The sequence below is a fragment of the Urtica dioica genome, chromosome 3, assembly GCF_054948205.1.
Source record: "Urtica dioica subsp. dioica isolate 48M chromosome 3, U.dioica_male_clone48M_v1_H2, whole genome shotgun sequence".
NCBI lineage: Eukaryota > Viridiplantae > Streptophyta > Magnoliopsida > Rosales > Urticaceae > Urtica > Urtica dioica.
The window spans coordinates 2,588,855-2,660,943 of NC_142758.1; the positions used below are offsets into that span (position 1 = coordinate 2,588,855).

At 39.2% G+C, this 72,089-nt stretch overlaps 5 protein-coding genes across 7 annotated transcripts; 1 reads left to right on the forward strand and 4 right to left on the reverse strand.

Moving 5' to 3' along the window:
• The first annotated feature begins 5,454 nt into the window (after positions 1 to 5,454).
• LOC149402042 (low affinity inorganic phosphate transporter 1-like) lies at positions 5,455 to 7,369 on the forward strand. The gene is made up of 2 exons (XM_089608955.1): positions 5,455 to 5,932; positions 6,082 to 7,369. Exons 1-2 carry the CDS (start codon positions 5,488 to 5,490, stop codon positions 7,149 to 7,151), a joined length of 1,515 nt encoding a protein of 504 aa, XP_089465081.1. The 5' UTR covers positions 5,455 to 5,487; the 3' UTR covers positions 7,152 to 7,369.
• A 33,372-nt stretch (positions 7,370 to 40,741) lies between these two features.
• On the reverse strand, positions 40,742 to 41,627 carry LOC149402043 (defensin Ec-AMP-D2-like). Its single transcript, XM_089609311.1, has 2 exons — positions 41,353 to 41,627; positions 40,742 to 41,086 (listed from the first exon to the last, which is right to left on the reverse strand). The coding sequence occupies exons 1-2, from the start codon at positions 41,414 to 41,416 to the stop codon at positions 40,917 to 40,919; spliced, it is 234 nt and encodes a 77-aa protein (XP_089465437.1). The 5' UTR covers positions 41,417 to 41,627; the 3' UTR covers positions 40,742 to 40,916.
• Positions 41,628 to 45,603: 3,976 nt separating this feature from the next.
• Positions 45,604 to 50,889, reverse strand: LOC149402044 (UBX domain-containing protein). 3 transcript variants are annotated; one of them, XM_089609494.1, is made up of 10 exons: positions 50,673 to 50,889; positions 50,450 to 50,586; positions 50,285 to 50,371; positions 49,628 to 49,826; positions 48,871 to 48,948; positions 48,695 to 48,763; positions 48,242 to 48,385; positions 47,693 to 47,795; positions 46,964 to 47,244; positions 45,604 to 45,974 (listed from the first exon to the last, which is right to left on the reverse strand). In XM_089609494.1, the coding sequence occupies exons 1-10, from the start codon at positions 50,772 to 50,774 to the stop codon at positions 45,810 to 45,812; spliced, it is 1,365 nt and encodes a 454-aa protein (XP_089465620.1). In that variant the 5' UTR covers positions 50,775 to 50,889; the 3' UTR covers positions 45,604 to 45,809. The 3 variants fall into 3 exon arrangements, with proteins under 3 accessions (XP_089465620.1, XP_089465619.1, XP_089465618.1); XM_089609493.1 differs by having other exon boundaries at positions 46,964 to 47,247; XM_089609492.1 differs by having other exon boundaries at positions 46,964 to 47,262.
• An 8,417-nt stretch (positions 50,890 to 59,306) lies between these two features.
• LOC149402045 (uncharacterized) lies at positions 59,307 to 60,856 on the reverse strand. Its single transcript, XM_089608201.1, has 2 exons — positions 60,379 to 60,856; positions 59,307 to 60,304 (listed from the first exon to the last, which is right to left on the reverse strand). Exons 1-2 carry the CDS (start codon positions 60,854 to 60,856, stop codon positions 59,307 to 59,309), a joined length of 1,476 nt encoding a protein of 491 aa, XP_089464327.1.
• Positions 60,857 to 61,735, reverse strand: LOC149402046 (uncharacterized; the record flags this gene model as incomplete). The annotated part of the gene is made up of 1 exon (XM_089608224.1): positions 60,857 to 61,735. A coding segment is annotated over exon 1 (879 nt), but the record flags the coding sequence as incomplete, so codon positions are not given.
• Between the last annotated feature and the right edge of the window lie 10,354 nt (positions 61,736 to 72,089).

Consider the following 72,089-nt stretch of genomic DNA (forward strand, 5'->3'; position numbering starts at 1 on the left):
TCAGTGTTTTTCTAAAGCCAATTCATTATCTTCTGAGCATGATGAAATTCACGATGATATTGTTTTGGTTGATGACAAGACTTTGAAAAATTTACCCATGAACGTTGATTTCAATGTCAATAATCTGTTTATGAGTAAAAATATTTTGGTTATGGCTATTAGTATGTTGGCGATGAGAAACAATTTTCAGTTTAGAGTCAGGAGATCGAGCAAGACATTGTATAGTGTCACATGTATTAATTCTGACTGTTCTTGGAAGTTGAATGCTAATGTTTGTCCGGATTCTAAATTCTGGGTAGTTAGGACTTTTGTGAAAGTGCATTCTTGTTTTGGGAAGAACATTATTCATCGCCATAAACAAGCTTCAGCGTCCCTGATCAATAAGTGTCTCAAACCTGATTTTTCGGGTTGTATAGCAGACATGATTATACCACAGGGTGTGGCGGAGATTATGCGTACCCAATTCAATGTAGAAATTAGTTATTTCATGGCATGGAAGGTGCGTGTGAAAGTTTTGAATGAACTTCGGGTTGATTTTGAGAAGTCATATTCACATTTACGTACTGTGGGATCGATGATTCAGGAAAAAAAATCTAGGTATAGTTATTACTTTTGAATGATGCACATTGTTTATTACTTTTTATTATCTGATATATTATTAACAGTAATTATCTGAAGGTTTTGAATGATGCAATTCGAATATTACTTTTTATTATCTGACTATATTATTAACAGTTATTACCCACGCATAACAGGAACATGCACACTTACTGAAACCGATGATGATGGGAATTTGAAATACTTTTTCTTAGCCATTGGTGCTTCTATACATGGATGGAAGTATGTCCGCCTGGTAATATCTGTTGATGGCACTTTTCTCAAAGGAAAATCGCATGGGACTTTGTTTTTGGCCACGGCTGAAGACAGAGATAATCATTTATTTCCGTTGGCATTTATGATCGTTGATTCTAAGAATGACAGAGCTTGGCATTGGTTCATGACTCACATTCGTGGTGCGTTCAATGTTAGAGATGAGGTGGTAATTGTTTCTGATAGGAATTCATCGATCCCGAAAGCTGTCCGCAATGTATTTCCGGAGGCAACCTATGATGTTTGTTTGCAACACTTGTGGGCAAACGTTAAAGCAAAGTTTGAATCTTTTATCCAGCCATTGTTCTATAATTGTGTTAAGGCTTATACGCACAAAGATTTCAATTACTGGTTGAATGAAATTGGTGAGACAAGCCCTGACTTATAAAATTATCTCATGGATGCAAATCCTACTTTATGGACTCGAAGTCAATTCCCGGGTAGGAGATTCAATGGTATGACGACTAACATTTCTGAATGTTTAAACTCGGTGCTAAAGGAAGCTCGCAGCTATCTCGTGCTTGTTTAGTGTTGTATTGGCGTTGTAAAGTTCAAAAATGGTTCTATGAAAAAGGGCACTAATTGTTGTCATCGGGTCTTACCGAACTTGATTTTGGAGCTTTATTCAATTCTGAAGAATATTCAAGAACAATAGAGGTAAGTATAATTCTGTGATTTTTTTGTGAAATCATTATTAATTACGCGTATTAATTGTTAATTGTTTATGGAATTGTAGGTCAATATCATTAATGATAACCAGTTCGAGATGATCGAGGGTAGTTTCCACAGGATTGTTGATATTGCAAACAAAATACTTGTTGTGTTTGGCAGTTAGATGATTTTCCTTGCACTAATGCGGCCGTCACATTGTATCGGAGGAATTTGAAGCCAATTGATTTTGTGCCTGATTACTACACACAGAAGAACTACGAAGCTATCTACTCACAAGATGTGTTTCCAATAGAACACGATGGTGATTGGCATTTGTTGGATGACGACGAAGTAATTCCACCACCAAATTTAAAGAGGCAATTTGGTCGTCCGAAGATGAAGAGATATCGATCCAAACATGAGTTTTTCCAACCATACCATGTACGTTGTGGAAGTTGTGAGAAGCCGGGTCACAACAAAAGGGGTTGCAAAGCTGTTTAGTTGTCGTTTGATTATATTTTTTTTCAAACTTTGTTACTTGTTTGGTTTTTTTTCATGTTATTTTATGGGCATTGTAGCGAAATGGCCAAAATGAAACTATAAAATTTGTTTTTAGTCTATGTTTCACAATTTTTAGGGAAATAGCCAACATGATTATGTGGCAATAATTAAGGTCTTATTTACCCTTATTTATTAATAAATTCATCATTTTATCTTTCCTATTTTTTTCCTACATTTTTTTTTACATAAAAACTTAAAAAAAAACCATATTTATCTCATATGAACTCGAAATTGAGTGATTCTAAATCTTACAGATTCGTGACGCCGAGATCTTCAAAATAGATCCATTGTGTTTGATGAAAAATAATGTTTAATACCATAGATGTAGAAAAATCTATCTTAAATATGGAAATAACTGAAATTTTTTGAAATTATCAAAAAAAAAATAAATGGGTCTATATTTGAAGATCTCGATGCCACGAATTTGTAGGATTTAAAATCACTCAATTTCGAGTTCGTATGAGAAAGATACAAATTTTTGAAGTTTTGATGAAAAAAAAATTATTTGAAAAAAAATAGGAGAGAAAAAGTGACGAATTTATTAATAAATAAGGGCAAATAAGACCTTAATTATTGCCACATAAGCCATTTGGCTATATCCCTAAAAATTGTCAAACATAGGCTAGATCCAAAACCACATGTTTAAAGTGGTCTAATTAGTTACAAATCTCTTATTTTATTTTACAATTTTAACATTTTAGTAATATTTAAATAAAGGTCTTGTTTTTACAAATTCGTTTTTAGATATCAGAAAAATTCGTTTTTAACATGCCTATAATTTTCATTCCCAATCAAACAAAAGTTTTATTATTCCAAACTTACGGTTCCAACAACATTAGTGTTGTTGTAAATGATGCACTTTGTTTATTATTTTTTATTATTTGAATGTATTATTAACAGTTACTACCCGGTGACTTACTAATAGTTATTAACCAAATTCAAAAACAGGAGTTTTCAACTAAGAAAAATAAGAATGTTCAAATAGGAGGCATGTTAACAATAGGAGACCTGTCTTGGGTTCTAGGTATCGGACCGCACTTCAATCCTGTAAAGTGGGTTATAAACTTAGTTATTACCATTTATTAATAATATTTTCCCAAAAATATATATAATTACCATACATTGTTATTTGACTATTAACAACTATTAAGTTGTTATTCAGATTAATCTAACTTAATAACATCACAAGTTTTTAGATTACCTGACATTATTTGGAAGTCGTACATTGTAAACACAACTATTTTTCAGTCCTGACTTGATTGTTTCAATGATATTAAACTTCAATCGCGCTATGATATTTTGTTTTGGATTCCAGTTGTGTTCATGCACAACGAAATCTCTAGAGGATATAGTTAAATAATGCAAAAATGGTTTTAAAAAGATTTGATATTTGTATTCCTTTTTATCCATTACGATAATTCGGTTTAATGATTTTTTTAAGAGTTTATTAGGAAAACGTTTGACATTGTTAAATAGACACTTCCATATATTAAACATTGACTATTTATTTAATATTTACATCTTAAAGTGACTATTTATCTAAGATTTACTAAACGTTGGTTATTTAATAATATCAAACATTTAAATACGTTATTTTTTTAATTTTCTGTTTTTTTTATTGAAGAATAGCTTTGGACTAGGGTTAATTTATTAGTTCCCTTATTTCTATATTTCTCGAGTGTTTTTACGATTTAATGATATACCAAAGTGAGATTTTGTCGTCCTAGGTGCTTTTTCTTATTCTATATACAAGAGACGCAGTTAATTCTTTTAGCGATAAGCTTGGTAGTTATTTTAGATTCTTAATTTTATTTACGTATTCTTTTATATAGATTGATGTGCTTATCAATAGTTGTAACTTGTAGTTACTATACTCCATGGTATTCTATCCATTATATATATACAGAAGCATTTATTATAACATTGCACGCAAACACAGCTATATGTAGTTACTAATTGTTTTAATATCCCTAGTTGACCAAGTCGATTAACTGCATCGCATGATTCATGGTGACTCATCATTTTTCAATTTCCGTAATAATATTAATTAAGTAATAGAAATAACTCGAACAAATAAGTCAATCAGCGACTGGAATCTTGCAATATTTAAAATAATTTTCATTACCCTCAAAAGAAATAAATTAATAATCAAATTAACAGTTAGTTAGAAGAAAACAAAACACGAAGTCAAATAAAGTTACGGTGTTTCATTTAATTTTTCAACATATCTTAAACCCATAAGCTTATCTGCCAGAAATTATAAGCAAAATAAAATAACCTAATCTTCTTGTCAAAATATACAGATAAAAACGGAAGAGAAACGGACAGTACTGATCACAATCAGTCATGGCGGGAGAACAAACGATGGGAGTGCTTAACGCACTCGACGTGGCGAAAACTCAATGGTACCAGGGGCGGAACCAGGAATTGAAATCGAGGGTGGCCAAAGATAAATAAAATACATAAAATATCTAAATTAAATTCATAACAAAAATTAAAATATTTCAAAATGTATCCGTTATTTAAATCAAAATATAAATCGACTTCATTTCATATAAAACTTATAATATAGATCTTTAAATCTCTTAAATTATCCCTAAATTCTAAATAAATCGGTAAACAAATTCTTCCACACAAGTCAAAATAATCAAAAGAAAGAAAATGTTTAGATGAATTAAATTATGTTCGAAACACATCCCTATATGCAACACATTATACCATAGATCCGTATATAATATATAATCAGCTTAATAATATCATTTAATGAACCAAAAAAAACTATAGGAACATAAGCAATTCTAAACCCCACACACACATTTGGAAAAAAACTAAAAATTTAGGGAAATAATTAGACATGTAAAAAAAAAAAAAATTGTTGAACGAAAAATATAATAAAGCAAAAAAGAAAGAACAAGAAAGAAAGAAAGAAAAAAAAAGGACCCGCAACTTGCTGATCAATTAAGTAGAAACATGTCAAAAAAATATCTATGAGTGTCGAACCATCTGAACATAAAACTTATATTATAAAATTGTTTTTCATATTAATTATGAGAACGTTTCATTTATTATGAAAATAACTCATTATCTTTTAGTTTTATCATGAAGTTATAATATTACTAGACTTATTAAATAATTATTTTACTATTTTATTTAAATTTTTATAGTAATTTATAGTCTAGGAAAAATTATTTTAAAATAAAAAAATGAGATAGCTATACAGTTTTATAAAAACAAATGCGATAGTTATGAAATTAAATAAAAGTATAGTTATTTATAACATTACCATCTGCAAGAGAGGTATTAATGGAATATTTTCCAAAAGTTGGGGGTGGCCCAGGCCACCCCCGTGGACTACATAGGTCCGCCTCTGAATGGTACCATTTCACGGCCATAGTCATCGCCGGAATGGGATTTTTCACTGACGCCTACGACCTCTTCTGCGTCTCGCTCGTCACCAAGCTCCTGGGCCGGATCTACTACACCGACCTCACGTCGGAGAAGCCGGGCTCGCTCCCGCCAAACGTGGCGGCGGCGGTGAACGGCGTGGCTTTCTGCGGGACTCTGGCGGGGCAGCTCTTCTTTGGGTGGCTCGGCGATAAGATGGGGAGGAAGAGAGTGTACGGACTCACGCTTCTTGTCATGGTCATCTGCTCCGTCGGATCGGGGCTCTCCCTCGGAAGCACGCCAAAGGCCGTGGTGGCCACTCTCTGCTTTTTCCGGTTCTGGCTTGGCTTCGGCATCGGCGGTGACTACCCGCTCTCCGCCACGATCATGTCCGAGTACGCCAATAAGAAGACACGTGGCGCGTTTATCGCTGCTGTGTTTGCGATGCAGGGCTTCGGAATTCTAGGTAACGTTTTTATTCTCTTATACGCCATAGCACTGTTTTGATAGCTTTCTGGGTTTGACTTTGAATATCCCCTTTTTCTTTTTCTTTTTAATTTCAATCATGAGGATTGGTACAATAATCATACTAAACAAATAATAAATATCTTTCAGGTGGTGGGATTGTGGCCCTGATCGTGTCGACGGCATTTGACAAGAGTTTTCCGGCGCCGCCGTACGCAGTCGACCGGGTGGCGTCCCTGCCTCCACAGGCGGACTACATTTGGCGCATTATTGTCATCTTCGGTGCCTTTCCGGCGGCCCTCACATACTACTGGCGCATGAAGATGCCGGAAACTGCCCGTTACACGGCCCTCGTGGCAAAGAACGCCCAGCTGGCCGCGGCCGACATGTCCAAAGTCCTCCAAGTCGAGCTCGAGGCCGACGAAGAGAAGGTCCAAGCGCTAGCCACCTCGACCGCCAACAGCTTCGGCCTCTTCTCCCCGCAATTCGCGCGCCGCCACGGCCTTCACTTGCTCGGGACCACCACCACGTGGTTCCTCTTGGACATCGCCTTCTACAGTCAGAACCTCTTCCAGAAGGACATCTTCACCGGGATCGGTTGGATTCCGCCGGCCAACACTATGAACGCCATCCACGAGGTTTACAAGATCGCCAGAGCCCAAACTCTTATCGCACTCTTCAGCACCGTCCCCGGGTATTGGTTCACTGTTGCGCTCATCGACTACATGGGCCGCTTCGCGATCCAACTCATGGGCTTCTTCTTCATGACCGTCTTCATGTTTGCTCTAGCCATCCCTTACAACCACTGGACCCAGAAGGATAACCATATAGGGTTTGTGATCATGTACTCGTTGACTTTCTTCTTTGCTAATTTTGGTCCCAACGCTACCACGTTCATTGTCCCGGCCGAGATCTTCCCGGCCAGGCTTAGGTCAACCTGTCACGGAATATCTGCGGCTTCGGGAAAAGCCGGGGCCATAGTCGGTGCATTTGGGTTCCTATATGCAGCGCAAAGCACGGATCCGAAGAAGGTGGATGCAGGTTACCCAACCGGGATCGGGATCAAGAACTCTTTGATCATGCTCGGAGTCATTAACTTTTTGGGAATGTTGTTCACTTTCTTGGTGCCGGAGTCAAAGGGAAAATCGCTGGAAGAGTTGACCGGAGAGAACGACGACGGGGAGCAGAACACGGCGTCAAAGGATGTTAATCCGGTTTGAAGTAGTACCGCTAATAATGGTTGAATCAACATAGCTAGGTCGTTACAATGTTTTGTGACAACATATAGTGTTCTCTTTTATATAGAAATTTGCATGCTTGTAAGTTTTTCTTTGTTCTTTTTGTGTTTTTACATTTTTGTAAAGAAAGATACATCTAAGCTGCCCCTTAAAAAGTAACAAAACGATCCATTGTACTTTCTTTTGCCGAGTAATTATCAGTAGCATCTATTCTATGAATAGAACACAATCTAAGGAATATAGAACATCATTTTTACCCTATTCGAGTTTAATTTCATATTCTAAGAAAGAATTATAATATTCAAAGTTAATTCATTAGAGAAAGCTAATATAAATTGTTGCTAAATAACACGTTAGTTTATGTTGAGAAATTTCATTAATTGGGCTCAATAGTTGATTAAATATCAAGATTAGACCTTAACTTTGAAAAATATCTAAAACTGGACTTTTGACCCAAAATCGGACAAAAATATCCTTCTGAACTCTATACCTCATTCACTCATTCATTTCTCATCAGTTTTTCACTTCAATCTTCTCTCTCACTCTCGAATCCTCTCTACTTCAGTGGATTTCAAAAGAATCATGGGTAATATTACTAACATAATCATTTTTAATAAGTTTTTGATTGTATATGATAGAATGTAACGATAAAAATCGATCAGATCTAAAAAACATAGTAAAAAAATATGGGTTTTAATTTTTTTGTACGATGGTATACGATATGGTATGATGAGATTCAACTTTTTGTACGATGAAATTTGGGGAAAAAATTATAGTCTGTACGATGTTATAAGATTCTATACGATGCAATGTTGTACGATGATGTATGATGGATAAGCTAGTTTTACATAGTTTGACTGTTTTTTGCAGTTTTTATCATGGTAAACGGCACTTGGGAGAAGGAAGGACACCTATGGAGGTTCACCAATGCAGATACGCATGCATTCGATGTTTCGAAAGAGAATGTACACGGAGTTAGTAGATTTTATATAAGAGAAGCTCGAGTTAGACAGATTCGTGTTCGATTGAAAACTCGAAGTCCCACACACAATGGGTACAATTCCGCTGGGTCCTACCATTTTGAAGGACAATGGTGATGTTTCGCATTTTATGAAGCATAAATATCGTAATAGATTTCCATTTGTGTAAGTTTGGTACCGAAACAGATCATTACGCCTATTGCGTATCGAGGAGTATGTAAATGGAAAGTTGTGGAAGTTGGAAGGTGTCTTGCAATGAACCGAAGAAGAGACGAAATATTCTTGTTATCGAGGATCGAAAAAATGATCCTATAATTGAAAATGAAGACGGTGGCTGTGACGATGACTTGATTAACGAGTACAAGGGTGCCGAAAACGGTGAGAAGTATACAGGCGTGATAGAGATTGTAATCATTATAACAGTGACAAATATGATGGACACAATAGTGAAGAAGGTGATGAATACGATGGTGGCGAAGGTGATGAATACGAAGGTGACAGAGATTATGGAGATAACAATGGTAGAGGTGAAGAATTTGAATAATTCGCCAATCTGGAAGAATATGAAGAGTTTGTGGAAACTTTTACAGTACCAACGGGTCATTGTGAACCATCGGGTCATTGACAGTGTAAGTCTCCGATGATCGGATCACCTATCGTTCGTTATTCATGGAAAGCACCCGAGTTCACCGCCGATGATGTTGTGAAGGAAGAACCGAGTCGTTATCCAAGTCATTCTTATACAGGCGTAATTTAAGTGGATTTAAATTTTCAAGAAAAATCTGTTAAATTATTGTTTGACTAACATTTGAAAGTAACAGGTAGCTCAAAAGAAATATATATTGGGCAGCAGTTTGAAAACTGTTAGTGGTCCGTCCCGGCTCGATGAAACGACAACGGCCGCGATAACGGCCGTCCTTGGAACTCCCTACGGCGCTCGGCCGGCCCTGGGCCGTCACTCGACCAATGGCCGGCCCAGGACCGACACTCGGCCATTGGCCGGGCCTGGGACGTCGCTCGGCCTGCCCTGGGCCGTCACTCGGCCAATGGCCGGCCCAGGACCGGCACTCGGCCATTGGCCGGGCCTGGGACGTCGCTTGGCCGGCCCTGCCGTCACTCGGTCGGTCTTGAACCTTTACTCAGCCAAGGGACTTCCAAAGCGTCCCTGGGTCCCTAGGTCGCCTATAAATACGAGGCTCAGCCCCTCGAATCAGTTAATCCAAAATTGAGTACCGCAACGCTGCTAAACTCATAACTCACTCGTTTCTCTCAAGCTTCGACTCTCTAAACACCTAACCTCTTTTACCCACCTCAATCCTACTAATGTTGAGCATCGGAGAGGTAAACAAAGGCACCCCATCTGTTTCCCCTTTGTAGTTCACACGTTCTTTCCTGCTTTTCAGGTGTAGAGACGAGGCAAGCATCATCAACAGCTAAGGGACGACTTGGGATACCAAGTCCGACACGCTAGAGCCCGAACGCGATCACTTGGTCTGGCCTTGGGTCGAACCGTTTGGGGCTCCTAAATCGTTGTCCGAAAACGAGCGACAACATTTTGGCGCTAGAAGGAGGGGATCTCCCGACCTTGGCGACGCTCTCCCTCCCAATCCTTTTCCTTGCTACCTCTACGACTCTCGAGAGATGAGTCAAATTCCCACTACCTCCGCGGGCACTCGAGCGACGGGCTTGAGGTACGGCTTCGAAGCCTCGCGCACCGTCTAGGTGGGCAGCCTCGTGATAATGAGAGCCAGCCCCAAGACCCGGCGTACGACCTCGAGGCCGCACTCCGAGAGGACACGGCTCGGAGGCTCGCCGAACTCCTAGACCGTCCCAGCGTAGACGGCACACTTATCGCCGACCTCCTCGGCTACGACGTCGAGGATAGGTCCGCCCTAGGCGACTCCGACCCCGACTATGTGGGGGAGTCAAGAACCGACGAGGCAACACCCAGCCTCGCCCAGTCACGGTCTGAGAGGACGAATGGCGCCCCGACCAGACCATCACACCCGGCAAGACAGCAGACACGGTCGTATTCCCGAGGACCTGCCCCCTCGGTTTCAAGAGGTGGCCGGACACGGCCTCTCGCCGAAGGGAGAGCCGTCCTCGGGGACGATGGGGCCGACAGCCGAAGCGCTCGCCGAACGATTCGGCCAAGGGCGACCTCGCCCCGCCAGGCGCCGAGTGTGGACCTAAGGGAGCGCCTAACGGCGCAGAGAAACTCCCGAATGGAGGATCTTCGCCAAAGGCTCAACTCCCAAAGAGACGCACTCCCTGCCACCACTCTCGGCCGACCTCAGGCCAACGTCGGGGACCAAGCATCCAACGAGCGCCAACAAGCAACTCCCGTGGTCCCGACGGTCAGCCCACCTAACGTGCTCGACATGGTAATGATGATCCAGAGCCTCCAAAACCAGATCATCTAAATGAGGGAGTCGGGGAGGCAAAGGCCTTATGGAGGGATCTAGGAGTCATACTTTCCCTTCGCTGCTCAAATCCTCGCGCAGCCTTGTGTGGGGAATTTCAAACTGTCGTCCATCCCTCCCTACGACGGACGGACGGACCCGAACGTCCACATCCAGTATTACGAGACGTGGATGACAATGCAGGGACAGTCGGACGCCACCCTGTGTCAAGCCTTCAGCCTGACCCTCACGGGGTCGGGATTTGAATGGTTCTGAAGTGTAAGACCAGGGAGCATCTCGTCCTTCCGGGCTTTGCGAGAAGCTTTCCTTGCTCGTTTCGCCACTCTCGTGGCACAAAAGAAGTCGAAGACCTACCTCCAGTCTATCTGGCAGGGGAGTGACGAGACCTTGAGGCAGTACCTCGCTCGTTTCACCGAAGAGTCTCACAAGGTCGAAGGGTTCGACGATAAGGACGCCATCACGGCGATCACCGAGGGAGCTCGCACGAGCAACTTCCTCAAATCTATTGTTGGAAAGGTCCCGCGGGACATGGCAGAGCTGATGTCGAGAGCCCGCACCTACATGGGAATCTAGGACTACCTCGATGGCCGAGACGGCCGGAAGTCGGGAGGGCAAAGCGGTCGCCGCCGCGACGATCAAGACGGAGATCGTCCCGACCCTCGAAAGAGGAGGAACAAGGGAGGCCAGGCCCCTAACGGTCACTCCCCCCTGGGCCGAGACCCCCGCACGTCGATAGCTTCCGAAAGTTTTCGGCATTCACCCATCTGAACACTCCGCAAGAGCGGATCCTAGCTCTGCACGCGACAAGCTAGGAAGCCCCGCTCCACTCACAAAGGATCCCGCGAAGCGGGACCGAAGTAAATTCTGCGAATACCACCAAGACCATGGGCACTTGACGTCCGAGTGTTACCAACTCAAACGTCAGATCGAAGCCCTCATCCAAGATGAGAAGTTGAAAGAATACGTCCTCAGAACAATCGGGACGGCCGTGGCAAACGGAGAACGCCGCGGCAAGAAAGGAAAGGTCTGACGACGGTAACCGTCACAGATCGGACGGCGAACCAAGAACCGGAGAGCTCACAAATGCATGTCGTGGGCTCAATCATGGGCGGCCTGGAGTTCGGGGACTCAAGCACACAAAGAAAGAAGTATGTGCGGGAAGTCTCCCAAGGGAAGATAGCACATTACATCAACCATACGTACGAGGCTCCCCCTCTGGCCCCATTCGAGTCCATGTTCTTCACCAACTAGGAGGCGGGGCAGGTGCTCCACCCGCACAATGACGCGATAGTCGTCTCGGCCCCTGTCGCCAACAATCTTGTCCGGAGAATCCTGATCGACAACGGCAGTTCTGCCGACATCATCTTCAAATCAGCGTTGGACAGGATGAAGCTGACCGGGCTAAGACCGACCCCAATCTCGACCCCACTCTTCGGCTTCTCCGGAGAGAGGGTCATGACGGAGGGCACTATCGACCTCCCGGTTACTTCGGGACACCGGGGGGATCGAGGTCACTCACATCGTGTCATTCCTAGTTGTGGATCAGCCCTCGGCGTACAACATCATCATCGGCCGCCCGACTCTCAATCGGTTGAAGGCCATAACGTCCACCTACAACCTGATGATGAAATTCCTGACCGAGAAGGGGATTGCCATAATGTTGGGAGACCAATCGATGGTGAGGATGTGCTACATCCAAGACGTGGACGGAAAGGGAAAGGGAAAGATGGTGAGCACCATCTTCTAGCTCGGAGACAAATTCCCATGCAAGATAGAGGAAGGGGGCACATTCGGGGAGTTGGACCAAAGGGACGATGTCGAGCGTCGGAAGGTGGAGACACCGGATGACCTCGTTCCCGTCGTGCTGGACGACACCAAGCCTGACCAAGTAGTCAAGATAGGCGCCCAGCTCTCGCCCGAAATCCGACTCCAGCTCGCAGCCTTTCTCCGCGAGTTCAGGGACGTCTTCGCGTGGACAGACTCCGACATGCCGGGGATCGACCTCGAGATAATGGTCGACCGCCTCAACGACGACAAGAGGGTGACTGAGCGCGTCCAGCCGAGACGGGCATTCAGCGGAGAGAGGTACCAAGCCATTGGTGAAGAAGTTGACAAACTTCTCGCCACCAACTTCATCAGGGAGGCGGAACACCCCAAGTGGGTGTCCAATGTCGTAATGATTAAGAAGCCAAACGGGAAGTGGCGAATTTGCATAGATTACAAAGACCTCAACAAGGTCTGCCCGTAAAACAGCTTCCCTCTCCCGAGAATCGAGCAACTTGTGGATGCCACGGCGGGCCATGAGCTGCTAAGCTTCATGGACGCCTACTCAGGCTACAATCAGATCCGCATGCAGGAGCCGGATCAAATCAAGACCACCTTTGTTACGAACCGCGGACTTTACTGCTACAAGGTCATGCCCTTTGGCCTTAAAAACGCGGGTGCAACGTATCAAAGATTGGTGAACCGAATGTTCGCCAATCAAATTGGCAAAACAATGGAGGTCTACGTGGACGACATGCTAGTCAAAAGCCTCAAGGCCCATGACCACGTTCGAGACCTCCGGGAAATGTTCACGATCTTGCGGCGCCATTCTACGCCTCGCACGCCGATAGGTAGCGGGGCGTCGGCTGATCGCGTCCGCGCACCGGACCGTTGATCTTGGCAGCCTAAACCCGAAACTTGATACGCGTACCGACAGGTATCGCACTCGCTGGAAATTATGCTCGCCTCAAGCCCGTTCTGGCACACAACATGGACGCCGACATGTAGCATACATGCCGAAAATTGGGCGCGACAACTGCTCAGCTCGCACGCACCGATAGGTAGCGAGTCACAAATGAACGGCAAAGACTCGCATCCGCCCGACGAAACTAGTCTAGCCATTGTCCGCGGAGAATCTCGCCGCCAGGTGCGGCACTAAGCTGTGCAAACCGGTTACGCTAAATATAGTAAACCGGGGATCGTAAGACACGCACTATTTGAACCGCGCAAATCGATTACGCTAAGCATAGTAAATCGAGAAAATAAGACGCGTGATAAACCGAAAAAAACTTCAGCTAAAACAAGCAATGTTGCATGAACAACCCAACGGAGAAGAAAAGAAAATACGACAGATATCCAACAAAAGGAAATAGAACAAATATCCGAAAGGAAGAGAAAGCAAGCGCTAAACAATTGCGCAGAAAACCAAAACAAACTCGACTAATCAGAACCAAAGTCAATCTGCTCCTCCTCGGCCTCGGGCAGAGGGGCGCCCGATCCATCGGTGGTCTTTCCGCCGAGCGGGCAGTTTGTCGATTGAGCAGCCTCTGCGGGAACCTGGGGAAGAGGGTCGTCCACCTGTGGCACATCATCCAAGGGAGGAAACATACTGTCGAAAAAGGAAAAAGTGGTCCCACGAGACGCGTTCTCCTTCGCGGTCGTGTCGCGAACGCGTACGACCGCTGCGTAACGGGCCTCCTCTAGGGCAATGTCCCAATCGTCCTCTAGATCCGCCTTCGATCGCACGGCGTCATCCTTCTCTTCGATGAGGGCCTGCATCTCCACCAACAAAGAATCCCTCTCCCTCTCTGCCTTGACGCGAGAGATCTTGCTCGCCGACAGTCGAGCATGGACGATCTTTAGCTCCTCATCTCGGACTGAAAGCAACGCTTGGAGCTTCTTCGTCTCCCTCAGGAAGGTGTCACCCGACTGTTCCGCCTTCTCCCGGGACTCCATCTCGGTGGCTAGCTCCGCGCCTAGACGAGACACCTCCTCGTGGGCCCGCTTCGACTCCTCCTCGAGCGCCTGAAACTCATGGGCGGTCCGAACCCCTGCCAGTGCGGCGGCGTGGTTGGCCGCTGCACTCTCCATGTCCGTCTTCATAACCTGCATCCGCCGCAGCAGATCCCAGAGAATTCGATCGCCCCGTTCTTGGCGTGCAAGCATCTACAAAAGCAAGTGGCATACGAGCAGTTAAGTAAAAAAAGACGATCATGCGCAAGCCAAATGACAAGTCATACCTTTCGAGCGTCGCTAATCCCATCTTGGAAATATTCAAGGTCGCTCGTCGTCAAGAGACCCTTAATGTCCCGCAAGGGGTCATCGAGTATCCCCTGGGAACATTGACCCCTCAATTCCGCCGTTTCCGAGAGGAGCATCGAGTCCATGCCGTCTTGCGCCACCAACACGTGAGCAAGCTTATGACTGGGAGGTGAGCTGAGGGAGGCTGACAACGATGGTCGCTTGCTCGACAAGATCGCCTCGTTCCTCGCCCATGCCGGCGATCCCCCACGGCGAGCCTCAACTCGAGAGCGGGCCACGGCAACGGCCTCGGCGGTAGGTTGCACCCTAGGCACCCGCACACGCGAACGATGTCGAACCATGGTATCTGTCACAAAAAAAGCAATAAACGGTTAGAACATGGTCGCAAACGATAGAGAACTGCGATAGAACAAAAACACATATATGGTTAGTACCCCCCACGTCGGGGAGGGGAGCGGACGAAACCCTCGGCCTCAAACTCGGTGTCCTCCGCGACCTCCGCGCCAGGGATAGGACGTCGAGGAGCTTCGTCGCCGAGCACAAACCATCCGGTCGTCGCCATTAGATCCGGAGACTCAAACAACGACCCTTGTCGTCTCGAATCCGGGACCGCCCTGATCACCGCTTCGAGCTCAAAGTCTTTGACATCGCCTGCAGGTGAGAAGTCGGCCGCGGGACCAAACGCGAGAGGCGTCACCCCAAAGGCAGACTCAGACACCCACACCCAAGGATATCTGTGCTTCGAAGTGACCTTAGTGATGATGGCAAGGCGCTTCCGGTGTGCTACTAGATAAGAACCCGGCTTCTCGGGCACCCCCCGAACCACCATGAGGTCCTGAATGTCGTCCGCAGTGACGGCCCTCTTCTTTGCTCGATAGAGCATCATGTGGCATGCCGCGACCACCCGGTAGAAAAAAGGGGATATCTGTGAAGCGTGCACCCCCAGTCGAACTAATAAATCCTGAATCACCGGCTGGAAAGGCAGTCTCAGTCCCCGGTGAAGACTCGCTTCGTGAATCGCGGCATACCCCTTTTCGCGGACGAGTAGGAAGATCGTCGGGTAGTGACCTCAGGATCGACATCGACTCCGGGATGCAGCAGCGCTTCCTCAAACTCATGAAGTTAGCGAGCGAAAGCGAACTCGGGACGTCGACGCCCGAACAATCGATGTCACCGCGAATTGCCGATTCTCCGACCGGGAAGGTTAAGGCTCGCGCTTCCTCCCGCGCAGTTAGGGAGAGCATCATAGCCGGTGTGGCATGGCGGCCCAACGACTCGCCCGAACGCTTGACGTCGGGAACGCTTCTCGAGCAAGGTGGTACCCCCTGACAGTCGCCTGATCGAGCCGGTCGGCTCCCCTCGGGGCCGACGAGATTGCTCGGGCGCGCGTCCGGCTGCCAGCCGACCGGGCTCCCTTCTTCGGGCCGGCCCAGGCCTTGATTGATCAGGTTCCCTTCCGCGCGCGCGTCTAGTCCAACGACCCGGCCCAATTCTCGGCCGGCCGGGTCATTTTCGCTCAAGTCCGGCCCGAGCGGGCCCTCAACCCCCTCGCGCGCGTCTGGCCCGGCAGCCCGGCCAAGCTCTCGGTCGGCTGGTTCCTCCACGCGCGGGCCCGGCCCGAGCTGCCCCTCGCCCTCGTCGCGCGCACTCGGCCCGGCAGCCCGGCCTAGCTCTCGGCCGGCAGGCTCCTCCACGTGCGGGCCCGGCCCGGGCGGCCCCTCGCCCTCGTCTCGCGCACTCAGCCCGGCAGCCTGGCCCAATCCTCGGCCGGCTGGGTCTCCAGCGCGCAGGCCCGGCCCGCTCGGGCCTAGGGTTTGCCCAGGGGACAAGCAAGCCACCGCCCCCTGGCCAGTGCCACCTGGCCGGGCCGGCCCCTCCATGGGCGGCGTCGCCCGGCGCCGGCGGCTCCCCAACGGCGCGCGTCTCCTCCAGCGCGGCCAGGCTCGGGCCGATCTCCTCTCGGGCGCGACTTGCAGACAACCCAGCAGCCCCACTCGGTCGGGTAGGGGCCTCCCCCGTGCCGGGATCGACCCGGTCAGCGCCGACGTCGGCCGGCGCGCCTCCTCCGGCGCCGATCTCGCCCGGAGCGACCTTTCCCGATTCGCACGCTCCACCCAGGCGGCTCCCCCTCGCAGGCGCGACCAGTGGCCGGCCAGACGGTCCCACCCGGTCGGGTAGGGACCTCCTGGACGCTGGGGTCGACCCAGATCGCGCCGCCCCCGACCGTCACCCCCCCCCCCCCTCGGCGCCGTCTTCGACCGGCACGCCTCCACCAGCGCCGCCCAGGGCTGATGTATCTCCTCCGGAGACCCCCTGGGCGAGCAAGCCCGCGTGGGCGTCGTCCCCGGTGTCCTCCTGCCGGCGCGAGCCGTCTCCGGCGCGCGCGGCCTCTCCCTCGCCGGCCAACCACGCTTCAACCATGGAAAAGTCTCCCCCGGTCATCTCTGCGACGTTGCTTGTGCTCGATGAGTGCGGTGCGCTAAAAATGGTTGGAGGAGACGAAAATTGGACCAAAAAATTGTCCAAATCCACGTGTTGGTCCCCGAGCAAATGAAACAAATCATCTTCAACGGCCCCACACCCCGATAAGTGGTCGGTGGGGTCCATGGGCGCAAAGAACGAGACAAAAAGGGGAAAATAGAATGGTGAAATAAAAAATAATAATTAAAAACCACCGGGACGTACCTTTTTTACGACAAGCTGCTCCGATAGGCCGGCGACAACGAAGACCTTGAGTTTACCACGCGAGTTACACTCGGTGATAAACTCGGGGGGCTAATGTTACCGGTCCGTCCCGGCCCGATGAAACGACAACGGCCGCGATAGCAGCCGTCCTTGGAACTCCCCTCGGCGCTCGGGTAGCCCTGGGTCGTCACTCGGCCAATGGCCGGTCCAGGGCCGGCACTCGGCCATTGGCTGGGCCTGGGACGTCGCTCGACCGGCCTTGGGCCGTCACTCGGCCAATGGCCGGCCCAGGACCGGCACTCGGCCATTGGCCGGGCCTGGGACGTCGCTCGGCCGACCCTGGGCCGTCACTCGGCCAATGGCCGGCCCAGGACCGGCACTCGGCCATTGGCCAGGCCTGGGACTTCGCTCGGCCGGCCCTGGGCCGTCACACTCGGCCGGTCTTGAACCTTTACTCGACCAAGGGACTTCCAAAGCATCCCTGGGTCGCCTATAAATACGAGGCTCGGCCCCTCGAATCAGTTAATCCGAAATTGAGTACCGAAACGTTGCTGAACTCATAACTCACTCATTTCTCTCAAGCTTCGACTCTCTAAACACCTAACCTCTTTTACCCACCTCAATCCTACAAATGTTGAGTGTCGGAGAGGTAAACAGAGGCACCCCCTATGTTTTCCCTTTGTAGTCCCACGTTATTGCATCTTTCATTAGTGTTGGGGATCGTGGGTTACAAACAATGAATATAACCCTCCCACTTAGTTTTTGGAGTTGGTTCATCGACTCTTATAAGTTCGGAAACAAATTTCCTAGTTAGAGAGCGACAGAGCGGACAACTAGAAGAGAATCCTAGATCGACATGTTCAAAGCAGTATTAGTGCATAAAGGCACAAGGTACATACTCGATCTTTTCCTATTTTCTATTTCGGGAAAGTGCATGAGGGAAGTGTGAACTTCAACTCACTCGAACACTTGAAAGTTTGAGATTACACATCTTTTTATTTTTCGGCTTGTCTACAAAGAGACCTCTCACTCAAATTTTCAAGAGCATATAGATTTTGAACATATGTGATATAGATATAGTTTTGAAAACATTTTGAAAACTTATTTGATTTGGATGACAAAATATTTTCAAGTTTGAAAGTGAAAACGGTTTTTCAAAATTCAAACTAGTTTTGTAAAAAATCAATTTCAATTAAACTTTCAAAAATCAAAAAATTTTAATCTTTACACATCATGTTTATAATCATATGAAAAACATTTTTGCTCAAGAAAATTTTCTCATTAGAGTTATATAACTCATGGTAGTGGGGTTTGAAAATCCGGATTTCTAAAAAAAACTGGAGTTTCAGACAGCCGCGCACCTCGGAGTAAAATCGCCATATCTGGCGGCTCCGATGTCCTTTTGAGCCGAAACCGGTGACATTGAACAGAGGACAGAAAGAGCTTTAATTTGATTCAAGAATCATTAAATTTAGATTTCTGAGCAGAGAGTTATGCCACTTTTAATGCGGGTTTACTCCAGCTCGAAGAAAAAGAAATAAATTAAAGCTTGGTCCTTTTTAGGTGCGAAAAAGAATCAAGTGTAACGGAACGTTTTAAGATGTTGTTTAAAGCTTTTATTTGTGTTTTATTAGCAGGGTAATAACATAAAATAAAAGAAATAACAGCAAGCATAAAACGATTCAAGTAAAAAAAAGAAACTAGCAAGATATCAAAACTAGTCACAAAATTTTACTCGAAATTTCTCAAACCTTTAAAACACGTTTTTCAATATAAAAAAATAAAAACTTTTAGAACTGATTCTAATGTGTTTTAAAAACATCCCAAAATCATAGAAAATCAACATGCTTTTTAATTTAAAGACAAGAGCATTAAATTAAAAAAAAAAATCTAAGATTACAATTCTAACTTGTCACAAAATTAGTAAACTTTCGAAAACGATTTTCAAGCTCATAATTTTAAAAACATGTACATGCATATCTTTGACCATAGCTCTGATACCATTTGTTGGAATTGATCTAGGATTTAAGAAAAAGATTAAACGCTTCGGGAAGCGGCGGAATTTTAAAAAATTTCTTTTCAAGTAAAAACAGTTTTTACTAACCTAGACAAAGAAGCAAGTACATGTAATTAAAAATCAATATGAGCTAAGAGTTTACTAACCTTTCTTGAAGCTTGAACTTTGAAGAAGCTTTTGGAAAGTTCGCAACGCTCGTCTCCCCTCGCAGCACGTCTCTCTTTCTTTCCTCGGCACCTCGAGCAACCACGAAAGTTTCTATCACTAAATCACTCGAAATAAAGGAATCAGTGAGTGGACACTTTTAAACACTACGACTTAAGAACAAGTCTTGAAGTCGCAGAGCTAAACACTAGGTCGAGTGAGGACCTAGGTGCCAAGACAAGAAAAAATCGAAAATAAACTAGAGAGAGAGAGAGAGGATTTTCGGCCACAATGTCTAGAGAGAGAGTCTCTCAATCTCTAACTTGTGTGGAATGAATGGAATGAGAAGAATGAGGCTCCTATTTATAGGAGAGGTCTTACCTTCAATAAGGTAGTTTCCTCTTCTATAGAATATCACATATTCATGAGCAAAATAACCCTTATTTCTTATTCCATTTGGGCGCCCAAGGCAGCCTTCTAGAAGACTAGGATTTGTTTCCTTTTTTGTTCCTTGGCTTGCCTATTACTCTCTTGGCCGAAATACCTTGTGCATCCTTATGCAAATTTGTTTCCTCTTTTTCTTTTGGCAAGTATCTAAATACATTTATGCACAAAATAATTTCCCTTTCTCTTTGGGTAGTGGGCGCCTATTATGTCTAGAAAAAGGCTTCTAGAATTTTCTTCACTTGTTCATGACAACATAAGAAAAGGCCCCATTTAGAATTTTCAATAAAATTCTTATGAAATGAAATTAATTCACAAGGCCCAATGATCAAGTCATGGCCGAGTGACATTAAGTCATCAAATGAACTTGTCAAAAAAATTTATTGACATTCATTTCATCCTTTGTCTCAAAAGACAAAAATACCATTTTACCTATTTTCGTTCTTGTTTTGACTTAGCTTCCAGTTTAACTATTCCTATCGATGTGATTCGTGACAGTGACCTCATGGACCCAAATGAACAAAGCTTGAGCTGAACACTTGGACTCAAAAGTTCACAAACCTTTTCCAAGTTTAGCTTAATGCCAACTGACTCCACTAAAGAGTTGACACTGAAAATCTCTCGGTTCAAATGAATTTATTTTCTACTCAAGAATTCGACCTAATTATGATGAGCGGATCCACTGAATATTATCTATGTTTACCCTTCATGAATGTCATCAGCTAGTCGGGATTTACTAAATTACCATTTTACCCTTCTAGCTGTTATTTCCTCAACTCCTTTGTCGCTTGTGAATAAGTTAGAAACAATGTATTGACGAGGAGCTAACAAGTCACATTGTTTCATCCAAAAGAGTCAGGACTCAATTTGGACACTGGCCAGTTCATTTATTCACACTCCAAGGAACAAAGCATGAGGTGACATACATTGCATTTCAGCAATCTTGTACATGAATTCCATATCTATGAGAACTTCACAAAGTTACTCATGACAGACTCACAACTTAGTACTTCACCAATAGGCCTTGTTCGGAATCACATAGTGAGTCCGAACTTTGACTTTCTCAAATGAGAATACTAAGGTGTGAAATGGCATGTCTCATTTCAGGATTAAGGTAAGCATGATGCAATTCATACATAGTGACTTCGAGACATAAGAGGTTAAATGGTTTGTTCTTATATTGTCTCTAGAAGTGCACTGGTCAATTCAGTACCTTCGGAAGATACCTAGAAGAACTATAGAGTCCCCAACTCTCAATGCCTCATAACCAGACATCATAGATTCTTCTAACAATCATACTGAGGTCAATAGTCCTTTGACCCTAAGATTGCGAATATATCGTTTTAAGCAAACTACGAAGAGTTTGTTCATGCAAATCTACATTTGTCTCTTCGTAAGTTGTTAAGTTTGTTTATGGACTAAAAGACTAAGGTTTTATCATAAAGCTTCAAACAAAGAAAGAATGAATGAACGTTTCAACTTTATTATTAAATGAATAGGCAATTACAAGCAAGAGTCTTCATGAGACTTTATTACATCAAAATGTACAAAATAAAGACTACAACTCTTCTTGTGGGCACCATTGACAACAAATTCCCACTTGACTCAAAGAAGGTGTGTGTAGTCCTTCATGCCTAATCCCTCACGATGTTTGTCGAAGACCTTGTTCGCTAGGGCCTTGGTGAATGGATCTGCGAGGTTGTCCACCGTTGAGATCTTCTTCACTTCCACATCTCCGCGCTGCACGATCTCTCGAATCAAATGGTATTTCCTCTCAATATGCTTAGAGCGTTTATGGCTTCTAGGTTCCTTTGAGTTAGCGACAGCCCCACTATTATCACAATAAAGGGTCATGGGCTCGTCGACGTTTGAAACAACTTCCAAATACTTAAGGAACTTTCTAAGCCATACAACCTCTTTGGATGCTTCACAAGCAACCACATATTCTGCTTCCATTGTGGAGTCAGCAATGCAAGATTGCTTAATACTTCTCCACACAACAGCTCCACCATTAAGGATGAACACAGATCCCGAAGTGAATTTCCTGGAATCCTTATCCGCTTGAAAATCGGAGTCGGTATATCCCGTCATAGTCAGGTCAGTACCTGAGTATGTAAGCATCAAGTTCCTAGTTCTTCGAAGATACTTAAGAACATGCTTAACAGCAATCCAGTGCTCGGGTCCAGGTTTGGATTGGAAACGACTAACTACGCCAACGGCGAAACAGATGTCAGGTCTAGTGCAAAGCATAGCATACATGAGGCTTCCTACGGCAGAGGCGTAAGGAATCTTCCTCATGTCTTCAATCTCTTGTGCAGTCTTGGGAGACTGGTCCTTAGAGAGTGAAACTCCATGCCTAAAGGGTGTTTGACCCCTCTTGCAGTCTTGCATCGAGAAGCGATCCATCACCTTATCAATATAAGATGCTTGAGAGAGCGACAGGGTCCGGTTTTTCCTATCTCGAAAGATTTGGATTCCCAGAATGTATGCGGCTTCTCCTAGATCCTTCATATCGAATTGCTTTGCCAGCCAAACCTTAACCTCAGATAACTTACCCACGTCATTACCAATGAGTAGTATATCATCGACATATAGTACCAGAAACACAACTTTGCCTTCGTGTATTAACTTGTAAACACAAGGCTCATCTATTGACTGTTCAAAGCCAAAGCTCTTTACAGTTTCATCGAATCTAATATTCCATGACCTAGATGCTTGCTTTAGTCCATAAATAGATTTAAGCAACTCACAAACCTTGGTCTCTTGACCTTTATCCACGAAACCGTCTGGTTGAGCCATGTAAATGCGCTCGTCAAGATTGCCATTCAGAAAGGCTGTCTTGACATCCATTTGCCAGATCTCATAGTCGAGAGCTGCAGCTATGGATAGGAGTATGCGGATGGATTTAAGCATCGCGAATGGCGAGAAGGTTTCTTCATAGTCAATCCCTTCTTGTTGGGTATAACCCTTCGTCACAAGTCGTGCTTTGAACGTCTCGACGTTCCCATCAGGACCCCTTTTCTTCTTGTATATCCACTTACACCCTACGGGTTTAATCCCTTCAGGAAGGTCTACAAGTTTCCAGACTTTGTTGACATACATCGAGTGCATTTCAACTTTCATGGCGTCAAGCCAAAGGTTTGATTCAGAACAAGCCATCGCTTGGCTATAGGAAACAGGGTCATCCATGTCGGAGACGGCTACGAGAGAGTCTCCATAAGACATGTACCTGTCAGGCTGTTGAACAGCCCTCCCACTACGTCGAAGTACTACTTGACGAGATTCTGATGAGTTAGGTTGTGTTTCAGTTGGGGTAAGAACAGTTCTTACAGATGAGGTAGAAGCTTCCTCACCCAACTTTTCTTCAAGCACAATTTTGCTTCTAGGTTTCGCATCCTTCATAAAGTCCTCCTCAAGGAAACGAGCATTCGTGCTAACGAAAGTCTTATCGTCCTCGGGACTATAGAAAGTAAAACCTTTGGTTTCCTTCGGATATCCTACAAACAGGCACAATTCTGACCTACTAGCCAACTTGCTAGTCTTTTGCCTCAGCACGTGTGCAGGGCAACCCCAAATTCAGATGCGGCCAAGATTCACTTTACGGCCAGTCCATCGTTCATAAGGAGTACCAGGAACCGTTTTGGACGGAACTTGGTTCAGAATGTAGGCGGCTGTTTCGAGGGCATATCCCCAAAAGGAATGAGGGAGTGATGAGTAACTCATCATTGATCTAACCATCTCCATTAGAGTTCGGTTCCTTCTCTCTGACACTCTGTTTTGTTGAGGTGTACCAGGTGCGGTAAGCTGAGAAGCGATACCTTCTTCTTTAAGAAAGTCATCGAACTCTCCAGACATATACTCACCACCTCGATCGGATCAAAGGGTTTTGATCACTTTGCCAGTTTGCTTTTCCACTAAAGCCCTAAAGACCTTAAATACGTTAAAGGTCTCGGATTTGTGTTTGAGCAAATAGACAAACCCATATCTTGAGTAATCATCAGTGAAGGTAACGAAGTATTCGTATCCTCCACGTTCCTGTTGGTTGAGCGGACCACATACATCAAAATGTATTAGTTCCAGCAACTCAGTGGCTCTTCGACCCTTATCGGAGAAAGGTCGCTTAGTCATTTTTCCTTCTATACAGGATTCACAAGTAGGTAGTGAACCTATTGCAGAGGCTTGGAGTGGACCATCCCTCACAAGTCTCTTAATCCTATCTAGACTGATATGACCAAGTCTTAAGTGCCAGAGGTATGTTGATTTTGTTAGATCGGAGGATTCAGAAAGTTTGATCCTCTTTGGCTCCCTAATTAGATCGTTATCTATTTCGGTGTCTAAAAGAGAAGGTTGAGTGGGATAGATGTAAAAAAGAGCATTCTTCATACATGCATCAGTGACAAAAGAATTATAAGGAAATGAAATACGAATTCCATTCTTAATGAACTTTAAACAATAATCTTGCTCACGAAGACGAGCAACGGATATTAAGTTCTTCCCAAAGGTAGGAACAAAATAAACATTATTCAAGTTTAAAGTGCGGTCTTTAAAAGACAGCGTCACGGATCCCACAGCCTTCGCGGACACCAGGCTCCCATCACCCCATTTGAAACAGAACTCGCCTTCCTCTAAGCTTTTGGTTTTCTTGAAACCATTCAAGGAACAACAAATATGGTTAGTAGCAGCGGAGTCAAGAATCCACGTTGATACATTATCAGCTACTAAGCATGCTTCGGTAACTAGTACAATACTATGTTCCTTTGCTTTGAGATAGGCAGGACAGTTCTTTTTATCGGCTTTGTGAGGTCTGTTCTTAGTTCCAGAGGCGGAGGCTTTTGCTCAGTAGCATGTGCCTCTCCTTGATTCCTCTTTCTCTTAGTGAGACCTACAGCAGTGTGAAGTTCCTTCATAAGCTTGGTAACAGTGTACTCTAGCTTGTTTATGAAGTAGTTCATCTTGGAGGTATCAAGAGATGCGGGGAGAGTTTCTAAGATCATATCTATGATATTCTTCCCATCAATCTCAGATCCTAGGATTTCCATTTTATTCAGAAAACTAATGATCAGTATCATGAAGTTTCCAACAGGAGTCCTAGCCTGCATATGACAACTCATAAACTGTCGGACTGCTTGTAGCCTTGTTTGACGCATTTGCCCTCCAAACATCTCAAGGAGATTGTAGAGCATGTCAGCGGCAGTCTCGATGTCACGATGTTGCTCTTTCAGCACATTGTTCATAGATGCCAAGATATAGCACCTCACAATCTCATCGGATCGAAGCCAGGCCGCTAAGGCGTCATTGTCCTCTTGAGTTGAATCATCATTCGTCAGAGGAGGACACGGGGTGGTGAGTACCCATTTGTGCTTGTTAACGGTAGGTATTATGTCGAGGTTACGTTTCGAATCTACGTAGTTTTCGTTTTCGAGTTTGATCGAGGAAAGAAAGATAGAGAGATGGTTGAGAGACATATTGCCTATATAAGTTGAAACAAGTTTATGATTAGTCTTTGGTTTAGGATTTAAGTTTTATTAAGACTTTTATAAAATCCAAAGGTGTTATAAACCAAACGATAATTTACTCCCTCAAGAGAAGGCCGCAAAAAATCTCATTTTATAAGTAAATGACACATCATTAATGCTTAGCCAAGATGTCAGTACATCATTTTGACTAGCCACCTTGTAAATTAGTTTGATCACTCACATCCTTTCGCAGAGCCTGAAGGGAGGATTACTAGGGATTGAGCCTAAGTGTGTAACCAACCACTTAGTCCAAAAGATCAGCTTTGAAAAACAATCCCCCAAGGGGAGGCCTTGTCATCATTGCATCACTCTCGGACGTAGCTCATTGAGCAATGATCGAAGCAATAACGCCTTGGAGTACTCACATTTAAGTGAGGGTCGCAAGAGCGGCTCTTAGTCCCACGTTATTGCATCTTTCATTAGTGTTGGGGATCGTGGGTTACAAACAACGAATATAACCCTCCCACTTAGTTTTTGGAGTTGGTTCATCGACTCTTATAAGTTCGGAAACAAATTTCCTAGTTAGAGAGCGACAGAGCGGACAACTAGAAGAGAATCCTAGATCGACATGTTCAGAGCAGTATTAGTGCATAAAGGCACAAGGTACATACTCGATCTTTTCCTATTTTCTATTTCGGGAAAGTGCATGAGGGAAGTGTGAACTTCAACTCACTCGAACACTTGAAAGTTTGAGATTACACATCTTTTTATTTTTCGGCTTGTCTACAAAGAGACCTCCCACTCAAATTTTCAAGAGCATATAGATTTTGAACATATGTGATATAGATATAGTTTTGAAAACATTTTGAAAACTTATTTGATTTGGATGACAAAATATTTTCAAGTTTGAAAGTGAAAACGGTTTTTCAAAATTCAAACTAGTTTTGTAAAAAATCAATTTCAATTAAACTTTCAAAAATCAAAACATTTTAATCTTTACACATCATGTTTATAATCATATGAAAAACATTTTTGCTCAAGAAAATTTTCTCATTAGAGTTATATAACTCATGGTAGTGGGGTTTGAAAATCCGGATTTCTAAAAAAAACTAGAGTTTCAGACAGCCGCGCACCTCGGAGTAAAATCGCCATATCTGGCGGCTCCGATGTCCTTTTGAGCCGAAACCGGTGGCATTGGACAGAGGACAGACAGAGCTTTAATTTGATTTAAGAATCATTAAATTTCGATTTCTGAGCAGAGAGTTATGCCACTTTTAATGCGGGTTTACTCCAGCTCGAAGAAAAAGAAATAAATTAAAGCTTGGTCATTTTTAGGTGCGAAAAAGAATCAAGTGTAACGGAACGTTTTAAGATGTTGTTTAAAGCTTTTATTTGTGTTTTATTAGCAGGGTAATAACATAAAATAAAAGAAATAACAACAAGCATAAAACGATTCAAGTAAAAAAAAAGAAACTAGCAAGATATCAAAACTAGTCACAAAATTTTACTCGAAATTTCTCAAACCTTTAAAACACGTTTTTCAATATAAAAAAATAAAAACTTTTAGAACTGATTCTAATGTATTTTAAAAACATCCCAAAATCATAGAAAATCGACATGCTTTTTAATTTAAAGACAAGAGCATTAAATTAAAAAAAAAATCTAAGATTACAATTCTAACTTGTCACAAAATTAGTAAACTTTCGAAAACGATTTTCAAGCTCATAATTTTAAAAACATGTACATGCATATCTTTGACCATAGCTCTGATACCATTTGTTGGAATTGATCTAGGGTTTAAGAAAAAGATTAAACGCTTCGGGAAGCGGCGGAATTTCAAAAAATTTCTTTTCAAGTAAAAACAGTTTTTACTAACCTAGACAAAGAAGCAAGTACATGTAATTAAAAATCAATATGAGCTAAGAGTTTACTAACCTTTCTTGAAGCTTGAACTTTGAAGAAGCTTTTGGGAAGTTCGCAACGCTCGTCTCCCCTCGCAGCACGTCTCTCTTTCTTTCCTCGGCACCTCGAGCAACCACGAAAGTTTCTATCACTAAATCACTCGAAATAAAGGAATCAGTGAGTGGGCACTTTTAAACACTACGACTTAAGAACAAGTCTTGAAGTCGCAGAGCTAAACACTAGGTCGAGTGAGGACCTAGGTGCCAGGACAAGAAAAAATCGAAAATAAACTAGAGAGAGAGAGAGAGGATTTTCGGCCACAATGTCTAGAGAGAGAGTCTCTCAATCTCTAACTTGTGTGGAATGAATGGAATGAGAAGAATGAGGCTCCTATTTATAGGAGAGGTCTTACCTTCAATAAGGTAGTTCACCTTCAACCATCGGTGCAAGAATCGAATGTTCATGATGATGACCGAAGATCCTTCGGACCTTGTTGGTGAGGAAATCAAGCTGCTCTCTCCAGACTCCGACGATGACGACAAGGTCGAGGTCAGTTTGAACGCCTCGACTAATTCAGCAAACCCGGACATCTTTCATATCGTCACGACACACATCAACGAGCGCCTTGAAGTTTTGATCGACAGTGGGAGCAATAACAATTTCATCCAAGAGGCATTAGTTGACAAACTTGAAATGACTAGGGAACCGACTAAGCGTTTCCAAGTGTATATGGGCAATGGGAAGTACTTGATTTGCAATAAATGCTGCATCGGGGTTTCGTTGTTGCTGCAAGGGAAGTATTTTCTGGTGGACCTGTTTGTCTTACCAATTTGATGGCTCGATAGCGTCCTCGAAAATCAGTGGCTGACCTTGGGCCCATGTCTACATGACAACGACGCGCTCACCATGGAATTTATGTGGCAAGGCGAGATGATGAAGCTTGAAGGGAATAAACCGAGCAAATCAAGGAAAGTTTTGTACCCTCAGTTCACGGCTATGCTTTGCAGTGACTCGATCAGCACCATGTACGAACTTTCCTCGGCGACTGAACCCCACCAGCAAGCCACAACCCCGAATGAGTTCACCGTGCTTGAAGACCAGCTACCACTAGAAGCTAAGGGTTTACTGCAATGATACCGGGCGGTCTTCGACAAACCCCATGAATTGCCGCATGCCTGTCCCATTGATCATAGAATCTTCTTACAATCGGGCTCCGCTACGGTGAATGTAAGGCCGTATCGATACCCTTATTTTCAGAAGGATGTAATGGAAAAGTTGGTACGTGATATGCTCGACGACGGGTTCATTCAACATAGCAATAGTCCATATTCGTCGTTGGTCCTGTTAGTCAAGAACAAAGATGGTACTTGGTGATTTTGTGTGGATTACCATGCCTTAAATGCCAAAACCGTCAAGGATCGCTTCTCGATTCCCACCATCGATGAGCTCCTCGACGAGCTTGGCGGAGCCGTGGTGTTCTACAAGCTTGATTTACGGTCCGGATACCATCAAATCAGGACGGATTGGAGAGACGTACATAAGACCGGGTTTCAAAGTCACGACGGACATTACAAATTCCTCGTGATGCCATTCGGTCTCTCCAACGCCCCTTCAAATTTTCAAGCAGCGACGAACCAACTCCTTAAGCCATTTCACCGTCGATTCATCATTGTCTTCTTCGATGATATGTTGGTTTAGCAAGGATCACCACTTGCACGCAGCACACTAAGAGGAGGTTTTACGGTGCTTAGCGGAGAATTGCTTCTACGCCAAGGGAACTAAATGCGTCCTGTTCCAAAGCTTGATCGACTATTTAGACCATAAGAAAAATGGGAAATGGTCTTAACTAGTCGTAATTTTTATAATTTGGACCAAAATTATAGCAACTATGTTTAGAGACCTTTTACTAGTAACTGTAGACATGAAAGTATACAGTTGTCATAAACTGTAGACTTACAAGTCTACAATTAACAACAATTATAGATATATATGTCTACAGTTACTAGTAAAAATGTCTAAAAATATAGTTGCTATTATTTTTGTCCAAATGATCAAAATTGCTACTAGTTGAAGCCATTTCCCATTCCTTACATTGGAAGTTTATCAAAAGTTCTCACGTTCAAGCCCATGGCCATTGGAAGTTTATCAACAGTTCTTCTCACGTTAAGGCCCATGTCCACATCCAAGAAAAACAACTCCCCTTTTGTGTATTAATTTCAAACGACATAAAAACTTGAGATAAAGCCGAGATTTTATTTGTAAAGAAAACCATTTGACATAAAAACCCGCTTCTTTCTCTCTCCATTACTACTTATCTATATCCTCTATCCTTTTTCTTTTTTTCTTCTTTCTCCGTGAACAATGATGACTGAACACATATACAATCGAAGGAGATGAATTTTTTCTTTTTCTCTATCTGTTTCAGGATCTCGTTCGTGGTTTGATACGCCTAGGTTTTCTTTAGGGTTTGATACGCTTTCATCCAAGAACGATTTGTACTTGTTTCTCCCCCTCTCTATCGGTGAAGACAAATAGACAAATTTAAGTAGGTTCATGATAAAGAAATCTAGAGGAAATGGTAGAATTCTTTATTGAATTTCAGTATTATTTTTAGTAAAGATCACACAAGAAAAATTCAGATAATATACTTGCGAATACCAAATTGATTTTGTTGACCTCACATCTCCATTGTTAAATTTTAAAATTATGTGTATTTTATCGTTTGGATAAAAATATCCCTGATGTGTCATTAAATTTTTATTTCTCTCCCAATACAATCCATGATCTGATATTTATTTACCCCCGCGATTATGAATCGCAATTTTACCAATGTACCAACGTACCCGCAAGATCCTATTCACCACGGGTAGAGTCTTACCCGAATAAATTACTAAATGGGTAATGGATAGGGTACGGGTAATAACCATCAAAAATTATATGGGTATGGATAGGGTATGACTTTTTGGTACTCTACCCAGGACCCTACTCATACCCTACTCGTTTGAAATTATTATTTTATTTATGAATTATATAAGCAAATTGTAATGTACGTATTTATTAATTGAAGTATTTTTTAGATTTATTTATTTTTAGTTAAGTATTTTTTTTATTAATAATTCTAATATTAAATGGGTAAAAAACATACCCATAGGTCACCTTGTACCCTCTAGGATTTTACCCAAACTCATACCCATTAAAAATAAATGGGTATGGGTAGGGTATGGTTTTAAAAAAATTCGTAGGTAGGGTCTGGTTTTGTAGGACCTATACATTGCCATCCCTACCATCGATTGTTTCTCAATCATAAAACGCAATAAAATTCTTTACCTCTTGATATCAAAGTTTAAAGGAAAAGTTATATGTGGTACCTAGCATAGCTTAGTTCGTAATTCTACACCACCTCCAAAGTGGAGGTTGTGGATTCAATCTGCACTCGCAGCAAAAGTTGCCTTAAAAAAGGAAAATTTATCAAGTCAACTCACATTCAAGAACTGGTTACAAAAGAATATATCAAGCTTTGGGACGGTCTATACCACCACCTATTAGATTAGATTTCACTTTTATTGTACAATATTTTTTTGACTTTTTATGACGTTCTTCGTAATCTCCAGTCGTAAGACATTCTTTAACATAAAAAAGTATAATTTTGTATTATCATATAAGTATCGACAAGACGGTCAAAAAGTGCCGAGTTCAGCGTGTTCTAGTCGCGCTTCCTGAGTAAAACTAAGAAAACGTGACTACAATTTGAAGAAAAATGGTAACCATCCTAGCACACAGATTCGACGGCTAATTACCCCATCATAATCTCGCTCAACGTAACATGTGGTTGTTGTCAATGGTGCCCACAAGAAGAGTTGTAGTCTTTATTTTGAACATTTGATGTAATAAAGTCTCATGAAGACTCTTGCTTGTAATTGCCTATTCATTCATTAATAAAGTTGAAACGTTCATTCAATCTTCCTTGTCTGAAGCTTTATGATAAAACCATAGTCTTTTAGTCCATAAACAAACTTAACAACTTACGAAGAGACAAATGTAGATTTGCATGAACAAACTCTTCGTAGTTTGCTTAAAACGATATATTCGCAATCTTAGGGTCAAAGGACTATTGACCTCAGTATGATTGTTAGAAGAATCTATGATGTCTGGTTATGAGGCATTGAGAGTTAGGAACTCTATAGTTCTTCTAGGTATCTTCCGAAGGTACTGAATTGACCAGTGCACTTCTAGAGACAAGATAAGAACAAACCATTTAACCTCTTATGTCTCGAAGTCACTATGTATGAATTGCATCATGCTTACCTTAATCCTGAAATGAGACATGCCATTTCACACCTTAGTATTCTCATTTGAGAAAGTCAAAGTTCGGACTCACTATGTGATTCCGAACAAGGCCTATTGGTGAAGTACTAAGTTGTGAGTCTGTCATGAGTAACTTTGTGAAGTTCTCATAGATATGGAATTCATGTACAAGATTGCTGAAATGCAATGTATGTCACCTCATGCTTTGTTCCTTGGAGTGTGAATAAATGAACTGGCCAGTGTCCAAATTGAGTCTTGACTCTTTTGGATGAAACAATGTGACTTGTTAGCTCCTCGTCAATACATTGTTTCTAACTTATTCACAAGCGACAAAGGAGTTGAGGAAATAACAGCTAGAAGGGTAAAATGGTAATTTAGTAAATCCCGACTAGCTGATGACATTCATGAAGGGTAAACATAGATAATATTCAGTGGATCCGCTCATCATAATTAGGTCGAATTCTTGAGTAGAAAATAAATTCATTTGAACCGAGAGATTTTCAGTGTCAGCTCTTTAGTGGAGTCAGTTGGCATTAAGCTAAACTTGGAAAAGGTTTGTGAACTTTTGAGTCCAAGTGTTTAGCTAAAGCTTTGTTCATTTGGGTCCATGAGGTCACTGTCACGAATCACATCGATAGGAATAGTTAAACTGGAAGCTAAGCCAAAACAAGAACGAAAATAGTTAAAAGGGTATTTTTGTCTTTTGAGACAAAGGATGAAATGAATGTCAATAAATTTTTTGACAAGGTCATTTTGTGACATGTTTCACTCGGCCATGACTTGATCATTGGGCCTTGTGAATTAATTTCGTTTCATGAGAATTTTATTGAAAATTCTTAATGGGCCTTTCTCATGTTGTCATGAACAAATGAAGAAGCTTCTAGAAGCTCCTTCTAGAGAGACTTGGGCGCCTACCCTAATAGAGAAATAGAAGAGTTTTATTTTGTGCATAAATGTATTTAGATACTTGCCAAAAGAAAAAGAGGAAACAAATTTGCATAAGGATGCACAAGGGAATCGGCCACATTGAGAGACAAGGCAAGCCTTGAACAAAATAGGAAACAAATCAAGGCTTCTAGAAGCCCTAGCTTGGCCGAGTATCTCAAAGGGAAAAAAGAGGAAATTGCTCATGAATATGTGATATTCTATAGAAGAGGAAACTACCTTATTGAAGGTGAGACCTCTCCTATAAATAGGAGCCTCATTTCCTCACAATTCATTCATCCAAGTTTAAGAGATTTGAGAGACTCTCTCTCTAGAACTTGTGGCCGAAATCCTCTCTCTCTCTCTCTAGTTTATTTTTCGATTTTTTCTTGTCTTGGCACCTAGGTCCTCACTCGACCTAGTGTTTAGCTCTGCGACTTCGAGACTCGTTCTCAAGTCGTAGTGTTTAAAAGTGCCCACTCACTGATTCCTTCTTTTCGAGTGATTTAGTGATAGAAACTTTCGTGGTTGCTCGAGGTGCCGAGGAAAGGAAGAGAGACGTGCTGCGAGGGGAGACGAGCGTTGCAACTTTCCAAAAGCTTCTACAAGGTTCAGGCTTCAAGAAAGGTTAGTAACTTTAATAGCTCATATTAGTTTTTATTTACATGTACATGCTCTTGTCTAGGTTAGTAAAAACTAGTTTTACTTAAAAAGAAAATTTTTAAAATTCCGCCGCTTAACGAAGCGTTAAACTTTTTCTTAAACCCTAGATCGATTCCAACAGTGGTTACAAATGTAAGTGTCCTAATACCCACTCAAGTAGGGTATAAGGACACTTATTAGATATTTGTCAAGTCTTAAGTTTGATCACCTTATGATCCCTAAAATACATCTCTATATAAGGCAAATGGAGCAACCATCACTTGAATAAAAAGGATTTTTAGATGCGACAAATAGCGCATTTAAAGGTCTAAATATCGCATTTAAAAGTGTTTTAAGATGCGACAAACGTCGCATCTAAATATTCACATCTAATTTTTTTAGATGCGACATGTCGTATCTAAGCTCCGTCCAAAACATGGGAATTGGTCCGTTTCTCGCATCTAAAAATCATCCTACCAAAACGTGGGAATATTTTAGATGCGACATGTCGCTTCTAAAAGTCTTTAGTACTAGAGCATTGAATGGGACAATTGAATGCAAATTCAAGAACACTTTTTCATTATCTTCCCTAGAATTTTTAATTATGGACAATCATGTCTAGAATTTGTAAGTGCTCAGCATCTAGTGTGCTTGTAACTTAGTGTTATTTGTGGGACAATTTTTATATCATTTTTATTCGTCAAAATTTTTATTTGCACATATATGGTTGTGCATATAATTAATGTTATAAGGAAAAAGTGATTAATAGAAAAGACTAATAAATTACTACAAAAAGACACTTGTGAATTTCTTCATTAATTAATTTGTAATTTTGAAGAGAATTAATTAGATGTCAGCTCAAGTGTAATTCATGAATTAATGTGAGGAGTTGTTGCCGTACATTCGGACTAAATAAGACGTTTGAGCTCAGCCTAAGAGGTCTTGGTTGAGTCATAAATAGTTGGATCAAAAGACGCCTTGCAAAATTCAAACTACTTTGGATTTTTGGTATTTAAAGGGAAAAAGAGAGAAAATAGTTGATTAATTCATTACTTTGAGATAGATTTTGTGCTTTAGCGTACTCAAAATTTTAATTTCATAAACACTTATGTTCACGATTAGCCCACACTAATAAACCTTTCATAAATTTTTTGAGTTTATAGTGATGATTCTTACTCGTGGTTGTTTAATGCTCTTGCAGATTCTTGAAGCTTTGTTACAAAGGGCATGAAGAGCCTTTATGGAGGATCATCATTGATCTTACACACATATTCATGTTCCAACAATTTTTAACCTTGGAATCATATGGCCAATAATATTAGTTTATTAACTACTTCTTGTTAATGTAATTTCTCAAATAATATTTGTAAGACACGTGGCGGAATGAAGACTTTCACTGGCTTTGCTCGAGGTTCTCGGTGTCACTTTCTCGATAGTTTCAAGAACGCCAGGATCGATTGGGGAAACCTCGAATTTCATTTTCTCTAGAATAACCTTGGAATCACAATGAGTATGGTGGAGGATGTTTTTGTTGGTCGCGAGAAGACCATGGCGGATTGGAGTTAGACCTACAAGCCACAATATTCAAGGGGCCTTAGGAAGAAGATTGAGGGTGGTGGTTATCGTTGCGCTTCTCACCTTTCTCTCGTCTGGTGGTTGAGCTACAACTTTTGTCACACATATACAAAACAAAACAGAAATAAGCTAAGGGGCGCAAAGGGATTTCCCCTGGCACGCGCTACGACGTTTAACATTAGTCTGATAACTATGTGAGGTGGATAATCTTGGCCATTTCTCTATGAGTTTGGAGAGAGAAAGTAAAGAGAGAGAAAGAGAGAGTTTGAGAAATGATTTTCAAATAGTTTTGCCTTGGTTGAGAATAAGTTCACTTAATTTACTCTTGAGTGGATGTCGTATTATAGAGTCTTTGTATGATGTGGTGCCCACGGAGTTGGAAGGAGCCTTGGCCACATGTGGGCTTCTTGGTGGCCAAAACGGCTACTATGGCTTCAAATTCGGCTTGTTTCAGTCCTAATTCGGCTTTTTTAGGTCTAAATTTTGTTACTTCGGGTCCAAAAGATATTTGGCCACCATCGCGTGGGATAAATTATGCAAAGCTTGGAAAGCATTTGGTCAAAAGATCAAATTTTAAATGGGTCAAAATTATGAAGGCTAAGCACTTTTCTCGCTCTAATTTTCTCAACTCCGAGAAAAAGGAGACGGCCTCAAAATATTAGAGAGACATTTGGTCACTAAAGAGTTCATAAGGGAGAATTTGAAATTTGTTTTGGGAAGTGGAAAAAACATTGGTTTTTTGAGATAAATGGGGAGTGGATTTGTCTAATATTACTACTACATCTTCTTTGTCGACTCAGCGAGTCACAGTGGAAAATTACTTCGTCCAAACTAAAATAGAGTATGACTTTGAGAAATTAAACACTGTGTATGGGAATGAAAAGGCTCGTGAAATCACCAAGATGCGGATTTGTTGTTCGCCGGTGGAGGATTTGCACTGGTGAGTCCCGAGCTAAGCTGGTGTGTTCTCCATGCAATCAACGATAAAAGCCATACCTTGAGCCCCTTTTGATCTGACCGTGTGAATCTGGAAGAAGCTTTAGGCATTAAAGATTCACGAGAGGGCGAAAGCGTGGATCTGTAGATTGGGGTAAAATGGATTCCCGGGCACGTTGCTGGAGGTCTAGAGGGATTTCCATCGATGCTTCATTCTGCCTCTGCTTGGAAAAAATTTGAAATAGGTACACATCTATGTTTTGATTGTTTATTTGACTGGCAAGAGATCAGATTTGACCATAGAAAGACACAGAACCCCAATGTTGACCGCGTATCTAGAGGATCAGAAGCCTTCCACGACCAAGGAGCACATACAGTGGCTGCAATAACACAAAACTTTTAGGATTAAGGCTGGTAAACACTAGAGGAGCATGAGTGGTATCCAGATTCATGTGCAACCAACCACATCACAATTGATCTTGGAAATGTTTGAACAAAAGCTGAATTCCAAAGCATTGATCAAGTGCACATGGGAGATGATATGGGTATTTGTATTCAGAATATTGGTTACGCTTGTTTTCATTCTCCATTTTTGCATAATCGTGTCCTTTTTCTAAAACAACTTTTAAGAGTCCCTAAAACTATAAAGAAACTCATGTATGTGTCAAAAATTTCCAAAGATATGTCAAAATTTTCCAAAGATAATTCAGTTTTCTTTGAATTTAGACCTCATGTGTGTTTTTTAAGGATATTGCCAGTTGTACAGTCTCGATGAAAGTTCAATTTAAGGAAGGGCTACACGTCTTTGACAATTCACAGATCAACATACACAAGTCTAGTCAAAGTCAAGAAGCCATTGGAATATCAAAAGAGTCCTCAGAGTCAAGCCAAGATCAAAATCCCAACAAAACTGTCAATGTTTGAAGTTCTAATTTTTCAGAGTTTAAAACTAGGAGTCTGGTTTGTAATTGTGTCTCAACAAGTCTTACTTTTCAAATTTGGCATAATAGACTTGGTCACTTATCAGATAAAGTGATCAAAGCTATGCTGCAACTATGTAATCCTAATCTCATCAATAAAATACCAAATTTTGTTTGCAGTTCTTGTTGTCGAGGAAAGTTGCACAAATGACCTTTCTCTAACTCCACGTCTAGATACTCTAAACCATTAGAACTCATACAAACTAATCTGTAGGGACTATGCCCAACAGTTTCAACAGCCCACGAAAGGCAGTCGGCCCATTTCCTAGGATTATCTGAAGTGAAGGTGCGAAGGTATTGCTCGAGACTGCGGTTAAGCACTTCCAATTGTTTGTCCGTTTGAGGATGATACGCCGAGCTCATCCTTAAACGAGTATTCGTCATGTCGAACAAATTTTTCCATAATTGACTCGTAAATATTGGTTCACGGTCGAACACAATGGAGCGGGATAGGCCGTGGAGCTTTATCACCATGGAGCAAAATAACTCGGCGAATCGAGAGGCCGTGTGTTCGGTAGGGAGAAGACCAAAATGAGCATACTTGGTAAGTCTATCCACCACCACAAAAATACAAGTGTAACCTTTAGACATTGGTAGCCCCACGATGAAATCCATAGCTAAATCGTCCCAAACTCGTTCCGGGATCTCGAGCGGTTGTAGAAGGCCACTCGGGGCCGTTGTCGAGTATTTCACCATTTGGCACATGACAAACTTCTCCACAAAATGCTTGACATCGCGACAGATTCCTGCCAAAAAAAATTTGCGCTAAGACGGGCTAGAGTCCGAACGACCCCCGCGTGTCCTCCCAGTGGTGTCTCATGAAACTCCTAATGCATTTGTTGTTTCAGTGCGGACTCTTTGCCCTAATAGAACCTCTCATCTCCTCGATAGTACAGATCAGGGTAGGAAGTTCCATTCATTGACCGTCCTTTACTCTGACAAAGGTGAGAAACATTACCTTGAATGGGATTGGAAAAGCCCGGCATTTGTAGTTGGCTTGGTCCTGCAAAAGAGTGGTCAAAGCGATAGTAGCACTGAGTCACTGTGTGACCAATCTTTCCACATACTTGGCACTGGACTCAGCTATTTTGCCAAAAATCTTTTTCCTCTTCCTTGTTGTGGTTGGGAATTTCCTATGCTTGATTGACCTCCTCATCCATTATTGTTGTTGTAGAGCTGGCTAGGAAATGATGATCGTTATTGTTGACTTGAATTCCCCGAGAAAGGTTGGTTGTAATTGTTGGGTCTTCGTGATTGTTGGTTTGTCGTTGTAAGATACATCATTGCTGATAAACCAAGAGTTTCGCTTTCATTGTGCTTTATCTCCAACATGACTTCATGGTCGAATATGATAGACTGAGATATGTGACCGAATAAGGCTCAATACGGAGATTGATTGAAGTAACAAACATCTCATACTCTTCAGGGAACTCATTTAGAAATGCATCAATGTGTTTCGTGACCAACTAGAGCAAGAAGATCGACGTAGATCTGAATCTTCATTAGGAAATCATTGATGGTCAAACTCTGCTTCTTTGAATTTTGCAATGCCAATTTTTATTGCAATACTTTAGCTTGCACGTTGTATTCATAATTCAAAAACCTAGATACAAGATTATCTTTCATGGAAGAGAACAACCAAGACAAAGTCAGCTATTCTTGTTGTTCCCAATCCAAAAATCGACATTAATATTGTCGACGATCGACGTAGATCAACTAGAGCAAGAAGATCGACGTAGATCTGAATCTTCATTAGGAAATCATTGATGGTCAAACTCGGCTTCTTTGAATTTTGCAATGCCAATTTTTATTGCAATACTTTAGCTTGCACGTTGTATTCATAATTCAAAAACCTAGATACAAGATTATCTTTCATGGAAGAGAACAACCAAGACAAAGTCAGCTATTCTTGTTGTTCCCAATCCAAAAATCGACATTAATATTGTCGACGAGCTCATGTTCGCGAGTGAGGAATTTCATCGGTGCTCAGAAAGTGGTAGAGTGAAATTTTGAAGGAAATGTCCTCTGATAGCAAGAATAATTTGTTTCCTACACAAGAGAAAATTATTCTGGTCAAGTTTCGTCGCAATGGATAAGTGAAGACAACAGGCGTTGCAGAACGAATTGCTGCCATGGAATCTCTGGAAGTTGCACCATAAAAGGTTTGGGAATATACCCGCTCTGATACCATGTAAATGTTTGAAAGAATGAACGAACGAGAGAGAGAGAGAGAGAGAGAGAGAGAGAGAAGGAAGATGATCAGAAAGGATCATCGACTTCATTAATTATAATACATCGAATGCGCTTTGACTAACTGTATTTATATATCGAATCCGCTATAACTAACTGTAACAAGAACTTATACAATATTACAATAATGCCACTACCTGTGACTAGCATAAGATGAGATAACGTGCCTAACACGTCTTGGCTGAGTTGGCTATTAACTAGCCATTCCAGTGACTTGGCTAATATGACTGGGCATAAGATGGAGCTGGGAAGGAGACGAGGATGGGTGATGCAGTAGAGAATATAAAGATCAAAAACTAATCTAAGAACCGAAATAAAAGGAAAACGTTACGAGATAGTCGAACTTGATCGTTGATTCGCTCTCGAATACCCGATCTAAGAACGTTCCTTTGCCTATTGATTCGCGCACGAATTCTAGAATAAGGGTATCCAATCACCGTTGATTCACGCAAGAATGCCGGCTTTCTGGCATCAACTCGGAGGTCGCTCACGAATTTTGTATTCATCAACATCAAAATCTTTTTTTCAATATAAAACAAGTCACCAAGATTTATAGTGGATCTTGAGACCTTTCACAATCTAAAACTGAAGAAATTAATACATATAATTAAAACTGCTTAACACACGAAATTAAAACGGACAGAACACAAACGGTCGTTTTGAGAGGCTAAACGTCTGTTTTTGGCTAAAATCCCGAGACCCCAATACGTGGGTATTGTTTACAAGACCGTTTCCACTCAGAAAACACTACTTTTTTTATCCATTTTTATTACGGAAATCGCAAGTCTCCAAAAACTGCAATCTATTTTGCCATACATCAATGGGGTAACAATCGTAGAGTCTCTATTTGCGCTGAACGATGAGTTGAATTCGACCATGGGTGCTAAAAATGAATTCTTGATTAGAGCATGGTTAATTATGGAAAATATTCGAAAATTTTGGGAATGAGAAACTTTTCTCGAGGCTGATTTGTCATAAGGATTCTTTGATCTAAAAGCTATTCTCACAGATTAGTGAGCATTATCAAATTGCCACCGCTGTTCGGGACGACAGCGAGACTCAGAACTTTGGAGATAGAGGTTCTAAGAGAAGGATGGAGTAAAGTGGATAAGGGATGGTTGAAAATTAATGTAGACGCCGCATTCGAGGATGGTGAAGCCGCAGTGGGAGTCATTGCCAGAGATCGTGAAGGGAAGGTTGTTTGGTTGTGGAGAAACAAAACAAGGGCTAATTATGTGGCTGAGGCGGAGCTTAAAGCTGTGTCTATATGGCTAGGCACGGATTTATACGAGGCCCAGTGACCCCCTCAATTTTTATTTTTTTTTCATTTTTTGCCCATTTTTTAATTTTTTTTTTAATTTACCCCAAAAGTTTGTAAATTAGCCCCAACTGAAATTTTGCTTTTTAAATTTGCCCTTTCTGAATTTTTTTTTTCTCAAATTTACCCAACATGATTAGCTTTTATTTCGCTTCGTGCTCCATCACTGCGGCAGCTCTGGTTGCAAAATTTAGGAATGCTGAGAAAGTAATTTTTTAAAGTGACAATAAACTCATCATGGAGAGCTTAACCAAATCATCTTTATGCCCTTTTTTGGAATTTTTTTTTTTAGAATGTATTAGAGTTCGTTAAGGCTTTCACTACTGTTTCGTTTGTATGGACCCCAGAGATGTAACAACGGGGCTGCGAATGGTCTTTGTCAATGGGCTTATCGTAACGATTGCTTTGGATTATACGGCGAAAGCCGATTAATTCCTATGCAAGGGTGCTCTTTTCCTCTACCAAGCTTCCCAAAAAGGAATGATTCGGAAGGTTTTACCAAGGCCCAATTTACCTTGAACCCTTGGGCAAAGTTGTTACATCTATCGCTTCTGAGGAAGGGAAATCCAAACTAAAACAAGCTTGCATTAATCAACGATCGCAATTGAGAAACACATCAACATCAAACAAACAAAGGAAAAATGAACTAAAAACAAGAGACACACAGACAGAAACGCACATAGTTATTCGATCACGTAAACAAAGAGTAGATAATAGGACACAAACTGTCATGTGCATTTTTAACAGTGCTTGGTGCAGAAGCAACGGCGACGGAAGCCACGGCAGCGACCGCCTTGGAAGCCCTCGTTGCGGCAGACATTGGCGCAGTTGCTGCCCCTTCCGCACACCCCTTTGTATCGATGGCTCTGCGACTCACACGTCCGCCCCTCCGCCACTTGTGGGCCCATCCCTACACCATTTAGAGAGAGAGAGAGAGAGAGAGAGAGAGAGAGAGAGAGACATGTTATTGGTACATCTATGATCATAGCTTTCAGATATTGCCCTTAAATTTACGTATTCTAACAAAAGAAGTTCCAAACTGATTTTTCATCTCTGTTTCATAAGTATAAAATATAAGATTATGGTAGTAATTAAATTTGATGGTTCTAGACTTCTAAGTTCTAACCTAGCCGGCCATGATAGAGTAGATAAAAATAAGAGAGTAAAGTATATTACCAGAAGCTATCAGCAGAAGGATTGCGAGGAAAAAAGCAGATAGTAGATTCCTTGAACGGTTCATGTTTTTTTTTCTTGGTTTCTGAGTCGAGATTTTTTATTTTTATTGAGAGAGAGAGAGGGTTTGAAGATGAATGTTTGCAAGAAAGAAAGGCACTTCAAAAGGGTTTATATAGAGTTTTTTTATTCAACTTGCGATTGCGAACTAGGGCTCTTTCGGAGTTAGTGAGAGAAAGAAAGATATTAAGATTCCTAAAGTATTAGTAATGCATGTTAGCCACGTATAATGAAAGAAAGTTTTCAAAATAATAAATTGAGAAGATCAAAAAAGATAAAATACAATCCGTGACATGATAAGACATGAATCATTTTCCCACGACAATGTTATAGTGATACTCCTACACTTACCTGGCGCACTATATACTAAAGTGTGTGATTCTTTCCTATGGCTTTTGACATCACAATATCTGATTTGATCACATTAATGCTTTTGAATGTTTGGACACATCTCTTTGCCTTATAGGGTTCACACGCCACGTTAAACACTCCATTATTACTGATTCCTTAGCAGTCTCTCCTCAGAGCACGAGTTACTATACGCCATATTTGTACATGCATATTGTCAGATTGCAAAAGCAAGAAAAACTTTGACACATTTCAATCACCTCTAAATAAATTTATATATATATATATATATATATATATATATATATGTATATTAACCCTACAGATAAATATTTCTTTCAAAGTTCAAACAAAAAGACATTAATGTTAAAAATGAAATATTTGATTAGAGCTAAAAAACCGTTTGGTCTGATAAATATATTTTAGACTTCGTGAGTGGAGATGGTCAAACACACTATTATTGCTATAAAATATAAATAAATTTATCACGAGTGAATATTCATTTGGATGAATGAGAGTTTTTTTTTGCCTTTTTTTATTTGGTTAGGAAAATATTTGTATGAGAAATGAGAATTAAACCCACAACATTATATTCTCATGTAATTTTGTTAGAACCATTCTCGTGATATAAATATGTAATGTGGTGTGGGTGTGGAATCAATGGAGCGTTGTCGGCAGTACTATTTTAGGCTTTAAAAACAGATGATGCATCGATAAAAAAAATTAAAAATAAAAATAAAAAATAAAAAAGTAAAATTAAAAAGCTTTTAGAAAAGTATGGAAATATCTGAATTGGTGGGCCTGTGTCGGCAGAGCTGTTTTAGGCTTAAAGGGGTTTTAATTGAGATTATTCTTGAATTATGATTTTTAGAAAGTTTTGGACCAAAATCTAATAATTGTTTTTTTTTTAACGTTGATTATTTTCCTAATGGATCCTTAATATATAAACCAAACATGACAAAGTCCTTTCACATACTACGTAGTCAAACATTTACTAAAAGGAATCTTGATTAATGGCTTATTATGTAGCCATAAGTTATCTTGAGGTTAACCATGATTGTATTCGTACATAGTGGCTTCAAGACAAAGAGTTATAAATGATTTTAACTTTAAGTCTTGAGAAGTCTTATTGATGCAGCGTGTTTTTTGTTGATGAGACAAATGGACTACGATTGTTGATTCGACGCACGAATACCCAATCGAAGAACCTTCCTTCGCCTATTGATTCACTCACGAATACTAGGTCTCGGGCATCAAATCGGGTCCTCACACGAACACACGAATTTGGAGATAAAAACACAAAGATTTTAATTTTCATTCATTCTAATCTCTGACCACCAAGGTTGAAAATGGTGATTAAATACAAGTCCAAAGGACAAGAAACACAAAAGACAAGAAAATCAACGTACAAAATAAACCCAAAAGACAAGAAAACCAAAGGACAAACAAACCCAAAAGTCACACAATTAAATTGTTAAAACATTAAATGGGCCGAGATATTTCGAAGCAGAATAAATTGGGTCTGGGATTCGATTTTTAACAAACTGTGCGCCATATAATAAAGATCTCGTCTTTCTCTACGATTTGATATGATGTACACGAAAATCCGACAACCGAGTAAAAAGATACGGCCCTCTGAAGTTGGACCGACAGATTGGGATGCAGAATTCGACCCGCAATCACTTATTTAATGTCTCTATAAGTTGTTTAGGAAGAACTATTGAATCTCATTTAGTTATTAGGTATTTCACCTTTCTAAAGTTTCTTGATTCCCCGTGTGCTCCTTCTTCTCCACGAACAAACACCTTAACCATCCATGCCATTCTCAAAATGGACGGGGGACATATAGTATAGGCTAACTCGTTATTTGATTTAATTGAGTCAACGAGATGTTCATTGAAACAATGACACCGTTTGACATAGCTTTACTTTTAAAAAAGTTTTTTTTTTAGATTATGCTTTTGAAAAAAAAGTTGTTTTTCCCAAAAACTACGCAAATTTTGATTTTTAATTTTTTTTTCTATATTTTGCAAAAGCACTTTTCAATTTTTACTAAAAATTACTTTTATCAAACACTTTAAAACGGTTGGCTTTTTAGAAAAAGCTAAAACCAAGCTTAATAAACTAAGTCAAACAATATAAGATGTTTATAATAAAGCAATATTTTGAAGAATCATTTCTGAAGAGAGAAAGAGGGAAATCGTTTTCAAAGGTTTCTCTGGCTCTATGTTGGACGAATTGGAATTTACCCCGATCCTTCATTTATAGTTTTCACGCTTTTCAATTTTATTAAAAAATACTTTTATCAAATACTTTAAAACGGTTGACCTTTTAGAAAAAGCTAAAACCAAGCTTAATAAACTAAGTCAAACACAACCAATAAAAGACGTGTATAAAAAAACAATATTTTGAAGAGTCATTTCTGGAAAGAGAAAGCGGGAAATCGTTTTCAAAAGTTTCTCTGGCTCTATGTTGGACGAATTTGAGGTTTACCCAATCCTTTATTTATAGTTTTCCAAAATCCTAACAATAAAAAAAATGTTAGGCACTTTAGTTTATTTTATTTTATTCCTAAAATATCTTAACCTCCAAGATTTAAATAAATAAATAAAAGTACAAGCCCTATAATTTATTTGGGACTGAACGTCCAACCCTTACTCCACTAGGCTTGATGGACAAAATTTAAATGTTTCTAAAACCGACATAAGCGTAAGTGATTTAATTTTTACTTAATTATTGATAGCTGTTTTCTCAAAACTCTGTTGACGATCTAAAACGTGTCGCGAACTCATTGTTCAAGCAAGAATAGGTTCATAAATCAAGGCTCAATAACCCTTGAATATAACCAAGGAAATCGGAGAAGTTAGAGGTTACACAAAGACTAGTCAAAACAAATGTTTATAATGGCAACGTAAACACGTGTAACAGTTTAAGACCAACGCATGTCACTGAGTTATCAAAATAACTTAACATGAGTATAGAAGACTACGGAGTTATTAAATAACTACTCAGTTATCAAAATAGCTTACGTAAGTATAGAAGACTACGGAGTTATTAAAGTAACTACTGAGAGACGTGGGTCTGATAAACTTGTAATCTAACCTCAGACAACATTATAAAAAGGAGGCAAAAGGTGAAACATCATTTGGAAACACACTCGAGCATAATTACAAGACGTCAAGAGCAATCTAACCTAGATCACCATTGTATCAACCGGACATACTCGACATATACTGATCTCCACTGCGACAATTTATATTTTTTCATCAAACCATAAGTTTGTTTGGAATAGAATTGCACATATATATTATATATAGTGTTATGAGAAGATTTTGTCAACACCAAATCAGACTTCGTAGAAGATAAAGCAAACACGTCGAGTCACAAGCGAGGCGTTCTTGAGCGGTAACCCTGGTTTGAGCACGAGTATTTTTACTCGAGGTTTTTTTTTTCTCGCATATTGCACGCTTTATAGCAGTAAAAAGATTCGGCTGATCAATTCTGTGAGTTGGGACTAATGACCCTCCACCTTGCATTTTTTATGTACATCGGGCTGGCTTCTACCATGAGTCGTTTTTTTTAATGAGTATACAGTAACAAAAGTCTTGATCTTTAACTTCATTAAAATAAATTCAAGTTGATCTTAAGAGACTAATGAAATTTCAAAAGATAATTAGGTTTTGATATCCCGCAGTTATGAAAATTAAAGCAGTAGAACGATGACTGCGTAGTGGTACAGTCATAAAGATGTAGAATAATTCATTTTATTATAAGATTCAACGGCATTGAATATGTTCAGATTTCTATTGTTGACTTAAAACTTGGTATTCAGGTCATGCGAGTATATGTTCAATACATGGGACTTTTGAAACTGGCCATTAAACATAAATAGTTGTCTCGTGTATTCTAGTCTGGCTTGAGAATGTACATATTTAAGGGTGTAAATAAACATTTTAGTGACGGGCTTTCAAGCGGGCCAAGAATGGCCAAAAAAAGACTCGAACCTAAACAAAAGAGAACTTGAAAGTTCAGGACAGTAAATTACCGTGACTTCACTCCCACGTTACCGAAATCATGGAGTTGGCAAGACCCGACTCTCCAAAAGTCAACTGACTCTCGTAATCGAGGCCCTTTGAAGCTCCTGGTATTGCGTGAGTCAACCGGAACGGCCTTGTCTCAGCTTCCTTTACCTGAGAGCAGCAAAACGACCACAGCATCTGCAGAAGAAAATGAAAAACGGTTAGCTCTGTTCAAAATTAATTTAACTAACACCCACAATTAACGGGGATTCTAAATGCTTGCTTTGAAACGGCCTAACATTAGCAAAAAAAGCAGAGATTTTATAATATATACCTAAATTTTACCCATTTTTAATCAGGGTTTAAATCAGGGATTGAAATACCGGCAAAACCGGGAGAAAATCGGTCGGTATATCAGTTTTTGGCACTTCCCGGCGGTATGAACAAAACAGCTAGATACCGGGAAAAACACCGGTTACCAACAGAAAACCGAATCGGTTACCGAAACTGCGAAAACCAAGTCAATTTTTTTTAATTTTAAAAAAATTGGGCCAATTTTTTTTAAATTTTAAAAAATTTCAACCAATAATCATAGGCCAACTTTTGAAATTTTAAGGCCATGATCGTGAGCTACAATGAGTGTTGAATTGCAAAACGTGATGTATTGTAATGAAAATATTGTAAACTATTTATATTTTTATCTTAGGTATGAAAACACTTTTTTATAATGATGTGTTCACTAGATACCCCTCGATAAATCCGGTATTTGTCGTTAAACCACGTCGGTAACGGTAACTTCATCAGTATAGTTTACCCGTACCCACACTGGATACCCCGGTAAGCTATTGGTATCTCCCGGTAACCCAACAAAATCTAAGTCTCGGGGTCAACATCGGTAACAATATTTCGATCATTGGTTTAAATCAAGACTTTGAAGAAATTACTCTAATATCAATCTGAAATCATGCAAACTATACCTCCGTAGATGAAGTCAGTCGAAATTTGTCTAACTTGATTACAATTAGTATCATGTACTTGTTATTATAAGATTGGGTATTTTCAATTTAGCCAAAAATAGATGGCATTTTAAATTCATATTAAAATGGGTATAAGCCTATTCATATTGAATCACTCAGGAAACTAAAGTTTTAAGTATTCACATTTACTATTTCTTACTAAGTTCTTACCTGAATCGGATCAGTTCGGTTGAAATTCCGCTGAACCCTTCGGCCATCTGGAAGACGAACTCCAACCCTACATAGAAGAGTCTTATCAACACCCTTGGGTTCTTCCGGCAAAGGTGGATAGCTTGGCTTTTTCTCCTCCGGGCATTCTCTCTTATCCTTTTCCACACAATTTACAACTTCGTCCTTGGAATTCGATTCTTCACCAGTTTCCTTTACGGCTTCCATGGACATTGCCAACGCTCGCAACATTTCCTCGTCTTCTTCACTTGTCTTTTCTGCAACTACTGGGACATCCGAAGCTGTTTAACAGTTTTATATATGAGAATCAGTGATTTTCTTTTTCACAACTGTGGTGTCCGGATTAATCCCAATTCAAAATACAAGACAATGGCATTATTGACCAGGAGAATGCTCAGTGACTTCAGAGGGAATCGAACCACTAGACCAACCCCTCGGGGTTCATGAGAAACACAATATATAACAATCAAAACTAGATTCAAGCGAATAGAGCATCTGAAGTAAACATGGGATTTTCAGTTAACCTTAATCTAAATCCCAAAAAAAGATCAAAAAGGTTAACCTCTAGTATGAAGGCATTAACTTCTTCATACATAAACAAAAGAAATAAATAAGTAAATAAAAAAGCCTTCTGACATTCACATTGCGTCGATAAAAAGACTTAATAGGACAGAGGTAGAAAAAAAAGAATTAAAGGAGTTATTTTCACACCTTTTGTCTTTTGAGGCTGACTTGAAGGACTTTCTCGGGGACGTTTGTGTGACAAAGTCACATGATGATCCCTTGGGCCACTCTCCATATAATGCAACAAATCCTAAAGGAAAACATGAAAAATCACACGTGACCACATGAACGTTTGATGTCTCTAGTCCAAGACCCCCGGCAGATCCTTGAACTAGCAAAGCTCAGTTAGGGTTGCAATCTAGGCCATTTGATTGGGTATTCGGAAACAACGGACAGATGTATATACAACGATAAACAATTCAATCTGAAGACCTTTGGGAAATTATTTTCAGGCCTATAGGTATTTTGATTTGGACTTTTAATTACGGTTTCACTTCTGATAGCCTGACTGATATCATTCGAGATTAGTCAAGTTTTCTGTAGTATGTATTTTGCTTCTTTCTAGATGGAGCTTTCTTTTTCTATTTTTAATCTATTATGCTTCTTCTATATATAATAAGTATAATAACCACAACAAAATTTGAGTATCCCTTTGGAGTTACAGAAAATAAAATTAATAAAATGATCATGATTTACCTCTAGAAGGCGTTCTGGTTGAACCATTCCATTCCACGACCGCATTTTTTGACCAGTGATGGGATCAATAACTAGCACTACAGGGATTGAGCTCAATTTGTAGTATGTGCAGACTTTTCGGCCTTCAGTTGTATCATCATAAACCTAATTTCAAAGACTGACGTTAAAACAATATGTGATACTAAATAGATTAGTATAAAATGTTGATCAAAACCAGAGTTAACATACTGATTATTGAATTTAATTTAATTCAACATCAGATGTGATCCACAAGTTAGAACAGTATATATATATATATATATATATATATATATATATATATATATATATATATATCTGCCATGTTATTCGATTATATTGAACATATTTCTCACACAAAATATAACACATCTGTATTAACCGTTGCAATTAACACATGGGAAAACTCAACACTCAAGTAAATAGGCTACAAACCTGCCAGAAGATGAAATTAGTACCGATAGTTTGAGAGACAGCTTCGTTCGCCCATGTATCTCGATTAAGCTTCAAATAAATAAATAAATACATAAAATGGTCATAAATCTACTGTACGTTTTCATAAGAACTGTTTTCGGCTAAAATCACAAAATAAAGCAGCCAAATGAAGTTACCGTATGTGAACTGAATTCGGTCGTAGATTGCAAGTTCACGAGAAGCCATTTGTCCTGAGAAGAGGCGGCGCCTTTAGCCTGCAAAAATACAATCTGGCTTAGTTTACATAAGATAGGCAACTACACATTCATATTCAATGCAATTTAGATTCCATCATTATTCATCCCTGAAAATATGGTTGGATATTTGTAAGGTATAATATCCACAACATATTTTAAAGTAAAATTACTAATTTATCATATTTTGAGAGTAGGAAAATATACTTTAATTCTCTCCTTCTACCCTATGAAACAACAAAAGGGTAAAATCAATTATATTGTACCCTTCATAATCTCATTCCTGTTTCAAACATGAAGCCCTTTGGAATAAAATCGGAAAACCTATTACAAAACAAAACACTAATCTAATTGGTAACTTAAGTGTATTGTAATATTATCAAAACCTTATTGTTATATATCACTCTCACAATATGAGAGAACTGTGTCTTATTTTAAATTTGAGATAACAGGATCAACACTCTTTACGAATAAGAGATAGCTACAATACTTTACTATATATACGTGTGTAAATTGCATATCTGACAAGGAAGAAAGAAAGTTGAAAGCAACTTTGCATTGCATCCAATAACAATGCAGAAGAGGACAACATCCTTACTGAACAAAACAATGAACCAAAAGCAATATTCATTTGGTTGTTCATATAGATAGCAATACGGATATGATAGAAATGAATAACGGATTCTTATATAATAGATACCTTTTCAAACGATCCCTGAAACATTAGATGAAAGGGTGGACGATACAAGGAAGCAAGATTATCTCTTGATTTTTCTGGGGTTGATGCAACACCCTGCTCCGATTCCCAAACTCCAGGGCGTTTCACCTCCTCGTTAAAATTACGGAAAGCAATCACGGAACTGGATTCAATTGCTGGAAGTCTCATTGCACTTGATGAACTACAAGACATGACAAATACATGCAAACTCATTTTTAGAAGTAACAACAACAGAGCAAAAGAAAAGATTGCGATAAGGAGCCCTACTTGCATTTTCATTCGCAAAATTACCAAAAAAAAAATAACTAGGACAAGCACATTAGCACAAGTCATTACAAACTAACCAAAGAAACTAGCAGTGCCTCATCTACAAGACAAGCATTGAGAAGAGAAAGAATTAAATCAGTCACCACATAATTAGAAATGGTGCCAATTGGGAAGTCAAACATTGAAATTAGCAACAACAAGAAAGGTCAGCGTTCAAGCCAAACACAGGGTTTCTCAAGAACTCTAACAGTCAAACGAATTACATTACAATCACAGCTAAATTAGTGTATATGTAATATTTGGATTAGTACTTGTACTAAAAGATCAAAAAAAAAAAAAAAAAAAAAAAAAAAAAAAAAAAAAAAAACATACATCATTGCATCATCATATAGAGCTTCCCTGATCACCGGTAAAGGAGCCCTAACTTCATCACCATCACCAAAGTGTCCCAAATCGTCACTGTATCACAAAACCAAACCCATTAACCAAAGCAACTAAATCTCTCATCACAAATCCACCATCAATAATGACCCATACCGAGAAGTTCCCTCCGGTAAAGCCTCGAACCCGTCTACCGGCGGAGCGCGATCCGAGGACGATCCCGCCGCCGCACCGCCAATTTCACCGCCGACGTAAAACAGCTGAATCGCCTCGTCGAGCTTCCAACTCGTGGCCTGAACAAGAAATCATTAATCTTTTGATCTCATACCAAACCGGAGCGATGCGAAGAGATAGTAATCGAAGACGACATAGAAAGAACCTGCAAGAATTGGCGAGCGGTGTCGGCGGTCTGACCGACGGCGATTTCCAAGAACGAAGAGACCAATGTCTGCTGATCGGCGGGAGAGAGAATACTCTCCATTGCTGATCTGGATTCGTGGTCTGATTCGAGTTCTAGACGAACAACATTCACTTGGCTCTCTCACTCCTCGAGCTCAATTTGTAGGGTTAGATGAAGAGCCATTGGAGTTAGATTTATGGATAGTTTTTCTTCTTTTCGTTTCCCTGGGGTAATTTCCATTTTCTTTAAGCCAAAGGAAACGACATGTCTTAGCCCTTGTTAAAAGCAAAAACGGTATGTCGTTTTCTTTTATAATGATCTGCTTCTATGCATGATTTCTCCCAGTATCTCACGTACCGTAACAAGCATATCAATTTGGAAATAAACTTGAATGCGATGGGATATAGATATTTGTCGCTCGAAAAAATGGGATAACACGTGGTAACTCGCTTGGTCTAGCGGTAATCTCACCCTCACCTCGACGGAGAGGTCATGGGTTCAAGTCCCCATGGGATGCAGAAATACATGCCCCTAGTATTTATTCTAATAAGTATGTAATTTTGGCCAATAGTGCCACCTACTATGTAATCTTGGCCGATAGTACCACATGCGCTTTGCACTGCTAATATATCATGTAATCTTGGCCGATAGTGCCCCTACTAAAAAAAAATGGGATAACCGTCTTCATATCCCAAATGACAACAAGGACCTTGACGAGGAACACAATACTGCAGTCTTATCACTACAACAAATACACTCAACAGCCTCAATGTTTATATTAAGGAATAGCCGCTACAAATCGAGGCTAAATAACCACGACATTTAGGCTATAGCCACGACAAGTCGCAGCTATTTTAAGTTTCAAATTTTCATTTAGACGGACCAATTCTTGCGCTTAGTATTTGAAAATTTTATAATAGCATCGACTTATGTCGCGGCTGAACACTTACAACAGCGACAATAACCACGACAAATCGCGGTTGAAGCTTGATTAACTTTAGTATAAACTTATTTATTTCATCTCTCTCTCTCTCTCTCTCTCTCTCTCTCTCTCTCTCTCTCTCTTAAATCTGGATCACCACTCTACCAACTAGAGCCGACTCGACAATATCCGGGGCCTTGGGCAAAATTTCATTTAAGGGGCCCAATTTTTTTGAAAAAAATAATTTTATCATCATATAAATTATTAATAAATACAAAATATTTGAAATATTAATAGAGCGGACTAGATATCTAGCCCAAACAGCCCATCTATTTTAAAATTATAGCTCAACTATTAACATATTTAGGAAAGTAGCCACTTTGTTATAATAACATTCCAACATTCCGGTAATACCCTTAAGCGTTGTTATTATTAATTGTCAAAGTAAATAATATTAACGGTAACAAGAAAATAGTAAATCTCATTACTCGTAACAAAAACAACAGTAAATCTTATTAACTGTAACAAGAACAACAATAAATTTTATTAACTTCCATCTCCGCCGTCTCTGGCACCGGAATCCGAGTTTTCATCAAAGTTTCAAACGGCGAAATCTCAACCCTACCTTCAAACGGTCGGATCTGTGCAACCGCATGACTCGATGATGTTCGAGATCGTTTCGGAGGAGGATCGTCACGGTTAATCGAATTAACTTTCACAGTTAATCCGATTAACTATCACAGTTAATATGCAGAACTGAACTTGCAACCTTCAAACGGTCGGATCGGCGCAACCGCGAGACTCGTCGATGTTCGAAATCGTTTTCGAAAGAAGTTCACAGTTAATCAGATTAACTGTGACAGACAGTTAATCAGATTAATAGTGATAGTTAATCTGATTAACTGTCGAACGAAAAACCCTAGAATCTGAAATCGCACCTCCACCACCGCGTGCGCTGGCCCTGCCTCTGCCGCCCTCGAGTTCGACACACGATTTAACTCGGAATTTGACGACCCGAGCGACAACCACGTCGGAATCAACCTCGGAACCACCGATGAGGAGAACCGGTGCGAGCTTCTCCGGAGGGGACATGAGGCGGTGGCGATCGAGTCCTAAGTCTTTCTTCGTCGCCGGTGACGGCGAGTCTCCGGCGAAGATCCGGTGGATCGAAGAGGAAGATTGTGGTGTGGTGTTTGGGTATTTGGGTGTGGTGTTTGGGTGTGGGAGAGAAAGGTATTTTTGGGATTTTAATCAATGTTGGCTATCTTTTAAAATAAATTGATAGTTTGGCTACTATTTTAATCTTACCTCTTAAAAGAGACTAGATACTAATAAATATCTTATTAATTACTATAAATAAATACTACAGATTAATACAAATTTAATAAAATTATAATTACAAATTAATTAATTTAATAAATTATAACTACAAATTAAGTTATATAATAATTTTAGATGTATTAATATATTTATTGAAAAAATAATTGGGCATTATTTGGGAGAGGGGCCTTGGGCAATGGCCCTACTTGCCATCCCTTTGAGTCGATACTGCTACAACCACCACCGCGCACCATCATGGAGACCACGACCATCACTCCGCCAACCACAACCACCGCAACCATGCACAACCACTCCGCCAATCGACCACGACCACTACCGCGCACCATGCACCACCACTTTGCCAATCGACCACAACCACCATCACTGCGAAAATCCTAGAAATTTCTTCCCTAAATCAATACCACCACCGTCCGTGAAAAAACCCAAACTTCTCAAATAAAATTTTTACTTATGCGTCGTTCGAGTTCTCTCTCTCTCTCTGATTTCTCTCTCCGACAACCTTGTGCGTGTGTGTGTTCGTGAATGTGTGTGTGTGTGTTAGTGTCTTTGTGTGTAAACATAGTGTGTGTTCGTGATGTATGTATTTATGTGTCCGTGAATGTGTGTGTGTGTGTTTGTCTCTATTAATGTATATCGGCGCATGTGTGTTTATTGTGTGTCTGATCTCCAACTCAGCAAGCTAGCCACAACTCATACCCGCCGCAGACTAAAGAAAATTTCAGCAAGCCACAACTCAGACCCGCAACGTCGTGTCATTTCTCTCTCTCTTTCTCTCACTCTCTGACTCATTCTCTCTCAGCCCCTGCCTGACCCTTTTCCACCTTAACCCATCACCAATCGTGCACAACTCAGACCTACCACGTCGTGTTGTTTCAGGTACGTACGTTCTCTCTCTCTCTCTCTCTCTCTCTCTCTCTCTCTCTCTCTCTCTCTCTCTCTATCTATCTCTCTCTCTCTCATACTCTCTCAGACCCTGCCTGACCCCATTCCACCTTAGCCCATCTTCAGCCGTGTCCTGAGCCCTGTGAGTCTCTTCTCTCGCTCTATACATATATATATATATATATATATATATATATATATATCTGACTCGTGTGTTTATGTGTGTGACAAGAATATGTGTGTGTGTGTGTTTGTGTGTTTGTACAACCACAACTCTTTATCTCTTTTCGTTCGATCAGACCTGATGCCTGCCTCTCTTTCAGGTTCTCTCCCTTTATTTCTCTCTGATTTTTCTATTTGTGTATATATGTTTGTCTTTGAGTCTGTCTGCGTGTGTGTGTTTATTTTTTAATTTCAGTCCAATGTCCCGCCACACCGCTGCTTGTCTGACTGCTATCCAAAGGTGAACCCTTTTCGGGGATGCCAAGCCGAGGGATGTTCTGGTGGAGGAGCGGGGCAAGGACTGAAGGAAGATCGATCTCGATATCGAGGGAGGTTCGTGTAGATAGGTTGTGTTGTTGACGCTTGGATTTTAATGTATAGATCTCCATATTGTTCAAGTTGCTACAAAGTTAGTTTGGGGTTGTAAAGTACATATTGTCTAATTACTTTGTCTATCTCTGTCTATTGTTCGTATATGTGTGGTGTGTGTTTATGCATTGTGGATGTGTATATTTGTGTTCCCGTAGGTGTGTATATGTTTTAATTAATTATTTTTTCGTTTCAAGTTCCCGAACGCGGCATAGACTTCCCCTATCATTCCAAAACAAGTTGATCACCCAGTGACTCGAAAAAGGTTTTTTTTTTTAATTTGTTTCAGTTTGATAGTGAATTGTTTAAGTTATATGTCTTAAAAAAATAGGCTTGAAATTAAATTTTTAGATTGAGAATTTTTTTAGAAATCAAGTTGTTAAATAATATTTGTTGTTGGTAATTCTTCAGAAACATAAAAAAATTGGAAATTGTTAGAATTTGTTTAGTAATCATTATGAATTGATAATGTGTTAGCAATTTTAGATTTGTTTAAATAATTGAAATTTTTGGAAATTGTTAGAATTTGTTTAGTAATAATTATGAATTGAAAATGTGTTAGCAATTTTAGATTTATTTAAATAATTGAAATTGTTATGAAGTTGCATTTGTGATATTTGAAATTGTAAAATAATTGAATTTGTATAATTGAAATATTTAATTTTGTTAGAACTTGTAAGAACTTGTTTAATTTTTAATTTAGAATTGTTTAATATGAAATTTATATATTTATATTTGAAATTAGAAAAACTTGAACTTGCTATATTTGAAATTGTTAAATTTGTTAGAAATAGTTTTATTTTTAGGTTATGATTTATGTGATATAGTCATTGAGACTCGGTTTTTTGCTTGTTTGTAGGGTTGTTTCTGGATTTTAAATATTTGAATAGCATGTTTTTAGGTTATTGATATTATATGGTAAACTCTATCGAAATTTCGTTAGAATTTCTTGTAATATGTCTAATCCAAATAGAGAATGGACATCCGAGGATGATAAAAATGAGTTCGGAGTTTGAGGATGACGTGGCTGAGTTTATGGTTCTTGCTCGTAACCAAGTTAATAGTCAAGGGAAGGTCATGTCTTCATGCCAGCAGTGCAACAATGCAAGATACAAGCTCATCGGACTTGTGGAAATACACCTAAGTCTAACGGGATTTACACAAAATTACACACGTTGGGTTCATCACGGTAAAGAACGAGTTCCGTTGGTTATTGAACAGTCGAGTGTCGATCGGGATGGAAGCAGAGATGGAGGGATGCACGGTGCTTCGTATGACACCTTCGACCACAGCGATCCTAACGATTTTGAAGAACCATCCACGAGTGAAGAGCGCGCTCATGATCAGATGCAAGACCTCCTCGCGTATCTGGAATTAGAAAGTTGTAGTCATTATTCTACGACTACAGTTTCGCGACTGACATTTATCGTACTGCAGCCTTTTCACTTTGCCTACGACTCCAGGTATTTTTACGTAGTTTGTCAAACTTACTACAATTTATACATGTAGTTTTTGCTTACCTCATCAGTTAAAACTACGGTGTTAGAAAGTAGTTTTATATAATTCAATTAATATATACTTAAGGACAATGGTTGTAAAAAGTGATTTTATATTTAAGTATTTATGTTTTAATAATATAGACTACACCTCATTTATGTAGTAAATTTATGTAGACGCAAATTTTTTAATAAAAATATATATATTTAAATAAATTCAAAACAAAACACACTTATAATATAATAGTTTCAAAAGAGCAACTGCTAACCACCGAACAAGTTTTTAATAACATCCAAATAAGTATCTAATACCATCAAAGAGATCCCTACCAACATGCAACTCCAAAACACTTCATCAAAATACGTAACCCATGTTTTAATTTTGCTTAAGTACACAATTAGCTAAGGTAGCCCACCCATTCTTGGTGACTCACATTGAGCTCGTCTTGAATATGTATGTATATTTTGCATTGAAGGTAGCCCGTCCATTTACCGCTTGGAAGTACACAACTTCCAATCGTTAACCAACAAGAAGCACATGAGAAAAGTAAAATGATAAAGAAATATTGACGAATCCACATGCATAACTTGATTGAATACCTTGAGTTTCAAAGTTGAATCACATAAAAATAACATTACACTATTTTTTTGTTTACTTATTCTGATCCGATCCGGAACCAGCGCATAGCTAAATGAAAGAATAACAAACAAGATGTCAACATAAATTTACTATGTAGATCACTTACGGAGAGTTGAGTAAAACCTGACAGTCAAATCGGCCCTGAAGACCTCTCATATCTAAGTTAATCAATAAAGGAATTCAGAATTACAAAAAATGCATAACTTATCAAATTTTCCTAGATAATGACATAAGACACGAGTTCACCATATTAATTAACATTATTAGTATGGGTAACCATACAGACCCTACAACTTGACACATAGAAAGTGACAACAGTCACAGTGTTGATATAACAAATATAAACTCTTTACTTTTATGGGAAAAAAATGATGATTCATTATGAGTTTGACAACTCGTTGATAAAAGAGGATTAAGTAGTAACTCAACACAAATCAATATCAAGATCGGGTATAGAATACATAACCAAGAATGAAGTAAGTAAAAAAAGCCTGCAAAATGACACTTCCAATCCTAAACCAATATAGTCAGACCACGTAACCTTTCATTCTCATGCTTCAATTTCTTTATCTTAGTTTTTTCATGTAGGTATGAAAGTATTCTTCAATATATCATTTGTTCAACTCTCATCACCGAGTGATCTATTATTAGAAGAAATAATTTATTACAATCTCAAGAACCACTGCAAGTAGTAAAAGTCTATCAATTAGAATAACAAGACGAACTTTTAGTCAAATTCATTTGTAAGACGTACCTTAATAAAGTCACAAGATTGTAAATATTCATTGTATTATGCTACATTCTAGTGGGCACTTTGACAGTCTTGTAATATTCGTGCATTTAAGTAGAAAAACAAAGCAACGTTGAAAGTGACAGCTATAATAACTCAGTGACACGAGTTGTAAACTATACCTTCCTTTCGAGTTCAACAATGTAAGATTAAGCAAATCTTCTATGTTCAACAATCTTGAAGTGTTTATCATTCTAAAAAATAGTAATAATTTTGTTGTTGAGGCACAAACTTCCAACTTAAAAATTAAGGGTAAAAGTACATGTATTTAAGCTAATTGTGAGTTCTTTAGAGTGCTGAAAAAGAGTTGGCGTACATAAATATTTGTATTATAGACCAAAGGAAACTCAATTTTTAAATTAAATATATTTAGCATATTTAAATATACACTAAAAGACATTTTTGATGAGAATGAATTAAAGGAGAAAAGGGTTTACCTGTAGAAGCATGACTATGAATAACGGGTCTACACAAAACTTTCAAAGTTCAGCTAAAAGAGAAATCATCTTGAATAACCATAATTGAATCACTATTATATACCAGTCCCACAACAAATAACATTAGATTGCACAACATTCAAATTAAAACCAAAAAACTTAAAATTAAAGAAGCAACTTGAGGTACCTTTGGCATGAAATTCACATAGCTGGGAAGAAGTGCCCGTAGTCGCTCTTCCAAGCACCCTGACAACAAATTAAAATAAAAACACGAAACAACAATGAGTGTTTTTATGCAAAATATATTTGTTGATTGTAAAACAGAGTGTCTCCGTAGCCAAGTGCTTTTAATTGCTATTTTTGTTCCACTCTACACAGACTAAAATTACAAAAGAGCAAAAAGAAAGGAGAAATTATGTCGATTGGGAAGAAATCGCGTTTGAGAGTGTCTGTAGATGGAGAGAAGAGCGGCGGCGAGTTGAGACCGGGATGGAGATGAAGCGGTGACAAGTTGGAAGTCACGGAGAGTGAAGTGTGAGCGGCGACCAGAGAGAGAATGCACAGTCGTATGGAGAGGTATTAGGAAAGTTAGGGATTATGAGGTCTTAGTTTTTTGGTTTTTGAGATTCGAGATTTAAGGTTGTAGTTGAGAAAAAGAGGGAAGAAGAAACTAAGCGTTGAATAGGAAAAAAAAGTGGCGAGATCTCCAAAAATTTGGGATTTTTGCATGGGTCGCGAGGACGAGGGAAAGGAGAGAACCCTAATTTTTCGCTGATCCCGAAGGTGAAGGTAAAAACCTCAGATTTATTCAGAGTGAAATCGAAGAATAGAACAAATATTAGACGAGGGAGTCCAAGAACCTACCATAAACTAACAAAAATTGTTGAATTCACTTCGACGAGGTCTCCTCTTCTTCTCCTTCTTTGATTCGCGCGCTCCGAGCCTTTGAAGCGAGAAAAAATCCAAAACAAAAAATGAAACTCAATAAACCCTAGAATATTGCTAAGTGAAATCGAGAAGAAGAGAAAGAGAGAGCGTAGAGACGAAGACAAGACCTACCCATCGCGAACTCCGGCCTCTTCCTTCCTTTCTTCATCAAAGATTTTTATTTTTTGGAAAGTCTGAAAAGAACGAACATGTTAAGTTCATTTGGTGTTATGAGATTTTGTTGTGTAATGTGGAACAATAAAAAATAAAATTTATAAAGTTTTGTAGATTACCGCTTAAATGAAATAGAAGTGGGAAAATTCCCTCTTTTCTATGTATAACGAAAATTGTAGCACATTTGTTTTTCTTTTCTTAGGTTTACGCTACTTTTTATACTGATTGTGGTGAAAATAAAGCTAATAACATCAGTTTTATATTCAAGTGGAGTATTATATCTCCTAAAAATGATGACTGTAGTCAGTGACGGAGCCAGAAATGTTTTTCAGGGGGGGCTAATAACTACAACAATAATTTAAATAAAACTGACAATATAATATAACATAAGTTCCATACAAAATAACCTTACATCACAATTTTCCTCTACGGGTTTTCATCCCTTGAAAATGTTTCATAATAACCTCATTATCAATACTATCAAAGATGTCTTTTTCAATATAAACGAGTAAGATGTCGTTTAACAACTCATCTCCCATCCGATTACGTAGACGATTCTTTACAAAATGCATAGCAGAAAATGTTCTTTCCACTGAAGCGGTAGCAACTGGTAAAATTAAAGCGAATGACAAAAGTCGATAAACCAATGGATATACTTTATCTTTTCCCGTTTGAACCATTTTCTGTGTAAGATCACCAATGCACTCTAATTCTAAGAATTGCTCATTAGAAGTAACATCGAGAATATAAGTTTGAAGTTGGTCTTCAAGTCTAACAAGCTCTGTTGCAGAAAAATCTTCAGGATAAAACTCAGCAAATTGGATTAACTTTTTTTGATCAAAAGCTGAAAATGAATCCCTCGGACTTGAGCATGCTACACAAAGAATCAATTTTGTGTTTACCTCATTAAAACGATTATTCAGTTCTTGAAGTTGCATATCGATGATGGCATAAAGTAACTCCACTTGAAAATGATGCAAATTTGTAACCTCTTGAACTTTACGTCGTGATCGGCCTCGCGGTATGAACGCATCCTCCATGTTTGGAACAAGTATATTATGTTTTCCACAAAAAATACAAACTTGATCAAACAAAGAAGTCCATCCATTTTCCCTCATCGTTTGTAGTCGTTGCTTGCAAACTTTCACTAAATTCATAGCATTCACGATGTCTTGATCTTTTCTTTGTAGAGCTTTGGACAATTCATTTGTAGCACCTAGCAAGCTTCTCATTAAATGCAAACTAAAGACGAACTCAAATGTCGATATCACATCCAACAAATTACTTGCTTCCACTCTTTGCTCGGAGTTTGTACCCTCAGTTGCAATGGTTTCAAGTACCTCGATTATTGGTGAAAACATGGAAATCAAACTGACTAAAGTACCATAATGTGAGCCCCAACGAGTATCACCTGTAAAGATGGAAAGTTCGATTAATTTTTTTTAAAATCTATATAACCGGTAGGTTAAATTAAAAAAAAATCACCTGGACGTTTGAGAGTAATTTCTTGATTTAAACCTCGCCTACTTGAGATCTCACTGTCTTTGCTTGCTTCAACAATTATTGCCTTTTGCTTTGCCCGAAGAATATCACAACGTTTCGATGAAGATCCAACAATATTCACTATGCTAATAGCTGACATAAAAAGAGACGCCACTTGAATGTGTTTCTTTGCAAGAGCCACAAGAGCCAATTGAAGTTGATGAGCAAAACAATGAACATAAAATGCACTTTGATTTTCTTTTAAAATAAGTGCTTTGAGACCGTTAAATTCTCCTTGCATATTGCTTGCCCCATCATAACCTTGCCCTCGTATTTTAGACACACTTAATCCATGTCTACAAAATAATTTATCTATGGCAGCCTTCAATGATAAAGCGGTGGTGCTAGCAACATGTTCAATCCCAACAAAACGTTCAATAACTTGTCCACTCTTATTCACGTAACGCAATATGACCGCCATCTGCTCTTTCATTGCAATATCACGTGACTCATCAACCAAAAGTGAGAAGAATGCATCACCAATATCTTCCATTATAACATGGATAGTTTCAGCCGCTGCAGCACTAACAATATCTTTTTGAATATCTGGTGAGGTTAGCTTCAAATTTTCAGGAGCTTTATCTAACACAACAGATTTGATGTTATCATTGTGATCAGCTAAGAACTGCAAAAGCTCGAGAAAGTTACCGCGGTTGGTTGAATTCTCAGTTTCATCATCACCCCGAAAGGCAAGACCTTGCCGTAAAAGAAATCGAACACAATCAACTGAAGCATTCAATCGGTGTCTATACTCGTTGTGACATTTTTCTGTTTGTCTAGCGAAAATCCCCTCAAGATGTTGTCTCTGGTTCTTCAAGGCTTCAAACTTCTTCCAAGCTCGATTATGAGAACTTGAAGGACCCCCAATATGCTCTTGGATTTTTTCTTTCTTCTTATAGTTCTGAAACCCTTTTCCAACAAAAGAGTCTCCACCGGCTTGCTCTCCAACATTTGGCTTGAACAAATAACAACAAAGACAAAATGCTGCATTCTCTTTTTTGCTATATTCTAACCAATTGGCATACTCATCAAACCAAGCTACATTGAATCGTCTTGATTGTTTTCCAAATTTAATTAATGGAAATTTCTGGTCTCGAGGTTGACAAGGACCCATTTGAATGTAAGCTCGCCGAACTTGATCACGGATAGTATGATGATACTCTGAAATTGGAATTCGCATTCCAGGATCAGTTTGCAACTCTTTAGGGTCGAAATCCGCCTTACTTGATTTTCTATTTTTGTCATTTGTCTCTATGTAGTCTGAAGACTCATCCGCTTTTCGTTTGAAAAACCTTAACATTATTCGTGGAACTTCCTTTTTTTATCAGTACTGCTTGTGATAGTTTATAAAAAAAAGTTAGTAGCAGTTTTGAAACAAACATTATTCCAACGTCAAACGAAAAGCACAAACTCAAAAAATAAAATATTATTTTCGTACCTTGCACGTAGCAACCAAGCAGACACAGCTTGAAGTTTCTTACGCAGAGCAACAGAGAAAATGAGTGAAAAAAGAAAGGAGACGAAAGGTTGGTTCAATTCGTAGCTTCTAATAGAAGCTTTATTATTTTTATTTTTATTTTCTTTGTACTGATGTATATTGGGCTTTGTTGGGCAGCCCAAACTTTACAAAAAAAAATATTTCTACTTAATGTATTGGGCTTTGTTGGGCAGCCCATAATTTACAAAAATTAAAAATTTACAAAAATTTTAAAAAATTTTAAAAAAATTTTAAAAAAATTTACAAAAATTTGAGGGGGGGCTTAAGCCCCCCCTGGGCCTATACTAGCTCCGTCACTGACTGTAGTCTATGTTAGCAGACTTCATTTTAAGGCAAAAATGTATTTAAAAAAAATATTAAAACTGTAGTTGTTAAACAATTTTCTGGTAATGACCCCGAGTGCAAAGAATTTTTGTCGTTGCCGTTCCTTCTTTCATTGATGTATATAAAAGTCATTGAGGCTATTTTTGGCATTTGTTGTAGTGTATGTCTCTTTCAAATATATACAACCGGCTAATCTCATTTCAGTAAAACCCAAGTTGTGAATCATGTCCACACATTGGTTAAAACCCAAGGCCCATTCTAGAAAAAAAAAAGTTCATTATCTTGATACTGCTTTAGTATTTTACAAGGCCTAATTATCCATTAGATTATATCAAGTGGAAATTATAGCGTGTTTTAGTCTTTTTTTACAAAAACAACGAGTGAATGTTTGACATTACGAAAATAGCGGATTTTAAATGTGAATGATTAGTTTTGCCCTTACTACACTTATTTCATAGGCGCTCTTCGGTTTTGTTCCGGTCATGCCTTCTTTTGTTGCGTTGATTGTCGTTGTCCAATAAAATTAGCGTACACAAAATACAGTTAACATACAGTATAGATATATAATTTCATCACTAGTATATATATATATCATATATATTTTATTTAATTACGTATTGGTTATTGTATACAGTATACTAATTATGTGATATTGTATACATTATACTGACAATGTGATTATTGTACACTGTTAGCATCGAAGAGGAGCATCGGAGTTACGACGACAGTGGAGATATTGCATACAATATATTGATAATGTGATTATGGTATACTGTTAGCGTCGGAGAAGAGCGTTGTAGCCACGACTATGGCGTATATATTGTATACAATATATTGATAATGTGATTATTGTATAGTGTTAGAATCGGAGCCACGATTATGGCAGAGACGGCCTCCCACAGACATTCGGGCTCCGAAGTGGCGGCGCAGAGCTAGACTCATTTTTGCATCTCGTTGATCTGGTTTGTATACTGAGCGCGTTGAATAAGACCCAATATGAATTGTGCAAGACCCAATATTTTCTTCTATTGACTTGAAAGAAACATGCCTACTTCATAAATAAAGAGCACATGGACATTATATAAAAATTTCTTTGAATTTTAAGAGGTTCAGAGACTATATATTTATGAATTAAAAATTGAGAATAGAACCCTTCTACTTGTTGCTCTCATATAAATTGTAATGTACTTTGGGCCCTATCTTAATATATATATATATACATATTTATATATATATATATAAATATGTGTATATATATATATAAATTTAGTTCATACCCACTAATTGATACACACGACTATGAATTTAGTTGTATTATAAGTTGGTATATAAAAATAAATTTATATATCATAATTGTAAATTTTGTTTTTTAATTTTTTAATTTAAAAATTATTGTCTAAAATGCCTTTTTTTATCGATCACCCAAGATCCCTAAAAAGGTCAAACCGCCTCTCTTCACTAGCAGAAGCCCGTTTTTTTTTCGCTTGCGACAACCACAGTCACAAACGCAACACGTGAGTCTCACTATGCTAACGTCTTCTTTTAGTGATGCTCGCAACCTCTCAACATCTTGCTGACGCTCGCAAAAACCCTTTCGCCCAGGGACAGTCACTTAGCCGCCCTTCACCACACATCAAGTTACTACCTTTTCGCTCATTGAATGCTCGAGACCTTGCGTGCATTTCCTCTCATCAAATGCTCGTGGTTGGTCAACCCTCGAACGACTTTGCCATAGTTTACACATAAACCATTCTTAGAGACAACACACTCGACAACCTTTACTTGAAGACTTCCATTAAAGTTACATGTCTAAGTACCACAACTGAACTATGCCAGAAAGAGGAGTTTAAAAGGAGTTAAGCTTGTCGAAAAAATTAATATTAAACTCTTTTTCCTCGAGCACATGTTTTGTGTGTTGTGTGTGTGTGTGTGTGTATGTGTCTGTGGTGTTGAGTCTGTGTGTGTGAGTGAGTGTGTGGTTTTAGTGTGGAGTGTGCGTGGGTTTAGTGTTGAGTGTGGGTTTGGTGTTGTAAGTGTGTATAAGGACAATTGTTTTTAAAATTCAGGATAAGGCCCTCACGACAGCCAATGTCTGTCCTGAGATCATCCAGAGCCACGTTGTATTTCTGTCTCCGTCGCATACCGAGCCAAATTTGAGGTAATTTGGTTCTAATTAGTTTGAATTACTCTGATTTAGTTCGATGTACTTAAAATTTTAAATTAGTTAAATTGATAAAAAATTGTTAGATGTTTTAGGAATTGTTAGATTAAGTTATCAAAGTACTTTTAATTCAGTTGTTAGATTTATTAGTTATTGATTTTGATATTATTGTTAGATTGGTTACTCATCGTTATTGATTTGTTAGTTATTGATACATTAGATTTGTTTAATTGAAATTGTGATTTTTTTTTTAAGTTATGGTTATAGTTGTTAGTTATTGTTATTAGATTTGTTAGATTTTGCTTTTGTTAAATTGTATAGATTGTTAGATTTTAATTTTGTAGAAATGTTAATCATAAATTGAAAAATTATTCAATTAGATTTTTTAATTTTTAGTTTGTTTATGTCATATTTGAAATTTTTTTGGTTTAGGATTGTTGCGACCGAGTCACCGAGGCTCGTTTTTTAGTTCGTTAATTTTAAGAATGATTCTAGTGGTTAAATATTTTAATTTTAATTTTTTGGATTTATATTTACATGGAAAACTCAATCAAAATTCCAGTAAAATTTCTCGGACTATGTCATTACAAAATAAAGAATGGATATATGGGGATGACAAAATAAGTCAAGTGTTTAAGAATGGCATGGCTTAGTTCATACGTCTTTTCCGTACCAATATAAATAGACAAGGGAACTTCAAGTGCCCTTGCAAATAGTGAACTATGCTAGGTAATCGGAGTTGTCGACATACATGTAAGTTTGAGGGGTTTACGAGGAATTACACGCATTAGGTTCATCATGGCAAGGAATCAAATCTGTTTGATTATTGGGGAGCCAATTGTCGAACGAGATTTAAGTGGGAATAAAGGGATGCACATTGCTTTGTACAACTCCATGGATCACGAGTATCTTGGCGATTTTAAAGATCCGTCTCCAAGTAAAGAGAACGCTCACGACAAGCTACAAAACTTCACAGTATTGAGCTTTATGCCCACAAGTAGATGTAAAATCATAGAATTATTTTCAGAGTAATAATTCCTTCTTCAACGCAACTTAAAGTAATATGTGATTATGAGATATAACCATAAAGTCACTAACAACCCAAGAAGAGCCAAACTGTGAATTTAAAAAACAAAATCTTCTAATAGTTATTTGAAATGAAATATTTACAATGTAATAATCACATGGGTATTTGATCCAAGTAATGATTGTTAGGATAACCTATGATATCTGGTTTTGAGACATAGAGAGTTGGGGACTCTAAAGTTTTTCCTAAATATCTTATACAAATATTGAATATGGCTGGGGCATTTCCAAGAGTATATGCACCATTTAACTCTTATACTGTTATAATCGCTATGTATGAATACATTCATACTTACCTAAATCCTAAAATGAGACATAGTCACTTATGACTAGTAATCTTCATTTGACGAGCCAATGATTAAGATCATTCTCTAAGAACCTCTTATTAGGTAGTTAGTGAAATGACTTATTCATAGTAGGATTATACGCCTCATAGATATGAAATTCATGTAAGAGACTGCTGAAATGCAATGTATGTCACATTATACTTTGTTATTGAGAATCTAAATAAATTAATTGGGCACAATATTCAATTGAGATTATTCATTGAATCAAGCATTGTGAGATAGTTGCTTTATCCACTACTACAAAAGTCCACTTGCACGATGGACTTTCCATGACGGTCTTCAAAAATCATCGTGGAAAGTCCAAACGTGACGGTTTCCACGATGGATATAATGTTCGTCGTGGAAAGTGTGTGGTTTTCTTGACTTTCCACGACGGTCTTTCACTTACGTCGTGGAAAAAGTGTTTTTTTGGTGCGCTTCCACGTCGCAAATGAGTCTCGTAGTAGAAAAAATTATGCTTTTGGTGTATTTCGTCACGATCTGTAACTTTCTCGTCGTGGTAGGATAGGTTTCCACGACAAAAAATATTCTCATCATGGTAAAAGTGTTGTTAACAAAGTTTTCTTCACATCGATAAATTTTCTCGTCGTGACGGGAAGTCTTTCCATGACAGAAAATATCCCCGTCATGGAATAAATTAGATAAATAGTAAAAAATAAAATTTCCTTCTTCTACTATCACGACGTGAAAATTTCTCGCCGCGGCATGAACTGATTATACGACAAAAGATTAACTTCTCATAGATTGAGTAAGTTCCCGTCACGACATGAAAATTTCTTGTCATGACGAAGTAATTTCAAAATAGTTTTTAATTGTTTCGTTGCGACTTGTATATTTTGCCTAGGCGATAATACCTATGGATTTATAAAAAAAAACCCTAAGCTATTATCATTTCTTTCTCTTTCGCTCATTTTCGTCGTGACCCTACTCTGTCACCCTAAATTCTCTCTCTTGCGCGATTTGTCTCTCTATCTATTTCCTTCTTCACTCTCCATCGTGTTCCTCCTTCCAATGTCGCCTCTGCGTCTCTCTCTGTGCGCTCCAGGGCGTCCGTGCGAGGGTACGTGCTCTTCTCCTCCACGTGTTCTCTCTCTCTCTCTCTCTCTCTCTCTCTCTCTCTCTCTCTCTATATATATATATATATATATATATCTTCATTTGTTCGTCCACGCCTTCGTCAACCATGTAAGAAACCCCAAAACCTGTGCCGTCCATATTTTATTTAGTTTTTTGACATTCGGATGTGATTAATGGTTGTAAGATATTATTTATTTGGTTTGAATTTGTTTCTAGGTTTCAATTTGGGGTTTTCATGTTGTTGAAGCTTGAATCTTTTAATTTGTTTCTTAGAATTAAATTGATGAATTACGTGTTCAATTTCGGAATCCTTTCTTAAGTTGAGTTTTTGGCCGAATTTGGTTTGAAATTGGGGTTTTGAGTTTATGTGGTGAATTGATTTGCTCAACGGTGCTCATATTTATGGTTCAATTTATTGAGAAATTAGAATTGAAGTTTGAAGTTGATTGTGAAATTGTGTTGCGAGATTTTTTTTATTTTGTTGTGAGATTGTTTATTATACATGGTCACTAGGATTATTTGGGTCATTGGCGTCGTCTGCTTTTACACGCGAATCCAAGAATCTACAAGTTCTCGTTCATTTAAGTAGGAGTATTGACTAATGGATGTCAATAGTCGCATCTAATAGTCCAAATTCAAAGCAGGATATATTTCTCTCTTTTATTTTTGTTCAATTGATGATGTGGAATTGATTTTGTAAATTTAGAATTGATTAGTTTTGAATTGTGAGACATAGTGAAGTTTAGAATTATGTCTTATTTTGTGAGAATTGTTGACTTAGTGAAGTTAGAATTCTGTTTTAGTTTATGGTTTGAGTTTAGATTTTGGTTTGATAGAATTGTGTCTTATTTTGTGAGATATCTTACTAAGAATGCTTGTGCTTATTCACAAATAACAAATTAGTTAAATGAAATAAAAACTAGAAAAGTAAAACGGTAATTTTGGAATTTCCATCTAGTTAATGACATTCATGATGGGTAAATATGTAAGCTATTTAGTGGATCCTAATGTATTATGTTGTAACACATAGATTAGAAAAAATAAAATATATAAGACAAGAGATTTTTAGTTTTATTCTTTAGTGGAGTTAATTGACATTAGAAATTAACATTGGAAAAGGTTGGACAACTTTTGTATTCAATGGTTCAATCTTAAGCTTTGCTCATATGGGCCCAAAAGATTTATACAACAGGCTGTATAAAGTATGTTAGTTGAATTAACTATTGGACTGAGATTCAGTCATTGAATCAAGAACATTTTGAAAAATTTACTTGTATAAGTCACTTGAAATGAAAAATAGTTTTTCACTTAGCCTTTCCAGCTTATCAAAATTTGATTTTGATGTTTAACATATGATGCTAAACAAATTAATACCATATGTTATAAATTAGATTTATATTTATGGCATTTTAAGAGGTTTAAGGCAAACTTAATCATTGATTTTTCACATCATCTTCATATTTAAGCTAGACTAATTTAAGAGAATTAATGAGATGGAACATTGTGATTGGTTGTTGAATTAAGGGTTATATAGGTAATAGCCGCACGGCTATAGGGAAATTTGATTTTAGCCAACCTTCTGTTAATTTCCTGTTAATAGCCACAACAATCTATTTACAGCATGTTAAAAGACTTGGATGACCTCAAATAATTCCCGCCCATTTTCACCCCAAAAATTAAAAAAAAATCGTGCATTAATTAGAATCCAGTCAAATCCCGTCCAGAATTTTCAACCCATGAATCAAAAAGGAAAAAAATTAATCGGCCATAACTACATCGCGCAAATTAAGGGATACAATTAACACGGGATATTAAACCATCTGACCAAACCCAAATCTTCACGCAGCAAAAAAAAAACCCCTTTCTAACGAAAACCCTAATAGGAGAGGTGAGTCTCGGTGTCTGAGCGACGATGCTCCTGCGATGAAGGACTCTCTGTCGCTTGTAAAGAATAAGAATTGGGAAAGAGAGATGAAAGTATGGGTGTGTTTGTACATGATACTGTTTTTTTATGGGTTGTTCTTCTTCGGTATGAGATGGTTTTTTCCGCTGAAATTAGGTTCACAATCTGGGAAAGAGAGATGAACTGCATTTCAAAATTGAAGGGAAAAAATTGGTGTTCACGCGCGAGCTCTCTTCCCGTGGCTCCATAGCCCCAACGCCTACATGTGGAACACCATGATTCGAGGTTGTTACATGGTCGGGATTGCAAAAGCCTGCGAGAAGGCTCCGACGCCCAAGGAAGATGGGTCGGTGATTTGCGTGACGAGGAAGATGAGTTTCAATGGTTATTTGGTTGTACAGAATATGATGATTCGTTTTTTTCGGATGGTGTATATTCGTGTAAATACAAAGTATATTTACAATATATTCGTGTAAATACAAAGCATATTTACAGTATATTCGTGTAAATACAAAGCATATTTACAGTATATTCATTGTAAATACAAAGCATATTTACAGTATATTCGTGTAAATAAACAGAAAAAAATTCTGGAAATATTTTGGACGTTCTAAAATTATGAATATATGGAAGACAAAATAATATAAAAAATGAATAATATATTTACATATTTTATCCTTAATGAATTGCTACGAAAATAGAAACTAATTAACTAAAGTCGATGCTGAAAACTTCCAAATATATAACAATAAATGCGCTGGAAACTTTCAAAATCTGCTGGAAAATTCAAATTTCAAATTTGAAAATTTCCATATTCGGTTTCAATATTTGATTCGAAATTAAAAAAAAAACTTCCTAATTAAAATAGCGACCGAATTAAATAAGGGCAAAGGTGTAAAACTAATTCAATTAATAAGATGCCACGTAAGCAAGATGACTATTTACGGGAAATTAACGAAAGGTTGATTAAAATCAAATTGTTAGTGTTTAAGATGGTTACGTAGCCAATTATTTGTTGAATTAATGACATAGATAATAATATATTTCTCCCCCTTTATTGGCAAGTAAAGACTTGGTCATGACAAGTTAGATACACATGCATTTTGTTAATTTTCTTAAGAACAAAAGAAAATGATTTCAGATGTATTTAATTCTCATTGGTCTATTTCCTTGGATCAAGGAAGTGAAGTCACGTCCGTGACTTGACTAAGGAGAGTTAATGAGATCATGCTTATGCCTTGAGTTGTGTAAGTTATGGACCACTATTTGTGGTTCTTGGACAAGTGTTTCACACGAAAATGAAAGCTATAGATACCCTTTATTTCGCATTCGGCAAAAACGCTTGAGTCAAGCTTGTTTGCTTGGAAAAATCTCTCTCTCTCTCTCTCTCTCACTCTTTCTCTCTATTTGGCACTCGGTGTTGATGTTATAGATTCAATACTGAGACATTCCAAGTAGTCTTGTGGTTTGGAATTCAATTTCAGATTCACTTGTGCTCACATACAAATATACATGGTTTTGTTTTGTATCGGTGAAGATTTTTGTTGTTGTTTCTCTTCAACTTGAAGGAGGAGACGTGCGGGGAGAAAGAGTCAAGAATTCAAGAGCATTATTCCAGAACCAAAAAGGCTAGTCACATTAAATTCTTTCATGCATCATGTGTTGCTTTAAGTGAAACCAAGTTTTTATGAGATGAGAAAAAAAATTGTTTCCCACCATATCTTGATATGTCAAAAGCTTTTCAAAACCCTATATGTAATTTTCAACAATTGTATCAGAGAGCTAGTTCATTGCATACATGATGGCTTAGTTGTTTTAATTGAAAATTTGTTCTATTCAAAACCAAGCAATTTTGGGTTTATGGATTTTTTTTAATATGGTGCTTTGTTCTCATGAAAAAATTTTCGACATAAGAAATGCTCTATCTGTTTTCCTAAGGATTCAAGAAAAATAGTCATGTCAATAGCCGTTGTATTTTGTGAGTTAAGCCCTTTAGAAAATTTGGATTTTCTTTTGACAAGTTAAACATGTCACTTAAATAAAGGGGATGGAGATTGACCAAGCTACCCGTGTTATTTTCCCCAAAATTTTCGTATACATTCTTAATTTATGTACAATTTATTTATTCTTTTATTAATTTTTGGCTCGAGTGGAATGAAATATTTTTAGTCTGACACGCATCTATTAAGAGTTTTTCACGGACAGCAACTGTATGTCGCCAAGGTTTCTCGGCACATCCTGGCCCGGTCAACATCATGTCCTTAATTTTCTGAAATTCTCTTGGTCACGTGTTGCCTCGGGCAGTTTCGTGTCTTGAGACGAGAATTTTGTGAAATTATCTCGTTCAAGACACATACATTGACCCGGATTTTCCGATCAATGTTTTCCCGGCTTCAAACACATTTTTTCGGCCACCTCCACTGGCGTCTTGCAACTCCAATCCCCTATTTGGTAAAAAAGAATATCGTATCTATGATATGTAAATTCAAAATATATATGTTTCTCATGATGTTGTCTTCCACAAAAAAATATTTTCATATTATGACGTTGCTCACTTTCTGATTCAATTAGGATCAAGACCCATATCGATGATGATCCATGTAGTCCACCAATTGATGATAATCGTGACATCATTGTGACAACTCCATCATCATCTCAACATGCTAATCCCGATGAGCCTATATCTATATCTGGCGCTACTAAAACTGATAATCTTCCCCTTGCAAATATTGTTCTCAACCTTTGATATCACCCTCAACAATCTTGTGTCCACCACAACATCTCAACTGTTACATTTGTAATAACATTTCATTCTCTACTGATTTTTCATTGGAAAACTAGTTCTTTTTGTCCGCTTTCAGTGCATCCCATCAAGCGTTTCTAATGTCGGTCCTTGAAAATAAAGAACCATGTTCTTATTCCCAAGCCACTAAACCCATGGACTGGCATGATGCAATGGCCAAAGAAATACAAGCTCTTGAATTGTACCCCGCTTGGTCGTTATGTCCCCTTCCAATTGGAAAATCAGCAATCAGTTGTAAATGGGTTTAGAAAATTGAATATCGCTCTGATAGCTCCATCGAACGACATGAAGCACTGTTGGCAAGGGTTATATTCAAGTTTAAGGTATAGATTATCATGATACCTTTGTCCCCGTGGCTAAATTGGTCATTGTTCGACTTATTCTCTCAATCGCTGCTTTTAAAAAATGGCATTTACATCAACTTGATGTAAACAATGCTTTTCTTCAAGGTGATC

What these genes read in the sequence shown, in the direction of transcription:
- LOC149402043 (XM_089609311.1), bottom strand. Translation starts at nt 41,416, where the DNA reads ATGAACCGTTCAAGGAATCTACTATCTGCTTTTTTCCTCGCAATCCTT. An exon ending in CCTTCTGCTGATAGCTTCTG is followed by an intron (nt 41,087 to 41,352) that starts GTAATATACTTT and finishes TAAATGGTGTAG; the next exon opens with GGATGGGCCCACAAGTGGCG.
- LOC149402045 (XM_089608201.1), bottom strand. Translation starts at nt 60,856, where the DNA reads ATGGCGGTCATATTGCGTTACGTGAATAAGAGTGGACAAGTTATTGAA. An exon ending in AATTACTCTCAAACGTCCAG is followed by an intron (nt 60,305 to 60,378) that starts GTGATTTTTTTT and finishes CCATCTTTACAG; the next exon opens with GTGATACTCGTTGGGGCTCA.
- LOC149402044 (XM_089609492.1), bottom strand. Translation starts at nt 50,774, where the DNA reads ATGGAGAGTATTCTCTCTCCCGCCGATCAGCAGACATTGGTCTCTTCG. An exon ending in CCGAATTCAGTTCACATACG is followed by an intron (nt 48,764 to 48,870) that starts GTAACTTCATTT and finishes ATTTATTTGAAG; the next exon opens with CTTAATCGAGATACATGGGC. An exon ending in TCAGCCTCAAAAGACAAAAG is followed by an intron (nt 47,263 to 47,692) that starts GTGTGAAAATAA and finishes ACTGTTAAACAG; the next exon opens with CTTCGGATGTCCCAGTAGTT.
- LOC149402042 (XM_089608955.1), top strand. Translation starts at nt 5,488, where the DNA reads ATGGGATTTTTCACTGACGCCTACGACCTCTTCTGCGTCTCGCTCGTC. An exon ending in GCAGGGCTTCGGAATTCTAG is followed by an intron (nt 5,933 to 6,081) that starts GTAACGTTTTTA and finishes AATATCTTTCAG; the next exon opens with GTGGTGGGATTGTGGCCCTG.